This window comes from Aquarana catesbeiana, linkage group LG09, assembly GCF_042186555.1.
Source record: "Aquarana catesbeiana isolate 2022-GZ linkage group LG09, ASM4218655v1, whole genome shotgun sequence".
NCBI classification, from domain to species: domain Eukaryota; kingdom Metazoa; phylum Chordata; class Amphibia; order Anura; family Ranidae; genus Aquarana; species Aquarana catesbeiana.
Window position 1 is genome coordinate 84901360 of NC_133332.1, and position 72089 is coordinate 84973448.

Genomic DNA, 72089 nt, shown 5'->3' on the forward strand with positions numbered 1-72089 from the left:
ATTATAAAGCACTGTTGGGTGTTATTTACTAAAGGCAAAGACACTTTGCACTACAAGTGCACTTGAGACTGCACAGAAACTGCACTTGTAGTGCAAATTGGATTTGCCTTTAGGGAATAACCCCCATTGTCACTGAAAACACCAATTTTACAACAAAAAATGCTTTTGAGCATTGAAAGAAGAAGCCACACATTGTTGATTCTCAATCTTTTTAATCAACGCACAGTCACATGTGCATTTATAAAAGGTTTTTTAAAACAAACCAACATGTTTGTTGTATAACAAATTTTTAGGTCACGTTAAAATTAGAAATTTCCTTTTAAGGTAAAACAGGCATGTTTAACCACTTCCCTACCCACATATAGTCATATGACGTCAACATCCCATGTAAACACACAGATCCACGTCCTGTCAGGTGAGAGGAGAGCGATCTGTGTTCCCAGTACAGCGGAACACTGATCGGTCTCCTCCCCTTGTACTTCCCCGCCCCCTACAGTTAGAAGCATTCCCTAGGAAACACATTTAACCCCTTGTGTCCCCCTAGTGGTTAACCCCTTCACTGCCTGTCACATTTACACAATAATCAATGCAATTTTATAGCATTGATCGCTGTATAAATGTGGATGGTCCCAAAAATGTGTCAAAAGTGTGCGATGTGTCCGCCATAATGTCGCAGTCATGAAAAAAATCGCGATTGCCACTATTACTAGTAAAAAAAATATATATATATATATTTTTTTAAATGCCATAAATCTATCCCGTATTTTGTAGATGCTATAACTTTTGCGCAAACCAATCAATATGCGCTTATTGCGATTTTTTTTTTTACATATCGGCTGAAACTGCAGAAAAAAATTTTTTTTTTTTTTAAATTGGGATATTTATTATAGCAAAAAGTAAAAAATATTGTGTTTTTTTCAAAATTGTCGCTCTTCTTTTGTTTATAGTGCAAAAAATAAAAACCGCAGAGGTGATCAAATACCACCAAAAGAAAGCTCTATTTGTGGGAAAAAAAGGACATCAATTTTGTTTGGGTACAACGTCGCACGACCGTGCAATTGTCGTTTAAAATGTGACAGCGCTGAAAACTAAAAATTGGTCTGGGAAGGAAGGGTGTGAAAAAGCCCTGTATTGAACCGATTAAAAACAACAAGAAATACACAAATCTGGAACTTACAAAGTTCAACTTTTGTAGAAATTGAAGGCAATATCAGACATGAGTATTTATAAACTGTGTTTGATATTGTGTTCAGCAGATGGGGTGAAGTCACCCCTGGAAAAGCCAAATTTTGAAGATGCACACAAATTGCCAAATGTCAACATGTCCTAGCTGCCATCACGGGAGATCAAGGGACGTGTTTTGTGGGTGCATCCTCTTCCTCTCAACTACTTTATTATTGAGGAAGGGGGTTGCACCCCAAAACGCCTACATTGATCTCCCGTGATTGGCAGATAGCACATGTTGACACACTGTGTGCATCTTCAAAATTTGGCTTTTCGAGAATATGTCAAAAAATTTGAAAAATATTTGCTGGAAAAAAAGCTGAAAAAATTAGGGATTTAGAGGGGTTTTAAACTCTCCCTAAGACATCAATAATGTTCCTCATTTTGTTTTGAACATCATTGATGTTTTGCTTGATGTTTTCCAAGTCCCTATTACACCCCATGATCTCCCCGATCAGGATCTGGGCACTTTCACTGGTGAAATGACCTTCATCCACAACATCACGATCACCTAAAAATATAGAAACAAAAACACACCATGTATTATAAATATGCCGGCATTCATCTCTTACCTGAGCCTGTGGCCCGCAGACACTCACCTGTTGTGGTGACAATTTCCACCACGTCTCCCTCCACCTCCTCTGCTTGGCTTTGTGGGATTTCCCCTTCTTCATGAGGTGGGGGTCTGTTGTCTCCTCTGATGAGTGGTGTCCTCCGAGTCTTTTCTCCCCTATGTAAAAAAAAATAGGTATACTTAGCACACAGATATTTGATGGCAGAAATAGGAATATGAAACATTGCTTGAAAGTGGGGTGCAATTGTCTGTTTTGGCAGAGTTCCAAGATGAAGAAATATTTTTGTCCTTTGTCAAGCTTGAATACTTACCTGTTTTGTACAAGCTTCACAGATGGAGACACCCCTATAGTATACACTGGAGCACCTGTGTGTGCCCCCTAATAAAAAGGGTGTTCTTGTGTCCCACACTGGTGCTCCAGCATCCAGATGTGTAAACAGCTGCTGAGTGTCCTCTCCTTACACAGAATCTAGTTTGCAGTTCATTCTAGTTACAAACCCATCTAGACACCAAAATTATTTTAAGAGAAGTAGGCCAGAAAAAATGTATTGAACAAAACATGGTGTTTTATTGGCCGAATGAACAATGTTTTCTACGAATGTATAATGTGTCCATGAACATGAAAGTTGCCATTTTAAACTGTACAACAGTAAAGAAAAGCACATGGAGCAGCACGAACATAATAAAAATAAAGAATAGGAACACAGCACAACTACTTACTTTTTTGCAGCACTCTCCTGATCCTTCTATACTGATCGCGCTCCCTTAATTTGAAGTCCGACCACTGCTTCCTCAGTTGATCCTTGGATCGTCGTGACCCAAAATTACGGTGCAGACTCTTCATAGTGAAGAAGAAATCCTGGATAGCCGCACCCTGGGATAAGGACATCTTTATTGAAGTAAAATCCAACAATACAGTCAAATGCAGAGGAATACAGGGTAATGGAACTGCTAACGCGTTTCACATCATTTGGATGCTTATTCGTAGCTATGAATAAGCATCCAAATGATGTGAAACGCGTTAGAAGTTCCATTGCCCTGTATTCCTCTGCATTTGACTGTATTGTTGGATTTTACTTCACTAAAGATGTCCTTATCCCAGGGTGCGGCTATCCAGGATTTCTTCTTACTTCACTGCAATTCAAGAAAAGCCAGCACCTGGATTTAGTTCTCACTAGGGCGGTGTTATTTCAGCACAAAGAGTGTTTATGAGCTGCATTTTCCCTTCCGCAGATTCTTCATAACTTTTGCCATGATCTTGGCCTTTCTGACGTTGGGGTTGGGGTAAGGTCCATATTTCCCGTCATAGTCGGCCCTTTTCAATATGTCGACAATCTCCACCATCTCAACAACGGACATATTTGATGCCTTAAATTGTCTCCTCTGGGATCCAGATGTTTCTGGCTCCGGGCTTTCCTCCTCCTTCTCCTTGTTGGTGTAATTATCAGACACCTGCTCTGTCTCCGCCATGTGCTCTTCCCCACTGCACCAAACGAGAAGGGGAGGGGAATAGACTAGAAAGGATGTCAGGAGCGGGTGTAGTTTCACGCATGCGCAGTGTATATAAAGCATAACACGTGTGCGTTGTACATACGATCTGTGAGCGGAGGAAGGAGTATAGGAAGCACCGATCGTGATAACGAAGGTAACATTTAAACTTGGGCCTATACTGCTTATAGATTGAGGCCTATATTGGGACAAGATTAGGAGAGTTTAGCCTGACATTAGGGTTTGTCTTGTGTTCTGTCTTGCAGAGAAAATGGATATATTGAAGGATCAGGACTTTATCACCATATTCATTGATATGTCCAGGTATCTGCCCTGTCTATGGCAGGTAAACCACCTACATTATAAGAACCAAACAAAGAGGAAGGCAGCACTGAATCAATTGCTGGAATTTGTGAAGCCGGTGATCCCCACAGCAGACATCACCTATTTAAAGATCCTAATTGGTGGCATGAGGAGCACTTATCTAAGGGAGCGCAAGAAGGTCCAGGATTCCCTGAGATCAGGAGCAGCAGATTACATTTATCTCCCCAGGCTGTAGTACTATGACAGGCTGCATTTTCTGGCAGGTCAGATTGAACCCAGGCCAGCACTCTCCACTCTTCCTTCCACGCTTCCTTCCCCCCCAGCTGAGGCTTCTGATGTTCAACCTGGGCCTTCCAGGCAGCAACATGTGGAGGAGCCCAGCTTGAGCCAGGTATAGCATTCTTCTAAATATTTCTGGCTGTCAAATTAATGATGTTAAATATATGTTAGTTTGGATTCCTAATTTCTAATTGTGATTGATGAACCAAAAACTAAAACGATGTCCCTTTTTCATACACAGGAAAGTCTCAGCCAGGAGGTGGCCGGGCCAAGTAGGCTGCCCGATACCCAGGTCCCTCCCCTCCGCCTTCAAAGAAAAAGTGGCAGGAAGAGGAGTAACCTGGAGGGGGCTGCAATTGGCCTATTTTGGAAGGCTACTGAGGACCTCAGAACACCCCATAGTGCTGAAGAGGATTTTGCTGACCTAACAGCATGCAAAATAATGGAAATGGAGGAGGGCCAACGCCTGATATGTGAGTTTCTCATTTTAGAAGCACTAAATAAGGGGTTGAGGGGCCAATTCACATGCCAAAGCCACATTTGTGAGCTCACCCATGGTCCTCCTCCTCCAGGTCCTCCTCCTCCTCCTCCTACAGGTGCTACTCCTCCTCCTGCCACACCTCCAACACCAGAGCCACAGCTGGGAAGGGTGTAAGGAAGACCAGAGAGTGATGGCCCTGGGTTCAGTCTGGTCTGGCAAAAGATGCAGGCTCTTGTATGACCACAGCCTGGGGACAATACATGTCATCTGCTGCTGTTCATGATATCTTGGACTTCTGGACCAGATTGTACTCCCTTATATATGGACTCCTCAGGCCACCAATTTTGCAGTAAAATAATTGATGTGTGCCCTGGGGGCCAAAGGCTTCGCCAATTTCTGTTGTTTATCCAGCGTTGCCTCCCTCTTTGTTTGGTTATGAGCCCTTTTAATAAAGGAATTTTTTTCAATTATACTTGCCTATGTGTGTTTTCCTTCAAAAAGGACAGTTTGTTTGTGAGGAGGCAGATACATTTCAAAAATACAATGTGAAATTAACAAGAGACACCAACACCAAACAATCTCCTTGAGATTAAAATAAATAATACAAGAAAATAATGGTGTTGTAGTAACTTGACACACAAAACACACCCAGCCTTGGTGTCATTTGCAGCCTCATCAGTGTCCATTTGCAGCCTTGCCCAGGCTGTAGTTAAACTGCAGTGACTTGTCAGTGCCACTGCAGTTTGAAAATGGCGCCGCCGGTGCCAAAATACATAGCCGGCTATGTATTTTGGCACCGGCGGCGCCATTTTCAAACTGCAGTGGCACTGACAAGTCACTGCAGTTTAACTACAGCCTGGGCAAGTGTCACGTACCTTGTGGACGAGCCCGACTTGCAGGGGATGGCCTCTCTTGCAGCTCCGACTCGAGGGTCCTGGTAGGGTATACAGGAAGCACAAGAGTCAGGAGTGGCACGAGTGCCTGGCAGGATCAACAGCAGACTGGAACTGGATAGCAGGCTGGAACACACAGGACAGCAGACTGGAACCACACAGCAGACTGGAACTGGATAGCAGGCTGGAACACACAGGACAGCAGACTGGAACACTGGTGCAGCAGACTGGAAGGTCAGACAAGCCGGATCGATAACCAGGCGGACTGTAGATGAGCCAAAGGGTCAGGCAGAAGAGTGGTCAGACAAGCCGGGGTCGGATGCAGGCAGAAAGCAGGGATGGTCGGAGACAAGCCGGGATCAGATGCAGGCAGACAGCTAGGATAATCAGGAACAAGCCGGGTCTAGTACAGGAAACAGGAAGTGTTCTCAGGAAGTGCACACGTAACGCTGTAGAGCAGACAGCAAGATTCTCATGTGACAGATCAGTTTAAATAGCCCGCCTGGTGCGCGTGCGCATGCGTGCGACTGCCCGCACAGGGCGTCTGATACTGACAGGACTTTCCTGACATTGCCCCCCCCCAAGGGGCAGCCTCCGGATGCCCAACCGGGCCCATTTCTCAGGATGGGTTCTCTTAAAGGATTGAACTAAGCTTTTAGCATGGATGTTCTCCTCAGGCTCCCACGAGTTTTCTTCCGGGCCATACCCTTTCCACTTGATCAGGAATTGGGCTTGATTGTTCCTTTTCCTGCAGTCAAGGATGGCTTCAATTTCAAATTCTTCCTCACCGTCCACTATTACAGGATCTGGAGGATTCAGATTTCGTTCAGGAAAAGGATTGGAGACAGAAGGTTTCAACAGGGAAACGTGAAAAACAGGATGAATTCTGAGTGAGTCCGGGAGTTCCAATTCAAAAGCTACTTCATTTATTTTCCTTTTTACAGGAAAAGGACCCAGGAATTTATTGTTTCCTGGACTGCTGGTACGGAACTTTCAGGAATGGAGCTGGGCAAAAAGGTAGGGTGAAACCCGTAATTGGCAAAAAACGGACTTTGCTTTGTGGCAGAATGGACAGCATTATTATAGGCAAATTCAGCCAAGGGGAGCAACGAGAACCAATCGTCTTGAGAAAAGGAAGAGAAACAACGAAGATATTGCTCGAGAGTCTGGTTGGTCCTCTCCGTTTGGCCATTTGTCTGGGGGTGATAGGCGGTGGAAAATGATAGTTCAATTCCTAGGGCTTTACACAAGGCTCTCCAGAATCGGGAAGTGAATTGTACTCCTCGGTCAGAAATGATATTAGCCGGAATTCCATGGAGTTTAATCACTTCTCTAATGAACGTTTGTGCAGTTTCAGGAGCAGAGGGGGTACCCTTCATTGGAATGAAATGAGCCATTTTAGATAACCGATCTACCACCACAAAGATGGCAGTGTGCCCTTCAGCCGGAGGCAACTCGACAATGAAGTCAATAGACAGCATCTTCCATGGCCTGTCTGGGACAGGTAGAGGTTTCAGTAATCCCCAGGCCCTGGGTCTACTGACTTTATTCCGAGCACAGATGGTACAGGATTCCACATACTTCTTACAGTCCTTAGGCACTTGGGGCCACCAGAAGGTGCGCAGGACAAGATCAGCCGTCTTGGTAACACCAAAATGTCCTGCTAGTGCGTGATCATGACAAAGTTCTAAAATTGTGACCCGTAGGCCTTCAGGTACAAAGATCTTACTCCCGAACCAAAGCAGACCATCCTTTTCTTGTAGTTTTGTTCTCATAGCAGGTACCAACCCTACAGAAGCTTGCTTAATCCGGGAAAGTAGGTCTTCTTGCAACAGGAAAAAATTTCCAGGAGAAAGGATCGTATCTGGAGGTGAGGTTTCTTGAGGCTTGTGGAACATCCTAGACAAAGCGTCAGGTTTTATATTCTTGGAGCCTGGCCGATAGGTCACGTGGAAGGAGAACCTGGAAAAGAACAAGGCCCACCTGGCTTGTCGCGGTCTCAACCTCTTTGCGGATTTAAGATATTCCAGGTTTTTGTGATCTGTGTAGATCAGAATAGGATGAGCAGCTCCTTCCAAAAGATACCGCCACTCTTCCAGAGCGGATTTTATGGCCAGTAGTTCCCGATCTCCTACATCATAATTCCTTTCTGCGGATGATAGTTTGCGAGAAAAGAAGGCTACAGGGTATAACAGAGCTTTGGTCCCTTGTCGCTGGGAAAGAATCGCACCAACAGCACTCTCAGAAGCGTCCACTTCCAGGACAAATGGTAAAGAGGAATCGGGATGTTTCAAAACAGCAGCAGAGGTGAACAGTCTTTTGGGAGATTCAAAGGCGGATTGAGCTTCGGGCGACCAATGAAAACGCACCCCTTGTTTGGTCAATTGAGTGATGGGCTCAATGATGGCTGAGAACCCCTTAATGAATTTTCTATAGAAGTTGGCAAAGCCAATGAAACGTTGGACTCCTTTCTTGTCAGTAGGGGCTGGCCAGTCAAGAATTACCGCAACCTTATGGGGATCCATCTTGATCCCTTCCACGGAGATAATTAGCCCCAAGAATGGAATACTCTCTTGCTCGAACTCGCACTTTTCAGCCTTAGCGTACAAGCCATGTAGCCGGAGTCGAGCTAAAACACATTTAACATGTCTGCGATGGGATTCCAGGGAAGAAGAAAAGATGAGAATGTCATCTAAGTAGACTATGACGAATAGATCCAAATAGTCCCGGAAAACATCATTTATGAAGTACTGAAAAGTTGCAGGGGCGTTACATAGTCCAAAGGGCATCACTATGTATTCAAAGTGCCCGAAGCGAGTGCGGAAAGCTGTCTTCCACTCATCCCCTTTTCTGATGCGAACTAGGTTGTAAGCCCCTCGGAGATCTAATTTGGTGAAAATAGTAGCAGTTCCCAGTCTCTGGAATAATTCTGGTACCAAGGGGAGAGGGTACCGATTTTTAACAGTTATTTTATTGAGTTCGCGGTAGTCTATACAAGGACGAAGAGAGTGATCCTTTTTTTCAACAAAAAAGATGCCTGCACCTGCTGGGGATGTAGAGGGCCGGATGAAACCCTTTTCTAGGTTCTCGTCGATGTATGCTTTTAGTGCTCCTTGCTCCAGCTCGGTCAAAGGAAATATCCTGCCAAAGGGAACTTCGGCTCCGGGAAGGAGCTCGATGGGGCAATCGTAAGCCCGATGAGGAGGAAGGGTTTCAGCCCCTTTTTTACTAAAGACATCTAAGAAGTCATGATAGACCTTGGGGACCACCTGGAATAACTCAGAATCGGTGTTGAGACATAACAGAGCAGGGGATTCACCAGAGTCCTTCAAAGTGCAGAACTGTTGACAGTACTGAGAGGAAAACGTAATTTCTCCTGTGACCCAGTTGATAGTAGGGTTATGGGCTTGTAGCCACGGCATGCCAAGAATAATAGGAAATAAAGGAGAAGTGATGATGTCCAGGCTAAGCAGTTCTTGGTGCAAGTTGAAGATGGTGACTGGAAGGGGAGCGGATTCTTGTATAACCGGCCCAGATTTTATTGCAGACCCATCGGCCAGATGAATAGAGAGTCCATGGGCCTTGTAACGCAGTGGGATCTGGTGTTTAGCTGCAAAGGATGAGTCCAAGAAGCAGCTGCAAGCCCCGGAATCAATGATAGCGGGAACCTGTAAAGTCTTTCCTGGGAGCTGCAAAGATATAGAAAGAGTCAAGTGAGCGGAAGTCTTAGGCCAAGCAGTCACATCACCAGAGGAGACAGACAGGCACTTACGGAGTTTGTTAGGACAGTTCCTGACATAGTGTCCGGGTTCCCCGCAGTACAGGCACAGGTTGTTAGCCCGGCGACGTTGGCGTTCCTCCGTCGTGAGAGATGGGCGGAGGACTCCAAGTTGCATGGGCTCAGAGGTATCAGGTGAAACAGCAGGACTAGAGGTGGGTGCAGGATGGGTATAGCTGGGGACCCTAGGCAACATCCAGGTTGGGCGAGTAGGCCCAGCACCTCTTTCTGCTCTTCGCTCCCTCAACCGTCGGTCGATCTGTATGGCAAGATTAATCAAGGCATCCAGAGTCAGAGGAATTCCCACTCGGGCCAGTTCATCTTTTAAAGGGTCGGAAAGTCCCATACGGAACTGGTAGCGGAGGGCAGTGTCATTCCAGTCCGTGTCTGCACTCCATCGGCGGAATTCCGCAACGTAGTCCTCTACTGCCCTACGCCCTTGTTGAAGGGTGTGCAGGGCGGCTTCTGCGGTTGCAGAAAGCTGTGAGTCCTCATATAGCTGGGCCATTGCATCAAAGAAGGTGGTTAAATTGGTCAACACCTCGGCTTTCAGTTCCAGAAGGCGGTGAGCCCATGTTTGGGGGTCACCCAGGAGTAGTGAGATCACAAAACCTACTTTGGTGGCTTCAAGCGAGAAGGTGCGAGGTTGAAGGGCGAAGTACAGTTCGCATGCATTCCGGAATGCCCTGAATTTACTTCGATCTCCAGAAAACTTTTCAGGAGTGGGAACCCTTGGTTCAGGGGGCAGCATCACTACTGTAGGGGAAGTAGCACTGCTAGCAGAGGTAGATGGCAGAGAAGATCCCTGGGTCTCAGTGGGACCAGACAGTACTTGGACCCGTTCTTCCAGACGTGTATATCCTTCCTGGAGACTCTTAACAGCCTGTGTAAGGCCGGCCAGGTGCATACAAAGTTCTTCCATAGGAGAGGCTCCCTGCTTGAGCTCGGTCATGGCTGTCTGCTACTGTCACGTACCTTGTGGACGAGCCCGACTTGCAGGGGATGGCCTCTCTTGCAGCTCCGACTCGAGGGCCCTGGTAGGGTATACAGGAAGCACAAGAGTCAGGAGTGGCACGAGTGCCTGGCAGGATCAACAGCAGACTGGAACTGGATAGCAGGCTGGAACACACAGGACAGCAGACTGGAACCACACAGCAGACTGGAACTGGATAGCAGGCTGGAACACACAGGACAGCAGACTGGAACACTGGTGCAGCAGACTGGAAGGTCAGACAAGCCGGATCGATAGCCAGGCGGACTGTAGATGAGCCAAAGGGTCAGGCAGAAGAGTGGTCAGACAAGCCGGGGTCGGATGCAAGCAGAAAGCAGGGATGGTCGGAGACAAGCCGGGATCAGATGCAGGCAGACAGCTAGGATAATCAGGAACAAGCCGGGTCTAGTACAGGAAACAGGAAGTGTTCTCAGGAAGTGCACACGTAACGCTGTAGAGCAGACAGCAAGATTCTCATGTGACAGATCAGTTTAAATAGCCCGCCTGGTGCGCGTGCGCATGCGTGCGACTGCCCGCACAGGGCGTCTGATACTGACAGGACTTTCCTGACAGCAAGGCTGCAAATGGACACTGATGAGGCTGCAAATGACACCAAGGCTGCAAGGCTGCAAATGACACCAAGGCTGCAACAGACTGCAAGGCTGCAAATGACACTGGACAAGCATGCAGATGGACGCTGTGTAAGGCTGCATTGATGGGCTTTTAAATGTAAGTTTTTTTCCTTAAAACATTTTTTTCCTTAAAATTCCCTCCTAAACTTGGGGTGCTTGTTATACGCCGATAAATACGGTACTTCATTCTTCTAGCATTATAAAGAAGAAGAGTGTGCGCTGCATTAAATAATTTAAAACATTGCAGCGTGACGAAAGTGCTATATCCATTCCGAAAGCTAATTTTACCAGAACGACTGTCTCAGAATTTATTCTGAGCAGGCATGACACTTTGTGCGTCGGAATTGTCCACACACGGTCGGAATTGACGTGATCGGATTTTGTTGTCGGAAAATTTTGTAGCCTGCTCTCCAACTTTGTGTGTCGGATAATCCGATGGAAAAAGCCCGATGGAGCCCACACACGGTCGGAATTTCCGACAACAAGCTCCGATCGCACATTACCCGTCGCATCCCCTTTTTAATGCATGCCAATATTCTATTTGCTTTGTTAGCAGCAGCTTGGCATTGCGTGCCATTGCTGAGCCTATCATCTACTATTACACCCAGGTCCTTTTCAATCCTAGATTCCCCCAGAGGTTCTCCCCCCAGTGTATATAGATTGCATTCATATTTTTGTCACCCAAATGCATTATTTTACATTTTTCTACATGAAACCTCATTTGCCATGTAGTTGCCCACCCCATTATTTTGTTCAGATCTTTTTGTAAGGTTTCCACATCCTGCAAAGAAGTTATTGCCCTGCTTAGCATAGTATCGTCCGCAAATACAGAGAATGAACTATTTACCCCATCCTCCAGGTCGTTTATGAACAAAATAAATAGGATTGGTCCCAATAGGATTTGTCCCAGCACAAAAGCCTGGGGGACCCCACTACCCACCTCTGACCATTCCTAGTACTCCCCACATACAAGAAAGGATTTTGCTTGCTTTGGAAATTGCATGCTATTTTTGAGCTTATGATCTACCAAAACCCCCTGATCCCTTTCCACCATTGATTCCCCCAGTTGTACTCCCCCTAGTATGTATGATGCATGCATATAATTAGCCCCCAGTGCATAACTTTACATTTATCAACATTAAACCTCATTTGCCACTTAGTTGCCCAATTAGACAGTACATTGAGGTTGGCTTGTAAATTGGAGACATCCTGGAAGGATGTTATTCCACTGCATAACTTGTGTCATCTGCAAAGACAGAAATGTTACATTTAATCCAAGACCCTATATCATTTATAAAGGTATTAAAAAGTAAGGGTCCCAGCACTGAACCTTGGGGTACACCACTGATGACCTTAGACCATTCAGAGTAATGCCCTGTACACATGATCACACATTCCGACAACAAAATCCATGGATTTTTTCTGACGGATGTTGGCTTAAACTTGTCTTGCATACACACGGTCACACAAAGTTGGTCGGAAATTGCGAACTTCAAGAACGCGGTGACGTACAACACGTATGACGAGCCGAGAAAAATGGAGTTCAATAGCCAGTGTGGCTCTTCTGCTTGATTCAGAGCATGTGTGGAACTTTGTGCGTCGGAATTGTGTACACATGATCGGAATTTCCAACAACGGATTTTGTTGTCGGAAAATTGGAGATTCAGAACTCAAATTTTGTGATGGAAATTCCGATGGAAAATGTCCGTTGGAGCCTACACACGGCCGGAATTTCCGACAAAAAGCTCCCTTCGAACATTTTCCATTGGAAAATCCGATCGTGTGTACGGGGCATAAGAGTCATTAACCACTACTCTCTGAATTCGTTTTTTTAGCCAGTTTTCTACCCATTTACAAATTGATTGTTCCAAGCCTGTAGACTTTACCTTACACATGAGCCATGTGTGGGGAACTGTGTCAAACGCTTTTGCAAAACACAGGTATACCACGCCCATAGCCACCCCTCTGTCCAAGGTTTTACTTACCTCCTTATAAAAAGAAATCAGGTTTGTTTGACAACTTCTGTCTTTCATGAATCCATGCTGTCTGTTGCTTAACCACTTCAGCCCCGGAAGGTTTTACCCCCTTCCTGACCAGAGCACTTTTTACAATTCGGCACTGCGTCGCTTTAACTGCTAATTGCGCGGTCATGCAATGCTGTACCCAAACGAAATTTGCGTCCTTTTCTTCCCACAAATAGAGCTTTCTTTTGATAGTATTTGATCACCTCTGCCGTTTTTATTTTTTGCGCTATACACGGAAAAAGACCGAAAATTTTGAAAAAAAATGATATTTTCTACTTTTTGTTCTAAAAAAAATCCAATAAACTCAATTTTAGTCATACATTTAGGCCAAAATGTATTCGGCCACATGTCTTTGGTAAAAAAAATGTCAATAAGTGTATATTTATTGGTTTGCGCAAAAGTTATAGCGTCTACAAACTAGGGTACATTTTCTGGAATTTACACAGCCTTTAATTTATGACTGCCTATGTCGTTTCTTGAGGTGCTAAAATGGCAGGGCAGTACAAAACCCCCACAAATGACCCCATTTTGGAAAGTAGACACCCCAAGGAATTTGCTGAGAGGCATGTTGAGCCCATTGAATATTCATTTTTTTTGTGCCAAGTGATTGAACAATGACAAAAAAAAAAAAAAAAATTACAAAAAGTTGTCACTAAATGATATATTGCTCACACAGGCCATGGGCATATGTGGAATTGCACCCCAAAATACATTTAGCTGCTTCTCCTGAGTATGGGGATACCACATGTGTGAGACTTTTTGGGAGCCTAGCCGCGTACGGGGCCCCGAAAACCAATCACTGCCTTCAGGATTTCTAAGGGCGTACATTTTTGATTTTACTCCTCACTACCTATCACAGTTTTGAAGGCCATAAAATGCCCAGATGACATAACCCCCCCCCCCCAAATGACCCCATTTTGGAAAGTAGACACCCCAAGCTATTTGCTTTGAGGCATGTTGAGTCCATGGAATGTTTTATATTTTGACACAAGTTGCGGGAAAGTGACAAATTTTTTTTTTTTTTTTTTTTTTTTGCACAAAGTTGTCACTAAATGATATATTGCTCACACAGGCCATGGGCATATGTGGAATTGCACCCCAAAATACATTTAGCTGCTTCTCCTGAGTATGGGGATACCACATGTGTGGGACTTTTTGGGAGCCTAGCCGCGTACGGGACCCCGAAAACCAATCACTGCCTTCAGGATTTCTAAGGGCGTACATTTTTGATTTTACTCCTCACTGCCTATCACAGTTTCGGAGGCCATGGAATGCCCAGGTGGCACAAACCCCCCCCCAAATGACCCCATTTTGGAAAGTAGACACCCCAAGCTATTTGCTGAGAGGCATGGTGAGTATTTTGCAGCTCTCATTTGTTTTTGAAAATAAAGAAAGACGAGAAAAAAAATTTTTTTTTTTCTTTTTTCAATTTTCAAAACTTTGTGACAAAAAGTGAGGTCTGCAAAATACTCACTATAACTCTCATCAAATAGCTTGGGGTGTCTACTTTCCAAAATGGGGTCATTTGGGGTTTTTTTTTGCCACCTGGGCATTCCATGGCCTCCGAAACTGTGATAGGCAGTGAAGAGTGAAATCAAAAATTTACGGCCTTAGAAAGCCTGAAGGCGGTGCTTGGTTTTCGGGGTCCCGTACGCGGCTAGGCTCCCAAAAAGTCCCACACATGTGGTATCCCCATACTCAGGAGAAGCAGCAGAATGTATTTTGGGGTGTAATTTCACATATTCCCATGGCATGTTTGAGCAATATATCATTTAGTGACAACTTTGCGCAAAAAAAAATAAAAAAAATAAAAAATTGTCTCTTTCCCGCAACTTGTGTCACAATATAAATTATTCCATGGACTCAACATGACTCTCAGCAAATAGCTTGGGGTGTCTACTTTCCAAAATGGGGTCATTTGGGGGGGTTTGAACTGTCCTGGCATTTTATGCACAACATCTAGAAGCTTATGTCACACATCACCCACACTTCTAACCACTTAAAGACAAAGCCCTTTCTGACACTTATTGTTTACATAAAAAAATAATTTTTTTTTGCAAGAAAATTACTTTGAACCCCCAAACATTATATATTTTTTTTAAAGCAAATGCCCTACAGATTAAAATGGTGGGTGTTTCATTTTTTTTTTTCACACAGTATTTGCGCAGCGATTTTTCAAACGCATTTTTTGGGGAAAAAACACACTTTTTTACATTTTAATGCACTAAAACACACTATATTGCCCAAATGTTTGATGAAATAAAAAAGATGATCTTAGGCCGAGTACATGGATACCAAACATGACATGCTTTAAAATTGCGCACAAACGTGCAGTGGCGACAAACTAAATACATTTTTAAAAGCCTTTAAGAGCCTTTACAGGTTACCACTTTAGATTTACAGAGGAGGTCTACTGCTAAACTTACTGCCCTCGATCTGACCTTTGCGGCGATACCTCACATGCATGGTGCAATTGCTGTTTACATTTGACGCCAGACCGACGCTTGCGTTCGCCTTAGCGCGAGAGCAGGGGGGACAGGGGTGCTTTTTTTTTTTTTTTTTTTTTTTTTTCTTTATTATTATTATTTTTTTATCTTATTTTTAAACTGTTCCTTTCATTTTTTTTTTTTTTTTAATCATTTTTATTGTTATCTCAGGGAATGTAAATATCCCCTATCATAGCAATAGGTAGTGACAGGTACTCTTTTTTGCAAAAATTGGGGTCTATTAGACCCTAGATTTCTCCTCTGCCCTCAAAGCATCTGACCACACCAAGATCGGTGTGATAAAATGCCTTCCCAATTTCCCAATGGCGCTGTTTACATCCGGCGAAATCTAAGTCATAAAATGCTCGTAGCTTCCGGTTTCTTAGGCCATAGAGATGTTTGGAGCCACTCTGGTCTCTGATCAGCTCTATGGTCAGCTGGCTGAATCACCGGCTGCATTTTCAGGTTCCCTGTTGAGACAGGAGAGCCAGAGAAAAACACGGAAGACGTTGGGGGGGGGAGGGGCATTCCCTCCCACTGCTTGTAAAAGCAGTCTAGAGGCTAATTAGCCGCTAGGATTGCTTTTACATGAAAGCCGACCGCTGGCTGAAAAGAATGATACCAAGATGATACCTAAACCTGCAGGCATCATTCTGGTATAACCACTCAAAGTCGTGAATGGCGTACCTGAAGACAAAAAAATGGTTAACAATAAAGCACAGTAAACGGTAAGGTATAAAAAATTGCATACCTGAAAAGCAAACATGATAAAACATAATAACAATAAAACATTGCAGAATAGAATACAGTAAAAAAGAACAGAACAATAGAGAGAGAGAATAGAGAGAGAAAGAACAATAAAACGACAACTATTTTTTTTTTTATTTTATATTTTTGTATGTGGTTTTTTTTTTTTTTTTTTTTTTTTTTTTTACACTTTTTTTTGTAACTAACTTTTATAACTGTAACCGGTTCCAGGTTCGGGTCTCTCAAAATGCGATGGCATCTTGGGAGACCCTGTGAAAGTGTGTCCTAGTCTGTGCAATGCTGTACCCTACGCTAATACTCAACTAGTGAATGGTAGCGTTCAAAATATTCACCAATGCAAAGACCAGGATTGTCAGGACAGGAGGGACAATAATAGCGGGTGTCACGTCTATATCCGCGCTTGCTGCAGACACAACATCTTTTTTGGGGGGGTTCGTTGGGTAGGGGTACTCGGGAGGACATAAAGAAAATGCCTCTCATGCAGCCGACTGCATTTGGTTGGGGATGTGAATGGGGGAAGTACGGGCGCTGCAGAAGCGGTGGGTTCCCAATTAGGATTGGCGAATGCAGCAGGAAGGGCACTATGGGCACGATGGGCCTGTGTTTGTCTTCTTGGTGGCAGCGGGACACTACTTGTGCTTGCCACCTCACCAGCTTGAACTGCACTTATGGGACTCGCCACGTCACCAAGTGTTACTGCAGTGCTGGTTTGACTACGACCGGGGTGTACTAGGCCGCTGGTGCTTGCCAGTTCACCAAAACGCTACCAAAAAAACTGTTAGCGATCGCAAGGATCAGGCCTGACTCTGCGAACGCTGCAGTTATGCGTTTAGTGTTTTGTAAGTGTCAGTGATCGATCGATACTGCACTTGGGTGGGCTGGGCTGGGCCGGGCGGAGGGGCAAAACGCAGGTGCTAGCAGGTATCTGGGCTGATCCAGCTAACACTGCGTTTGTGGGAACCCTAAACTGCTGGGGACGCTAGTATAGATCTGATCGGATCAGATATTGATCCGATCAGATACTATACCACTAAGGGAGGCGTATGCTGCGTGCGTGGGTGTTAGCGGTACTGGCGCTAACCTGACGCTGCCTGGGGCTGGTGCTTGCCAGTTCACCAAAACGCTACCAGAAAAACTGTTAGCGATCGCAGGAATCAGGCCTGACTCTGCGAACGCTGCAGTTATGCGTTTAGTGTTTTGTAAGTGTCAGTGATCGATCGATACTGCACTTGGGTGGGCTGGGCTGGGCCGGGCGGAGGGGCAAAACGCAGGTGCTAGCAGGTATCTGGGCTGATCCCGCTAACACTGCGTTTGTGGGAACCCTAAACTGCTGGGGACGCTAGTATAGATCTGATCAGATCAGATATTGATCCGATCAGATACTATACCACTAAGGGAGGTGTACGGTGCGTGCGTGGGTGTTAGCGGTACTGGCGCTAATCTGACGCTGCCTGGGGCTGGTGCTTGCCAGTTCACCAAAACGCTACCAAAAAAACTGTTAGCGATCGCAGGGATCAGGCCTGACTCTGCGAACGCTGCAGTTATGCGTTTAGTGTTTTGTAAGTGACAGTGATCGATCGATACTGCACTTGGGTGGGCCGGGCAGAGGGGCAAAACGCAGGTGCTAGCGGGTATCTGGGCTGATCCCGCTAACACTGCGTTTTCGGGAACCCTAAACTGCTGGGGACGCTAGTATAGATCTGATTGGATCAGATATTGATCCGTACAGATACTATACCACTAAGGGAGGCGTATGCTGCGTGCGTGGGTGTTAGCGGTACTGGCGCTAATCTGACGCTGCCTGGGGCGACGCATATCACCGCCAGGCGATCAGGGGGCTAAACCTTTATTCGGTAATAAACGGCGGGTGCCCTGACACTATAAAAAATAAACGAACTAACCAGCGTCACTCGTAACAGTTATACGGTGATCAGTGGTGAAAGGGTTAACTAGGGGGCAATCAAGGGGTTAAAACATTTATTAGATAGTATATGGGGGTCCATGTCGCTATAAAACGCTGACGGCGAACCTAAATATTTACGTCTCTAACTAGCGTCACCAGTGACACTAATACAGCGATCAGAAAAATGATCGCTTAGTGACACTGGTGACAGGGGGTGATCAAGGGGTTAAAACTTTATTAGGGGGGGTTAGGGGGGTATCCTAGACCTAAAGGGGGGTAATACTCACTGCCCTAACACTGTAACTGTCACAAACTGACACTATGCAGTAATCAGAAAAAAAAAAATACTGCTAATGTCAGTTTGTGACAGGGGGGGGTGATTGGGGGGGGATCGGGGGGCGATCGGGGGGGGATCGGGGGTGTAAAGTATGCCTGGCATGTTCTACTGTGTGTGTTTGTGTTGTGTGGACTTACATGTCTTCTCTCCTCGGCGCTGGACGGAAACTGCCAGACCGAGGAGAGATGACATCACATCCTCTGCCTGTGTGAAACTACACACAGGCAGAGGAGGATTCCCATTGGCTGGGAGCGATCGCGAGGGGGGGGCCACGATCGGATGGTCTCCCCCTCGCCTCCCGACGCTCCCAGTCAGATGCCGACCGCCGATGGCACCGGGGGGGGGTCCGATGGGACCCCCCGCCCGTGGGAGGCAGATCACGTACAGGTACGTGATTCTGCCTGCCCGTGCCATTCTGCCGACGTATATATACGTTAGGCGGTCGGCAAGTGGTTAACCACTTAAGGACCGCCTCACGCCGATGTACATCGGCAAGGTGGCACGGGCAGGCAAAATCACGTACATATACGTGATTTGCCTCCCGCAGGTGGGGGGTCCGATCAGACCCCCCCCGGTGCCCGAGGCAGTCCTGTTTTGTCCCCCGGTGATCGGAGATGAGGGGGAGGCCATCCGTTCGTGGCCCCCCCTCGCGATCGCCGCCGGCCAATCGAATCATTCCTTTGCTGCTGTATGCTAAACAGCAGCAAAGGAAATGATGTCATCTCTCCTCGGCTCGGTATTTTCCGTTCCGGCGCCGAGGAGAGAAGACTGAAATGTGAGTGCACAACACACACACACACACACAGTAGAACATGCCAGGCACACAAAACACCCCGATCCCCCCCAATCACCCCCCCCCCCCCGTCACAAACTGACACCAAGCAGTTTTTTTTTTTTTTTTTTTTTTTTCTGATTACTGCATGGTGTCAGTTTGTGACAGTTACAGTGTTAGGACAGTTAGGGTTAGCCCCCTTTAGGTCTAGGATACCCCCCTAACCCCCCCTAATAAAGTTTTAACCACTTGATCACCCCCTGTCGCCAATGTCACTAAGCGATTATTTTTCTGATCGCTGTATTAGTGTCGTTGGTGACGCTAGTTAGGGAGGTAAATATTTAGGTTCGCCGTCAACGTTTTTTATCGTCAGGGACCCCCATATACTACCTAATAAATGATTTAACCCCTTGATTGCCCCCTGTTAACCCTTTCACCACTGATCACCGTATAAGTGTTACGGGTGACGCTGGTTAGTTCGTTTATTTTTTATAGTGTCAGGGCACCCGCCGTTTATTACTGAATAAAGGTTTAGCCCCCTGATCGCCCGGCGGTGATATGCGTCGCCCCAGGCAGCGTCAGATTAGCGCCAGTACCGCTAACACCCACGCACGCAGCATACGCCTTCCTTAGTGGTATAGTATCTGAACGGATCAATATCTGATTCGATCAGATCTATACTAGCGTCCCCAGCAGTTTAGGGTTCCCAAAAACGCAGTGTTAGTGGGATCAGCCCAGATACCTGCTAGCACCTGCGTTTTGCCCCTCCGCCCGGCCCAGCCCACCCAAGTGCAGTATCGATTGATCACTGTCACTTACAAAACACTAAATGCATAACTGCAGTGTTCGCAGAGTCAGGCCTGATCCCTGCGATCGCTAACAGTTTTTTTGGTAGCATTTTGGTGAACTGGCAAGCACCAGCCCCAGGCAGCGTCAGGTTAGCGCCAGTACCGCTAAAACACCCACACACGCACCGTACACCTCCCTTAGTGGTATAGTATCTGAACGGATCAATATCTGATCCGATCAGATCTATACTAGCGTCCCCAGCAGTTTAGGGTTCCCAAAAACGCAGTGTTAGCGGGATCAGCCCAGATACCTGCTAGCACCTGCGTTTTGCCCCTCCGCCCGGCCCAGCCCACCCAAGTGCAGTATCAATCGATCACTGTCACTTACAAAACACTAAACGCATAACTGCAGCGTTCGCAGAGTCAGGCCTGATCCCTGCGATCGCTAACAGTTTTTTTGGTAGCTTTTTATTGAACTGGCAAGCACCAGTGGCCTAGTACACCCCGGTCGTAGTCAAACCAGCACTGCAGTAACACTTGGTGACGTGGCGAGTCCCATAAGTGCAGTTCAAGCTGGTGAGGTGGCAAGCACAAGTAGTGTCCCGCTGCCACCAAAAAGACAAACACAGGCCCGTCGTGCCCATAATGCCCTTCCTGCTGCATTCGCCAATCCTAATTGGGAACCCACCGCTTCTGCAGCGCCCGTACTTCCCCCATTCACATCCCCAGCAAAATGCAGTCGGCTGCATGAGAGGCATTTTATTTATGTCCTCCCGAGTACCCCTACCCAACGAACCCCCCCAAAAAAGATGTCGTGTCTGCAGCAAGCGCGGATATAAGCGTGACACCCGCTATTATTGTCCCTCCTGTCCTGACAATCCTGGTCTTTGCATTGGTGAATGTTTTGAACGCTACCATTCACTAATTGAGTATTAGCGTAGGGTACAGCATTGCACAGACTAGGCACACTTTCACAGGGTCTACCAAGATGCCATCGCATTTTGAGAGACCCGAACCTGGAACCGGTTACAGTTATAAAAGTTAGTTACAAAAAAAGTGTAAAAAAAAAAAAATATATATATATAAAATTTAAAAAAATAGTTGTCGTTTTATTGTTCTCTCTCTCTCTATTCTCTCTCTATTGTTCTGCTCTTTTTTACTGTATTTATTGTTCTGCTCTTTTTTACTGTATTCTATTCTGCAATGTTTTATTGTTATTATGTTTTTTTCATGTTTGTTTTTCAGGTATGCAATTTTTTATATTTTACCGTTTACTGTGCTTTATTGTTAACCATTTTTTTGTCTTCAGGTACGCCATTCACGACTTTGAGTGGTTATACCAGAATGATTCCTGCAGGTTTAGGCATCTTCTTGGTATCATTCTTTTCAGCCAGCTGTCGGCTTTCATGTAAAAGCAATCCTAGCAGCTAATTAGCCTCTAGACTGCTTTTACAAGCCGTGGGATGGAATGCCCCCCCCCCCCGTCTTCCGTGTTTTTCTCTGGCTCTCCTGTCTCAACAGGGAACCTGAGAATGCAGCCGGTGATTCAGCCAGCTGACCATAGAGCTGATCAGAGACCAGAGTGGCTCCAAACATCTCTATGGCCTAAGAAACTGGAAGCTACGAGCATTTTATGACTTAGATTTCACCGGATGTAAATAGCGCCATTGGGAAATTGGGGAAGCATTTTATCACCCCGATCTTGGTGTCGTCAGATGCTTTGAGGGCAGAGGAGAGATCTAGGGTCTAATAGACCCCAATTTTTTCAAAAAAGAGTACCTGTCACTACCTATTGCTATCATAGGGGATATTTACATTCCCCGAGATAACAATAAAAATGATTAAAAAAAAAATGAAAGGAACAGTTTAAAAATAAGATAAAAAAGCAAAAAAATAATAAAGAAAAAAAAAAAAAAAAAAAGCACCCCTGTCGCCCCCTGCTCTCGCGCTAAGGCGAACGCAAGCGGCGGTCTGTCGTCAAACGTAAACAGCAATTGCACCATACATGTGAGGTATCACCGCGAAGGTCAGATCGAGGGCAGTAATTTTTGTAGTAGACCTCCTCTGTAAATCTAAAGTGGTAACCTGTAAAGGCTTTTAAAGGCTTTTAAAAATGTATTTATTTTGTTGCCACTGCACGTTTGTGCGCAATTGTAAAGCATGTCATGTTTGGTATCCATGTACTCGGCCTAAGATCATCTTTTTTATTTCATCAAAAATTTGGGCAATATAGTGTGTTTTAGTGCATTAAAATTTTAAAAAGTGTGTTTTTTCCCCAAAAAATGCGTTTGAAAAATCGCTGCGCAAATACTGTGTGGGAAAAAAAATGAAAAACCCACCATTTTAATCTGTAGGGCATTTGCTTTAAAAAAATATATAATGTTTGGGGGTTCAAAGTAATTTTTTTGCAAAAAAAAAAATAACTTTTTCATGTAAACAAAAAGTGTCAGAAAGGGCTTTGTCTTCAAGTGGTTAGAAGAGTGGGTGATGTGTGACATAAGCTTCTAAATGTTGTGCATAAAATGCCAGGACAGTTCAAACCCCCCCAAATGACCCCATTTTGGAAAGTAGACACCCCTAGCTATTTGGTTGTCTACTTTCCAAAATGGGGTCATTTTGGGGGGTTTTGTGCCACCTGGGCATTCCATGGCCTCCGAAACTGTGATAGGCAGTGAAAAGTGAAATCAAAAAATTTACACCCTTAGAAATCCTGAAGGCGGTGATTGGTTTTCGGGGCCCCGTACGCGGCTAGGCTCCCAAAAAGTCCCACACATGTGGTATCCCCATACTCAGGAGAAGCAGCTAAATGTATTTTGGGGTGCAATTCCACATATGCCCATGGCCTGTGTGAGCAATATATCATTTAGTGACAACTTTGTGCAAAAAAAAAAAAAAGTGTCACTTTCCCGCAACTTGTGTCAAAATATAAAATATTCCATGGACTCAATATGCCTCTCAGCAAATAGCTTGGGGTGTCTACTTTCCAAAATGGGGTCATTTTGGGGGGTTTTGTGCCACCTGGGAATTCCATGGCCTCCGAAACTGTGATAGGCAGTGAAGAGTGAAATCAAAAATTTACACCCTTAGAAATCCTGAAGGCGGTGATTGGTTTTCGGGGCCCCGTACGCGGCTAGGCTCCCAAAAAGTCCCACACATGTGGTATCCCCATACTCAGGAGAAGCAGCTGAATGTATTTTGGGGTGCAATTCCACATAGGCCCATGGCCTGTGTGAGCAATATATCATTTAGTGACAACTTTTTGTAAATATTTTTTTTTTTTGTCATTATTCAATCACTTGGGACAAAAAAAATAAATATTCAATGGGTTCAACATGCCTCTCAGCAATTTCCTTGGGGTGTCTACTTTCCAAAATGGGGTCATTTGGGGGGGGTTTGTACTGCCCTGCCATTTTAGCACCTCAAGAAATGACATAGACAGTCATAAACTAAAAGCTGTGTAAATTCCAGAAAATGTACCCTAGTTTGTAGACGCTATAACTTTTGCGCAAACCAATAAATATATGCTTATTGACATTTTTTTTACCAAAGACATGTGGCCGAATATATTTTGGCCTAAATGTATGACTAAAATTGAGTTTATTGGATTTTTTTTATAACAAAAAGTAGAAAATATCATTTTTTTTCAAAATTTTCAGTCTTTTTCCGTTTATAGCGCAAAAAATAAAAACCGCAGAGGTGATCAAATACCATCAAAAGAAAGCTCTATTTGTGGGAAGAAAAGGACGCAAATTTCGTTTGGGTACAGCATTGCATGACCGCGCAATTTAGCAGTTAAAGCGATGCAGTGCCAAATTGGTAAAAGACCTCTGGTCCTTAGGCAGCATAATGGTCCGGGGCTCAAGTGGTTAAAATATTTTTTTCCAAAAGAACTCGTCTATGTGGTCCTATGCAGTGACATACAACAGGTATGACGAGCCGAGAAAAATTAAGTTCAATAGCCAGTGCGGCTCTTCTGCTTAATTCAGAGCATGCGTGGAGCTTTGTGCGTCGGAATTGTGTACACACGATCAGAATTTCCGACAATGGATTTTGTTGTCGGAAAATTTGAGATCCAGATCTCAAATTTTGTGATGGAAATTCCGATGGAAAATGAACTCGTCTATGTGGTCTTTTATTTAACTCTCCAGTATCCTCACAACTATAGAAGTTAAACTAACAGGTCTATAGTTACTTGGTAAAGACTTTGATCCCTTTTTAAATATGGACACCACATTGGCCCTGCGCCAATCCAGTGGTACCATTCCAGTCATTAATGAGTCCCTAAATATTAGAAACAATGAACTTGAAATGACAGAGCTCAATTCTTTAAGGATCCGTGGGTGGATGCTATCTGGTTCAAGTGCTTTATCCAGCTTTATTCTGTCTAAATATTTCTGGACCATATCACTTTTGAGCCATTGTGGATCATTTGGTGTTGTGTCACTACCACCCCCATGAGCTCCCCCATGCTCCTTTGTATACACAGAGCTGAAGAAAGTATTTGATAAATTTGCCTTCTCTTTGTCCCCAGTCACTCACTCTAGATTATTTTGTAAAGGGCCAACATGCTCAGACCTGACCTTTTTACTATTAATATATTTGAAGAATTTTTTGGGGTTTGTCCTACTATCTTTTGCAATCTGTTCGTTTTCAATTTTTGTGTCCTTGATTTCCTTTTTACATATTCTGTTATATTCTTTGTAACTTTTAAACAATGATAGCGTTCCTTCATTTTTATATTTTTTAAAGGCATTTTTTTTATTATTTATAGCCAGTTTAACTTTAGCGGTAAGCCACATAGGTTTTATTTTTAGCCTTTTAAACTTATTGCCCATGGGAATATACTTTGTAGTGAGTTTACAATCACTTTGAAGAATTCCTCTTTCTGTTCTGTGTTCATTGAAGCCAATATTCCCTCCCAGTCTAAGTCCTGGAGAGCAGCCCTCATCCCAGGAAAATTTGCTCTCTAAAAGTTAAATACTTTTATCTTACCCGTATGTGTTTGTTGCTTACAGCTAACATTAAATTAAATCATGTTATGGTCACTGCTACCCAGATGTTCTTTTATATGAATATTGCATATAAGCTTTGCGTGGTTTGAGATTACCAGGTTCAGCAGAGCGTCATTCCTAGTCAGGGCCTCTATAAACTGGACCATAAAATTGTCTTGTAATAAGTTTTATACATGTTTGCCCTTTAACTGTCCCAGCAGTGCCATTACTCCAGTCAATTTCCGAGTAGTTAAAATCCCCCTGTCAGACTGTCACGTACCTGACTGACGAGCCCTATACAGCAGGGGATGGTCTCCTTTACGTAACTGGTTCCTGGCCCCTGATAGTATAAACAGAAGGCACAGGAGCACAGAATGGTATGAGAGCCTGGCGAGTAGGGATGAGCTTCGAGTTCGAGTCGAACTCATGTTCTACTCGAACATTGGCTGTTCGCAAGTTCACCGAACAGCGAACAATTTGGGGTGTTCGCGGCAAATTCGAATGCCGCGGAACACCCTTTAAAAGTCTATGGGAGAAATCAAAAGTGCTAATTTTAAAGGCTTATATGCAAGTTATTGTCATAAAAAGTGTTTGGAGACCCGGGTCCTGCCCCAGGGGACATGGATCAATGCAAAAAAAAGTTTTAAAAACGGACGTTTTTTCAGGAGCAGTGATTTTATTAATGCTTAAAGTCAAACAATAAAAGTGTAATATCCCTTTAAATTTCGTACCTGGGGGGTGTCTATAGTATGCCTGTAAAGGGGCGCATGTTTCCTGTGTTTAGAACAGTCTGACAGCAAAATGACATTTGGAAGGAAAAAACTCATTTAAAACTACCCGCGGCTATTGCATTGCCGACAATACACATAGAAGTTCATTGATAAAAACGGCATGGGAATTCCCCACAGGGGAACCCCGAACCAAAATAAAAAAAAAAAAAATGATGTGGGGGTCCCCCTAAATTCCATACAAGGCCCTTCAGGTCTGGTATGGATATTAAGGGGAACCCCAGCCAAAATTTAAAAAAAAAATTGACGTGGGGTTCCCCCTAAATTCCATACCAGACCCTTCAGGTCTGGTATGGATTTTAAGGGGAACCCCGCGCCAAAAAAAAAAAAAAAAAACGGCGTGGGGTCCCCCTAAGAATCCATACCAGACCCTTATCCGAGCACGCAACCTGGCAGGCCGCAGGAAAAGAGGGGGGGACGAGAGTGCGGCCCCCCCCCCTCCTGAACCGTACCAGGCCACATGCCCTCAACATTGGGAGGGTGCTTTGGGGTAGCCCCCCAAAACACCTTGTCCCCATGTTGATGAGGACAAGGGCCTCATCCTCACAACCGTGGCCGGTGGTTGTGGGGGTCTGCGGGCGGGGGGCTTATCGGAATCTGGAAGCCCCCTTTAACAAGGGGACCCCCAGATCCCGGCCCCCCCCCTGTGTGAAATGGTAAGGGGGTACTTACCCCTACCATTTCACTAAAAAACTGTCAAAAATGTTAAAAATGACAAGAGACAGTTTTTGACAATTCCTTTATTTAAATGCTTCTTCTTTCTTCCTTCATCTTCTTCTTCTTCTGGTTCTTCTGGCTCTTCTGGTTCTTCCTCCGGCATTCTCGTCCAGCATCTTCTCCGCGGCGTCTTCTATCTTCTTCTCCTCGGGCCGCTCCGCACCCATGGCATGAGGGGAGGCTCCCGCTCTTCTCTTCATCTTCTTCTCTTCTTCATCTTCTTCTTCATCTTCTTCTTCATCTTCTTCTTCTTCTTCTCTTCTTCATGTCTTCTCCGGGCCGCTCCGCAGCCATGCTGTGGCATGGAGGGAGGCTCCCGCTGTGTGACGGCGTCTCTTCGTCTGACGGTTCTTAAATAACGGGGGGCGGGGCCACCCGGTGACCCCGCCCCCCTCTGACGCACGGTGACATGACGGGACTTCCCTGTGGCATTCCCCGTGACGTCACAGGGAAGAAGAAGAAGAAGATGAAGAAGAAGATGAAGAAGAAGATGAAGAAGAGAAGAAGATGAAGAGAAGAGCGGGAGCCTCCCCTCATGCCATGGGTGCGGAGCGGCCCGAGGAGAAGAAGATAGAAGACGCCGCGGAGAAGATGCTGGACGAGAACGCCGGAGGAAGAACCAGAAGAGCCAGAAGAACCAGAAGAAGAAGAAGATGAAGGAAGAAAGAAGAAGCATTTAAATAAAGGAATTGTCAAAAACTGTCTCTTGTCATTTTTAACATTTTTGACAGTTTTTTAGTGAAATGGTAGGGGTAAGTACCCCCTTACCATTTCACACAGGGGGGGGGCCGGGATCTGGGGGTCCCCTTGTTAAAGGGGGCTTCCAGATTCCGATAAGCCCCCCGCCCGCAGACCCCCACAACCACCGGCCACGGTTGTGAGGATGAGGCCCTTGTCCTCATCAACATGGGGACAAGGTGTTTTGGGGGGCTACCCCAAAGCACCCTCCCAATGTTGAGGGCATGTGGCCTGGTACGGTTCAGGAGGGGGGGGGGCCGCACTCTCGTCCCCCCCTCTTTTCCTGCGGCCTGCCAGGTTGCGTGCTCGGATAAGGGTCTGGTATGGATTTTTAGGGGGACCCCACGCCGTTTTTTTTTTTTTTTTTTGGCGCGGGGTTCCCCTTAAAATCCATACCAGACCTGAAGGGTCTGGTATGGAATTTAGGGGGAACCCCACGTCAATTTTTTTTTTTAATTTTGGCTGGGGTTCCCCTTAATATCCATACCAGACCTGAAGGGCCTTGTATGGAATTTAGGGGGACTCCCACATCATTTTTTTTTTTTAATTTTGGTTCGGGGTTGCCCTGTGGGGAATTCCCATGCCGTTTTTATCAATGAACTTCTATGTGTATTGTCGGCAATGCAATAGCCGCGGTAGTTTTAAATGTGTTTTTTCCTTCAAAATGTCATTTTGCTGTCAGACTGTTCTAAACACGGGAAACATGCGCCCCTTTACAGGCATACTATAGACACCCCCCAGGTATGAAATTTAAAGGGATATTACACTTTTATTGTTTGACTTTAAGCATTATTAAAATCACTGCTCCTGAAAAAACGGCCGTTTTTAAAACTTTTTTTTGCATTGATTCATGTCCCCTGGGGCAGGACCCAGGTCCCCAAACACTTTTATTGACAATAACTTGCATATTAGCCTTTAAAATTAGCACTTTTGATTATTCATGTTCGTGTCCCATAGACTTTAACGGTGTTCGCGTGTTCGAACGAATTTTTTTCCTGTTCGCATGTTCTGGTGCGAACCGAACAGAGGGGTGTTCGGCTCATCCCTACTGGCGAGTGACTTGCAGTAGTAATGCTCAGGATCCTGGTGCAAGCAGACTGGAAGTCCTTGGTAAACTGGAGCACTGGCAGCGGATGCAGAGCAGGAGCAGGATAGGCAGGTCCAGTCACAGGCAGAGTTGGCAGCAGGCGGTCAGCATGGTACAAGGGAGCAGGCAGATTCAGAGTCCAGGTCACAGGCAGGGTTTGGCAACAGGCGGGCAGCGTAGTACAAGGGAGCAGGCAGATTCATGGTCAAAGGCAGGCCGGGGTCAGGTGCAGGCAGATAGCAGAGAGTAATCCAATAGACAAGCCGGGTATCAAGGAGATCAAACATTCAGACAGGTAAACAGGAAGCACAGGTACTGGGAGCTGCAGATCGGACAGCACCGAGCAAAGTGCTCCAGCAGTTTAAATAAGGCGATTGGAGCCAAACGCCGTGCGCGCGCCGACGCACACGGGCGTGCACGCGCACACCCGCAACCCAGCACACACCGGCGTACAGTACTGGATCTATTTCTGGAGCTTCTCTGACAGTGCCCCCTCCTTAAGGGCAACCTCCGAATGCCCATCTGGGCCAGTCTGTTGGCGTAGGTACTCCAAAAATCCCTTAAAAGTTCTTCAGCATGCAGATTGCTTCTGGTCCATACCCCCTCCACTTAATTAAGTATTGGACTTGTGCCTCCTCCTGCAGTCCAGGATTGCTTCCACCTCAAATTCTTCCTCATTGTTAATGATTACAGGTTCAGGTGGGCGGGTATTTCAACCGGGGAAAGAATTGGGAGTAACAGGCTTCAGTAAGGACACATGAAAAACAGGATGGACTTTCAATGTATCTGGTAAGTCAAGCTCGTAAGTCACATCATTAATTTTTCTCTTGACTGAAAAAGGACCCATGAATTTGGGACCCAACTTCCTTGAGGGGCAGGCCATTTTTAAATTAGCTGTAGAATGCCAAACCTGCTTACCAGGTTCTAGGATGAGTTCTCCTCGCTTCTTCCTATCAAACATCCTCTTATTGTATTCCTGGGTCTTAGCCATGGTCTCTTGTAGTAACTTATTGTTGGTGAGGAAGAAGTCCATTGTTTCAGTGACTGCGGGAATCGCACACTCGGGTAAGGAACCAGGCAGGAAGAATGGATGAAAGCCATAGTTGGCAAAGAATGGCATTTGCTTAATAGCAGAGTGCAAAGAGTTGTTGTAGGCAAACTCGGCAATAGGCAGCAGAGAGACCCAATCGTCCTGTGAGAAGGCAGAGAAGCAGCTGAGATATTGTTCCAGTGTCTGATTAGTTCTCTCCGTCTGCCCATTTGTCTAGGGATGGTAGGCAGACGAGAATGCCAATTCAATTTCGAGAGACCCACAGAGAGCCTTCCAAAACCTGGAAGTGAACTGAACACCTCGATCAGATACTATACTTGATGGAACTCCATGCAGTCTCACAATTTTCTTTAATGAAAACTTTTGCTGTTTCCAATGCTGAAGGTGTTCCTTTCATGGGTAGAAAGTGCGCCATTTTATACAATCTATCCACAACGACAAAGATGGTAGAAAAGCCTTCTGCCTGGGGGAGCTCTACTATGAAATCCATCTAAATCATTTTCCATGGCCTTTCTGGAACAGGTAAGGGTCTTAGTAGGCCCCAGGCCTTCGTTCGGCTATTCTTATTCTGAGCACAGGTAGTGCATGATTCCACATAGCTCTTGCAGTCTTTTGCCAGCTGAGGCCACCAAAATGTGCGTTGTACCAGCTCTTTCGTTTTCAGAACACCAAAATGTCTGGCCAACTTATGGTCATGGCAAAGTTCCAGTACCGCCACTCCGATTCTCTGGGACCAAAATTTTGTCCTTGTGCCAGAACAAACCATCTTGCAAGTTTACATTGTCTTCAGCAGATGGGGACCAACTCATGGAGGCTTGTCTTATTTGGGACAGGAGATCCCCTTGAAGTAACAAGAAATTTCCAGCAGGAAGGATAGTGTCTGGAGGTAAGGATTCCCCAGAATCATGGAACATGCGGGATAATGCGTCCAGCTTGATGTTTTTAGAGCCAGGTCTGTACGTGATATGGAACTGAAATCTGGAGAAAAACAGAGCCCACCTTGCCTGCTGTGATTTCAATCTCTTGGCCGTTCTCAAGTACTCCAGATTTTTGTGGTCAGTATAGACCAAAATGGGATGTGCAGCACCCTCCAACAGGTAGCGCCACTCCTCCAGGGCGGCCTTAATGGCCAGAAGCTCCTGATCTCCTACATCATAATTTTTCTCCGCAGTGGAGAGCTTGCGTGAAAAAAAGGCTACTGGATAGAGGAGGGCCTTGGCGCCTTGCCACTGAGAAAGTACGGCCCCTACTGTGACCTCTGATGCATCCACTTCAAGGACGAATGGCAAGGCAGGATCTGGGTGTTTCAGGATGGACGCAGAGGTAAATAGCTCCTTAAGTTTTTCAAAGGCAGATTGCGCCTTAGGGGACCAACAGAATCGGTTCCCTTGCTTGGTCAGTTCAGTGATGGGGCAATTATTGCAGAAAAGCCCCTTATGAACTTCCGGTAAAAATTGGGGAACCCAATGAAGTGTTGGACTCCTTTCTTATCGGAGGGAGCGGGCCAGTCCAGGATAGCCGCCACTTTTTGTGTGTCAAGTTATCACAACATCATTATTATCCTGTATTATTTATTTTAATCTCAAGGAGATTGCTTGATGTTAGTGTCGCTTGTTAATTTCACATTGTATTTTTGAAATGTACCTGCCTCTTCACAAACAAACTGTCCTTTTTGAAGGGAAACACACATAGGCAAGTATAATTGAAAAGAAATTCCTTTATTAAACCAAACCAAACCAAACAAAGAGGGAGGCAACGCTGGATAAACTGCAGAAATTGTCGAAGCCTTTGGCCCCCAGGGCACACATCAATTATTTTACTGCAAAATTGGTGGACTGAGGAGTCCATATATAAGGGAGTACAATCTGGTCCAGAAGTCCAAGAGATCATGAACAGCAGCAGATGACATGTATTGTCCCCAGGCTGTGGTCATACAAGAGCCTGCATCTTTTGCCAGACCAAACTGAACCCAGGGCCAACACTCTCTGGTCTGCCATACACGCTTCCTTCCCAGCTGTGGCTCTGGTGTTGGAGGTGTGGCAGGAGGAGGAGTAGCACCTGGAGGAGGAGGAGGACCTGGAGGAGGAGGAGGACATGGAGGAGGAAGAGGAGGACCATGGGTGAGCTCACAAATGTGGCTTTGGCATGTGAGTTGGCCCCTCAACCCCTTATTTAGTGCTTCTAAAATGAGAAACTCACATAAGAGGCGTTGGCCCTCCTCCATTTCCATCATTTTGCATGCTGTTAGGTCAGCAAAATCCTCTTCAATACCGTGGGAGGTTCTGAGGGCCTCAGTAGCCTTCCAAAATAGGCCAATTGCAGCCTCCTCCTCCAGGTTATTCCTCTTCCTGCCACTTTTTCTTTGAAGGCGGAGGGGAGGGACCTGGGTATTGGGCAGCCTACTTGGCCCAGCCACCTCCTAGCTGAGACTTTCCTGTGTATGAAAAAGGGACATCGTTTTAGTTTTTGGTTCATCAATCACAATCATAAAGTACTACAAACTAACATATATTTAACATCATTAATTTGACAACCAGAAATATTTAGAAGAATGCTATACCTGGCTCAAGCTGGGCTCCTCCACATGCTGCCTGGAAGGCCCAGGTTGGATGTTAGAAGCCTCAACTGGGGGGAAGGTAGCGTGGAATGAAGAGTGGAGAGTGCTGGTCTGGGTTCAGTCTAACCTGCCAGAAAATGCAGCCTGTCATAGTACCACAGCCTGGGGACATAAATATCATCTGCAGCTGCTGATCTCAGGGAATCCTGGACCTTCTTGCACTCCCTTATATAAGTGCTCCTCATGCCACCAATTAGAATCTTCAAATAGGTGATGTCTTCCGTGGGGATCACCGGCTTCAAAAATTCCAGCAATTGATCCAGCGCTGCCTTCCTCTTTGTTTGATTCTTATAATGTGGGTGGTTTACCTGCCACAGACAGGGCAGCTCCCTGAACATATCAATGAATATGGTGATAAAGTCCTGATCCTTCAATATATCCATTTTCTCTGCAAGACACAACACAAGACAAACCCTAATGCCAGGCTAATAAAACACCATGTTTTGTCCAGATGCAGTTCAATACATTTGTTCTGGCCTACTTCTCTTAAAATAATTTTGGTGTCTAGATGGGTTTGTAACTAGAATGAAATGCAAACTAGATTCTGTGTAAGGAGAGGACACTCAGCAGCTGTTTACACATCTGGACGCAGGAGCACTAGTGTGGGACAAAAGAACACCCTTTTTATTAGGGGGCCCACACAGGTGCTCCAGTGTATACTATAGGGGTGTCTCCATCTGTGAAGCTTGTACAAAACAGGTAAGTATTCAAGCTTGACAAAGGACAGAAATATTTCTTCATCTTGGAACTCTGCCAAAACAGACAATTGTACCCCACTTCCAAGCAATGTTTCATATTCCTATTTCTGCCATCAAATATCTGTGTGCTAAGTATACCTATTTTTTTTTTACATAGGGGAGAAAAGACTCGGAGGACACCACTCATCAGAGGAGACAACAGACCCCCCCCACCTCAGGAAGAAGTAGAAATGCCACAAAGCCAAGCAGAGGAGGAGGGAGACGTGGTGGAAATTGTCACCACAACAGGTGAGTGTCTGCGACCACAGGCTCAGCTAAGAGATGGATGCCGGCATTTTTCTAATACATGATGTGTTTTTCTTTCTATATATTTAGGTGATCATGATGTTGTGGATGAAGGTCATTTCACCAGTGAAAGTGCCCAGATCCTGATCGGGGAGATCATGGGGTGTAATAGGGACTTGGAAAACATCAAGCAAAACATCAATGATGTTCAAAACAAAATGAAGAACATCATTGATGTTTTAGGGAGAGTTTAAAACCCCTCTAAATCTCTAATTTTTTCTGTTTTTTTTCCAGCAAATATTTTCCACATTTTTTGACATATTCTCGAAAAGCCAAATTTTGAAGATGCACACAGTGTGTCAACATGTGCTATCTGCCATCACGGGAGATAAATGTAGGCATTTTGGGGGGGTGCAACCCCTTCCTCAATAATAAAGTAGCTGAGAGGAAGGGGTTGCACCCACAAAACACGTCCATTGATCCCCCATGATGGCAGCTAGCACATGTTGACATTCAGCAATTTGTGTGCATCTTCAAAATTTGGCTTTTCCAGGGGTGACTTTACCCCATCTGCTGAACGCAATATCAAACACAGTTTATAAATACTCATGTCTGATATTGCCTTCAATTTCTACAAAAGTTGAACTTTTTAAGTTCCAGATTTGTGTATTTCTTGTTGTTTTTAAACATGCCTGTTTTACATTAAAAGGAAATTTCTAATTTTAATGTGACCTAAAAATTTGTTATACAACAAACATGTTGGTTTGTTTTAAAAACCTTTTATAAATGCACATGTGATTGTGCTTTGGTTAAAAAGATTGAGAATCAACAATGTGTGGCTTCTTCTTTCAATGCTCAAAAGCATTTTTTTGTTGTAAAATTGGTGTTTTCAGTGACAATGGGGTTATTTCCTAAAGGCAAATCCACTTTGCACTACAAGTGCAGTTTCTGTGCAGTCTCAAGTGCACTTGTAGTGCAAAGTGTCTTTGCCTTTAGTAAATAACACCCAACAGTGCTTTATAATTTTACACAATCACACCATTTTCAGGACTTCCCAAATTTGAGTCAGGGTCAGCTAAAAGAAAGACAAGCAGTAAATCTAAGCAAATTGTGGTTCAGTTTCAAAAAATTTTTTAATTTTAAAAAATGTCTCAGACATTGTCTGGCATATCAATGGCCCCCCTACCCGCAAATTATTCCATGTATCTTATACGGACCTCGTGGGACCTCAGGGGGGGCAAGCCAGGATGGCCAGCTTCAAGCGCCGTCAGGGTTGGTTCATTGAGATTAATTCAGGCCCAACTGAGCCAGCATTGTTCACAGAATTTCTCCTTAAAAAGTTGTGGAGAACACAGCAAGCCAGGATGATGTGATTGAGTTTATATTCCGCCATGTGTATCGGTGTAAGAAATAGGTGGAACCGGCTGGCCATGATTCCAAATGTGTTCTCCACCACTCTTCTGGCTCTGGCCAGCCAGTAATTGAAAACCCTCTGGTCCGGGGGTATCGTCCTCATAGGGAATGGCCGCATAAGATGGTCTCCCAGCGCAAACGCTTCATCCGCAATGAAGACAAATGGGAGTCCTTCCGCATTGTTTTCTGGAGGTGGCAAGTCCAAGCTGCCATTCTGGAGACGCCTGTAGAACTCCGTCTGGGTGATGACTCCACCATCTGACATCCGGCCATTCTTCCCCACGTTCACATACAGGAACTCGTAAGTAGCTAACACCACCACCAACATCACAATACTATTGAACCCCTTGTAGTTGTAATAGTATGACCCTGAGTTGGGTGGTGGGACGATGTGGACGTGTTTCCCATCAATTGCCCCTCCGCAGTTAGGAAAGTCCCACTGCTGGGTAAAGTGGGAGGCCACGGTCTGCCATTCCTGTAGGTTGGAAGGAAACTGTGGAGTCAAACAAGAAAAAAAATGAATCATTTTGCACATAAACATGGAAAGCAGATTAGACACAAACATTCTTGGCCAACATCAGTATAACATTTATTTTAGAGAGTATTTAAAGACAAAGGTATAAGGTCCACCTATCAGAATCCTCACCCCCTCTCATGGGCCATTTAAAAAAATTTATGCGGGGGGAGATGTTTTGGACAGGTAACCCTCTCCACTTCGTTGAGAGATGAATGCCTAAATAATGTAAATTACTTTGGCCAGCCCCTCCTTACTTTACACTATTGGCAGCCCACTGGACAGGTAAGAAGTGTCATAATACAAAGAGATAAATACACACTGTACACATTTGAGCACATTTTTACATTCTGCTATTACCTATCAAGATAATAATAGGATACAAAAACTTTAAACAGTACCATTTGAAAGTATTCAGGCAGGCCCTTGCACTACATGCTTTGGGGAATTCATCCAGAAATTTGACCACAAAAGAGATGGGTCTAGTGTGTATTGGTTTGGCAAAGTCAGCAGATAGAGGATTGGTATCAGCTGAGTTAGCAGTTGGGGGGAGGGATGGTTCCAAATGATTTTGGGACCCCAAAAAAAAAACCTCTGCCACTCTGCCTGAATTTAAAGCACACATCACAATTTTCAACATTTTTGGGGGTATTTAGGGTAAAGCACTACAATGGAGCTGACAAAATGCATTGTTAAGTGACTACACAAGGTAAATATATGGCCAGGAGAGCATGCTGGGGAGGTAAGTGAAGGCAAATATGTATGAAGGACAAAAAAAATACATAAAAATCCAGCATGCATGAGAACAAAGGGAACATTCACAGCATATTACAATCATGGTAATTAGAGAATGAGGAAAGAAATGCATTACATTATCAAACATTAAATACAATAAAATGTGATGTTAAAGGATAAAAATCTTACCTTCATATACTCCTTCTGCAGGACCTGGATGATGGCAGAACAGGTCTCTGGGATAATGATCCCCAGAGCCTGGGGGGAGATGCCTGTCGAGAACTTGAGGTCCTGCGGGCTTCTCCCCGTCGCCAAGTACCGCAGGGTGGCGACTAGCCATGAGTGATGGCTTGCCTCATGCAGGTATCCTGCCTGCTGATATAGGGGGTCAGCAAAGCCAACAAACAGTGAAAAACAGGGTTCGTCATCCTGAGAAAGTTCCTGAAATCATCAGGATTATTCTCACGGATCTCACGGAGCAAAGGCATGTGACAAAACTGGTCACGCTGGAGCAACCAATTCTTGGTCCATGAACTCCTCCCCACCCTATTCATGGACTGGGTTTCTGTCAAAATAAGGACCCCAACACCAAGCCCCCCGCACAGCACGAACTCTACGATGAGTACATATACGCAGCATGGCTAGAAAATGGTCGGCTGTTCAGAACAAAATAACAGAACGCACTGAAGAACAGCAAGGCCTGTAAAGAGCGACCTGAAAATCAGTAACGAATGAACAAGAACACAATGACAAGTCAATGGTAACTCGCTGCACGCACTGAAGACCAGATACAAACCCACAAGCACAAACTGAACAGCAGAAATATGATCTGAAAACCACGAGTCTGAAAAAGTGTAGCATAGTCTCTCACCAAATTTTTACTAACACGAGATTAGCAAAAGGAGCCCAAAGGGTGCCGCACTTAGTACTGAACTGCCCTTTTATAGTCTTGTCGTACGTGGTGTACGTCACCGCGTTCTTGGTGGTCGGAAATTCCGACAACTTTGTGCGACCGTGTGTATGCAAAACAAGTTTGAGCCAACATCCGTTGGAAAAAATCCATGGATTTTGTTGTCGGAATGTCCGATCAATGTCCGACCGTGTGTATGGGGCATATCTCTGCTAAAACCTGGAGAATTACACATGGAAATTGCAGCATGATATAATTGCCTAAATAGTACTGAAATATGCGGTATGTTATTTAAAGATAATCTGCTTTTAAACTGTGTGAAAAAGTGATTTCTACACTGAAATATCTTAAAAAGTCCGAGAAGAGATAAATTCCCCGTTTTTGTACAACTAGATGCCAACACAACTGAGCATGCTCAGACCTGCAAATAGCTCTCATTTTAGCTCCAGTGTCTTTTTTACAGGTCACGATACATAGTTACATGGTTAGTAAGGTTGAATAAAGACACCAGTTCATCGAGTTCAACCTGAGCAAGTGTGTGTGCGTGTCTACAATTACAGTAGGTGACCGCGATATTGTGTAAATCTCGCCGCATTTCTCGGCGAGATTTGACACCTGAGAGCCCCGTCGCAGGAGCCAGCGCTGAGATGGCTCACTCATCGGGAAAGGAAAACTTTGTTTTCCTCCTGCGATGAGTGACAGGCAGCGCTGACAGCTGTCTGGTATGAATCCTGAGGCGGGAACAACGCGCCAAATTTTAAATGAAAAAAATGGCGTGGGTTCCCCCCCAGGAGCATACCAGGCCCTTAGGTCTGGTATAGATTGTAAGGGGGCGTGGCCCCAGAGTCCCTGCGCATGCTGGGACCATGACGTCGTAAGGGGGCAGGGTCACCGACCTATATAAATGGCTCCGCAGCTCGCACACAGCATTCGAGCCGGAGAGAGCATCGTGTCAACATCGGGGAAGAAGAGAAGAAGCAGCGAGACAGCGGCGAGACAGCAGCGGCGAGACAGCGGCGACAAGACAGCAGCGACAAGACAGCGGCAGCAGACCAGGCCCCTCGCTGGCAATAGAGCTGGAAGAAGATAGCGGCGGGGCCCGGGAGAAGAGGCCGAACACCGGGAGAAGAGAAGAGGCCGAACACCGGGAGAAGTCGGAAGGAGACCCCCCGAAGTCGGAAGAAGACCCTGGAGCTGACTAATAAATTACTTTTAAAACCTGTGTACTGTGTTTTTTTTATATTGACACTTTTCCCTAAGTGAATGGGTAGGGGTACCATGTACCCCAAACTCATTCACACAGGGTGGGGGGCCGGGATCTGGGGGCCCCCTTATTAAAGGGGGCTCCCAGATTCCGATAAGCCCCCCGCCCGCAGACCCCGACAACCAATGGCCAGGGTTGTCGGGAAGAGGCCCTTGTCCTCATCAATATGGGGACAAGGTGCTTTGGGGTGGGGGGCTCCCGCCCCCCTCCCCCAAGGCACCCACCCCCCCATGTTGAGGGCATGCGGCCTGGTACGGCTCAGGAGGGGGGGGGCGCTCGCTCGTCCCCACCCCTTTCCTGGCCGGCCGGGCTGCGTGCTCGGATAAGGGTCTGGTATGGATTGGGGGGACCCCCACGCCAATTTTCGGCGTAGGGGGGTTCCCCATACAATCCATACCAGACCTAAGGGCCTGGTATACCCCTGGGGGGGAAACCCACGCCGTTTTTTTCATTTAAAATTTGGCGCGGTGTTCCCGCCTCAGGATTCATACCAGACAGCTGTCAGCGCTGCCTGTCACTCATCGCGGGAGGAAAACAAAGTTTTCCTTTCCCGATGAGTAAGCCAGCGCGACATGCACAGTACCCTGTCTTTCCGACGGACTTTCGCCGGAGTTACGGCGGACTTTCATAATGAACGGACTTGCCCACACACGGCCAAGTCCGTTCATTTTGAACGTGACTCGGGTACGACGGGACTAGAAAAGGAAGTCAAGCTTGCCGATTGACACCTTGCGAGCCCCGTCGCAGGTCATACCAGGCCCTTAGGTCTGGTATGGATTATAAAGGGAACCCCCTACGCTGAAAAAACGGCATGGGGTCCCCCCTAAAGTCCATACCAGACACCGATCTGAGCACGCAGCCTGGCCGGTCAGGAAAGGGGGTGGGGACAAGCGAGCGCCCCCCTCCTGAACCGTACCAGGCCACATGCCCTCAGCATGGGGGGTGGGTGCTTTGGGGGAGGGGGCGCCCTGCGGCGCCCCACCCCAAACCACCTTGTCCCCATGTTGATGCGGACAAGGGCCTCTTCCCAACAACCCTGGCCGTTGGTTGTCGGGGTCTGCGGGCTGGGGGCTTATCGGAATCCGGAAGCCCCCTATAATAAGAGGGCCCCCAGATCCCGGCCCCCCACCCTTTGTGAATGAATATGGTACCCCTACCCATTTACCTAGGGAAAAGGTGTAAATAATAAAACACACTACAGAGGTTTTTAAAATAATTTATTAAACAGCTCCGGGGGGGTCTTCTTCTGGCTTCGGGTTCTTCTTCCGGCTTCGCGGGTCCCTCCGGTTCCTCTTCTCCCGGCGTCCGGTTGGTTCTTCTCCGCTCTCTCTGGCCTCTTCTCCCGGTGTTCCAGTTCTTCTGCTGGCTCCTCCGCTGTCTTCATGCTGCTCTTTTGCCAGCCGAGGTCCAAACTTCTGGGCTTCTTGTCTTCTTGGCTTCTTCCCTCTTCTCTTCTCCAGATGTTGACATGACGGTCTCTCCGGCTGGACTGCTCTCTGAGCGCTCCGTTGTGACTTATATAGGCGGAGACCCTACCCCCTTATGCCGTCACAGTCCCTGGGCATGCTGGGACTGTGACGGCATAAGGGGGCGTGGTCAACATCACCCGGTGACCACGCCCCCTTATGCAGTCACAGTCCCAGCATGCCCAGGGAATGTGACGGCATAAGGGGGCGGGGTCTCCGCCTATATAAGTCACAACGGAGCGCTCAGAGAGCAGTCCAGCTGGAGAGACCGTCATGTCAACATCTGGAGAAGAGAAGAGGGAAGAAGACAAGAAGCCCAGAAGTCCGGACCTCTGCTGATAAAAGAGAGTCATGAAGACAGCAGAGGAGCCCACAGAAGAACTGGAACACCGGGAGAAGAGGCCAGAGAGAGCGGAGAAGAACCAACCGGACGCCGGGAGAAGAGGAACCGGAGGGACCCCCGAAGCCAGAAGAAGACCCCCGAAGCCGGAGGAAGACCCCCCGGAGCTGTTTAATAAATTATTTTAAAAAACTGTATAGTGTGTTTTATTATTGACACTTTTTCCCTAGGTAAATGGGTAGGGGTACCATGTACCCCATACTCATTCACATAGGGTGGGGGGCCGGGATCTGGGGGCCCTCTTATTATAGGGGCCTCCCGGATTCCGATAAGCCCCCCCACCCGCAGACCCCGAAAACCAACGGCCAGGGTTGTCGGGAAGAGGCCCTTGTCCGCATCAACATGGGGACAAGGTGCTTTGGGGTGGGGGGGCCCCGCAGGGCCCCCCTCCCCCAAAGCACCCACCCCCCATGTTGAGGGCATGTGGCCTGGTATGGTTCAGGAGGGGGGGCGCTCGCTCATCCCCACCCCCTTTCCTGACTGGCCGGGCTGCGTGCTCGGATCGAGGTCTGGTATGGACTTTAGGGGGGACCCCACGCTGTTTTTTCGGCTTAGGGGGATCCCTTTAAAATCCATATCAGACCTAAGGGCCTGGTATGCCCCGCGCTCGCCGCAATAGGAAAATTTGTTTTTCCTATTGCAGTGAGCGCGAGATGCAATACTCTGCCTTTGCGTCGTATCTGGTCCGTCGGACCAGCATACAGACGAACGGACTTTCCGTCAGAAAACATGTTTTAAATCTAGGTCCGGCGGACTTTTGGGGAAAAAAAGTCAGCCGAAGCCTACACACGATTGGATTGTCCGACAGACTCTGGACCAAGTATGCCGGAAAGTCTGCTCATGTGTACGCGGCATAACTTTCACACATAAATCCTTTTAATGTTGAAATGAAATGTATCTTTCTCTAAAATTCGTTTTCCTTTGCAACATTGTTGCTTCTACTTCAAATATAATATTTTGTTTTTAAGAATACTAGAATGTGGAATGTTTTGGTAAAATATATTTTTCTGTCACTTTCACTTTTTACTCTCCATCTCACAACAATCTTTACCCCAAACTCACACAGGTGTCTTTACAAAGCACAAACAATACCATTGCTGCAAATTTAAAATTAGTCACAATTTTTTTGTGCTTTTTATTATTTCCAAATAATCATAATTTTAGCCCCAAAAATGTGATATTTGTACCAACATCAGATATCAAAATGTAATTCCTAAAAATTTGAGGGTAATATCACTATTCACTACTAATATCACAGTTCTACACAAAGAACCAGCAAATATCACAGAATAAATCAAGAAGAATAACTCTTGAGTAATGTAATTCCATCACCTGTATGCTCAAAGAAATGAAGTATTTATGTGTAGGAGGTTTTTACATGTGGCAGCTCTGTGGCTTAGAGGTTAGAACTTCTGCTTAGCATCCCTGAGCATCTGGGTTATATTCCCAAACATGTAGAGAAGTTGTCTCATCTCCCAGGTCCTAAAACTTTGTCTAAATGTAGTATTTATGTGTAGGAGGGTTCCACCACCATTATAAATCTTGCCAGATACACTATCTAGTCAAAAGTATTGTGACACCTGCTTTTACACACACATGAACTTTAATGGCAGCCCAGTCTTAGTCCGTAGGGTTAAAATTTGATTTGGCCCACCCTTTGCAGCTAGAACAGCTTCCTGGAAGGCTGTCAACAAGGTTTAGTGTGTCTATGGGAATGTTTGACCATTCTTCCAGAAGTGCATTTGTGAGGCCGGGCACTGATGTTAGATGAGAAGGCCTGGCTCGCAGTCTGCTCTAATTCATCCAAAAGGGTTTCTATCTGGTTGAGGTCAGGACTCTGTGCAGCCAGTCAAGTTCCTCCACCCCAAACTCACTCATCCATGTCTTTACGGAACTTGACTGGCCTAGACAGAGTCCTGACCTCAATACAACAGAATAGCTTGGGGATGAAGTAGAGCGGAGACTGTAAACCAGGCCTTCTCGTCCAACATCAGTGCCTGACCTCACAAATGCATTTGAAAGAATGGCCAAACGTTCCCGTAGGCACACTCCTAAACCTTGTGGATAGCCTTCTCAGAAGAGTTGAAGCTGTTATAGCTGCAAAGGGTGGGCCAAATGAATTTTGAATCCTACGGTCTAAGACTGGGATGCCATTACAGTTCATGTGCGTTTAAAGGCAGGCATCCCAATACTTAGGCCAATATATTGTATATTGCTTGTGACACTGAGCAACTGTGACGGGCACTGGTTAAAAGTGTTTACATATTCACATTGCTTTCACGGCTGTAACAAGGCAGGTACGCACCTCCACATTTGGTGGGACTGTCCCATAACACAAGCTTTCTGTCTGAGGATTTTATCCTCAAACACATCCCCCCACCCCAGTTCCTTACCCCTGCTATTAATGGGTTGTGTACCGATAATACTTCAACTTACTCTTCTGCAACATTTGACAGACTATCCTTCCCTTTTTCTTTGTTTTTTGAATGGCCACTTGGCCAAACTCGATCCTTACGGAATTCCATCCGCTGATATACTGTACCTACTTTAAACACTTGCTGACAGGCTGCCGTTATTATACTGCGGCAGGTCGGCACGTTCCGAGAGCCGTCGTAGCTGTACGTCGGCTCCTGTAAGCGAGATAGCAGGTGCGTGCACGCACCCGCTGCACTGCAGGGGTGCCGATGCTCGTGACCGGCGGACGGTCAAGATGACTGCTGCCACAAGCAAAAGCAGGCACAAGAGGCAGAACAGGGACATGTGTTTGTAAACACACAAATCCCTGTTCTGTTCTGAGAGGAGATGCAGATCGTGAGTTCCTAATAGCTAGGAACCACAATCTGTCATCTTCTATAGCCAGTCCCCTCCCCCCACAGTCAGGGAACACAGTTAACCCCTTGATCGCCCCCTAGTGTTAACCCCTTCCCTGCCAGTGATATTTATACAGTAATCAGTGCATTTTTATAGCACTGATCGCTGTATAATTGTCAATCGTCCCAAAAATGTGTAGAAAGCGTCCGATGTGTCCGCCATAATGTCGCAGTTCTGATAAAAATCACAAATTGATGCCATTACTAGTAAAAAAAAAAAAAAAAATAATAAAAATGACATAAATCTATCCCCTATTTTGTAGACGCTATAACTTTTGCGCAATCAAAATACGCTTATTGCAAATTTTTTTTACCAAAAATAGGTAGAAGAATACATATCGGCCTAAACTGAGAAAAAAAAATCTTTTTAAAAAAAAAATTGGGGATATTTATTTTAGCAAAAAGTGCAAAATATTGTGTTTTTTGCTCTTTTTTTGTTTATAGCGCAAAAAAAAAATAAAAATCACACAGATTATCAAATACCACCAAAAGAAAGCTCTATTTGTTGGGAAAAAAAGGACATCAATTTTTCTTGGGTACAGCATTGCACGACCGCTTAATTGTCAGTTAAAGCGACGCAGTTCCGTATCGCAAAAAATGCTCTGGTCATTGAGCAGCCAAATCTTCCGGGGCTGAAGAGGTTAAAATTATTACACATGCATTATTGCGTATACTTTTACACTTTAATTTATTGGTCCACTCTTGCATATTGTTTTGAACATGCAAATTAAAGGTAGGCCACGTTGTCCTGCCCCCGCGGCACAGATAGCTCCCAGATGGGGTGTCCGGGGATGCTGGACTATGCGTCGTACTTTACACTCCACATTTGAAATTGCTTATATTGTTCACGTGTTGGCTATTTTTGCTTTATTATTCGTACTTTATTGCAAAACTTTGTACTGGATTCTCTTGTATAACCAATATTGTTCTCTTTTATTATTGTTCTCCATAATAAGTTTCAATAAAAATATTGAACAAGAAAAAGTGTTTACATGTTCTGTGTTGGAAATTAAATAAAGCTGCGGCCTTTCCCTTTTGCAACCTAATAGTTGTAAGTGTGGTTTTTTGTATGGGGGTGGGGTTTCTTTATTATATTAATAGTCTGTTTTTCCTAGGCCTTTGTGCCTCAGCAGTCAAATGTAGAGAAAGGCGAGTGCCAGGAAACAGTTCTAAACTCCCTCTTTCACACACTTGTAAATGCCAAAAAGAGAACAAAACTACATCTGTACAGACATCTCAGAGTTTATATTGTAGGTATGAGGACTGGCAAGACCCAAACTACAGGGCATCGAAGGGCACGATGTTGCTGTGACTTTGTGTTTTATCTTATCATTTTACGTAGGTATTTTTAACTCAGCTATACTTGTATTCTGTTGCTGATCTCCACAGTATTCCTGCCTGTCACTACATAACAGAGGAGAAGACATTTTAAGGGTAAGATTCTTTTTTTTTTTGTTTGTTTACAAAGTTTATTGTGAGGAAAAAAGAAAAAAAGGCTCAATACAAGTTAATTGTACATTGGTATGAGATACATATATAAAGATGGGTATAAGGAACATAAGCATAAGGAGTCATAGGAGGAGAAATACAAACACTGGATTGTATACATGAATCATAGATAATATATTACAGAGGTATTACAGAGGTACAAAATGTTTGTGATTAGTAAGATTCTTAACTAAGAGCCCTTGCACACTGGGGCGGTTTGCAGGCGCTATTGCGCTAATAATAGCACCTGCAAACCGCCCCGAAAGTGCCGCTGCTGTCATCCCAGTGTGCAAGCCCCGAGGGCTTGCACACTGGAGCGATGCGCTGGCAGGACGGTAGAAAAAGTCCTGCCAACAGCATCTTCGGAGCGGTGAAGGAGCGGTGTGTATACCGCTCCTTTACCGCTCCTGCCCATTGAAATCAATGGGACGGCGCAGCTATACCGCCGGCAAAGCGCCTCTGCAGAGGCGCTTTGCGGTGGTATTTAACCCTTTCTCAGCCGCTAGCGGGGGGTAAAACCGCCCCGCTAGCGGCCGCATACCGATGATAAAACGCCGCTAATAATAGCGGCGTTTTACCGCCGACGCCGCCCCCCGCCCCAGTGTGCAAGGGCTCTTATAATCAGTGTTTCATTTTACAGAACTAATTTCACCATTATTTTTTTAAGACAGGTAAAATGTATATCAAGACAAAAAAAGTTTTTTTTCTAGTTTTGGATAGAATGGGAATGTATTAGAACTCCTGTCAGTTTATCTGGGATGCTGTTCCTTAGAGAGATTAACCCTCACTTCCTGTCCTGCTGACAAGGGTTTCAGCACACAGGAAGTGGGGGGAAATCTGTAACAGGGATAAGAATTTGACAGAGGTTTTAGCCTTCCATTACTGTACTAAGGAAAAACATATTTATATATATTTTGATACTTCATGTTTGGAAAAATGTATTTAGCAGTACAGGAATTTATGGTAAATCTTTCAAATGGAGCCCTGGGTAGCAGTAAAAACTTGACAAGTGTTCTAACCCTATCCCACTTTATCCAAAAATAGGATTTTTTAACACAGCTTACCTGTAAAATCCTTTTCTTTCGAAGGACATCACGGGACACAGAGCAACAGTAATTACTGATGGGTTATATAGGGTATCACTGGTGATTGGACACTGGCACACCCTATCAGAAAGTTCAACCCCCTATATAATCCCTCCCCTTGCAGGCATACCTCAGTTTTGTAGCCAAGCAATATAGTGTATTAGAAGAGGGGCGGGACCTCTGTGTCCCGTGATGTCCATCGAAAGAAAAGGATTTTACAGGTAAGCTGTCTTAAAAAATCCTATTTTCTTTCTCGAACATCACGGGACACAGAGCCACAGTAAGTACTGATGGGATGTCCCAGAGCAATTCTATCTGAGGGGGGGACCATGACCAAGTAGGGTGCAATCAGACCTGAGGACCCTGTACCGCTGCCTGCAGCACACTACGCCCAAAGGCGATATCCTCATGCCTTCTCACATCCACCTGATAGAATCTGGTGAATGTATGGACTGAAGACCAGATTGCGGCCTTACAGATTTGAGCCATAGAGGCCTGGTGATGCACTGCCCAAGAAGCACCAATAGCCCTTGTGGAATGTGCCCTGATCTGAAACGGAGGAATCTCCTGTTTCAAACCGTAAGCCTGAATAATCAACTGACAAATCCATTTAGAAATGGTAGCTTTTGACGCTGCCTGTCCTCTATTGGGACCCTCTGGCAGCACAAACAAAACATCCGTTTTGCGAATCTGAGCAGTTGCCTCGAGATAGGCCCTGCCTGCTCTTACTACATCCAACGAATGTAGTGATCTCTCTTCTGGAGAACAGGGATCTGGAAAAAAGGAAGGCAGAACAATGTCTTGGTTTAAATGAAAATCAGAAACCACCTTTGGTAAAAAACTAGGATGAGGGCGCACTACCACACTATCCTTGTGTACAATCAAATAAGGCTCCTTACAGGAAAGGGCTGCTAATTCTGAATCTCTTCTAGCAGAAGAAATGGCTACCAGAAAAATTAACTTCCTTGTCAACAAGACCAAAGGAATCTGACTTATTGATTCAAAAGGCTGTTTCTGTAACACAGCCAGGACCAAGTTCAAGTCCCAGGGGTCTAGGGGCGCCCTAACCGGAGGATTAAGACACGTCACCCCCTGCATAAAGTTTTGGACCAAAGAATGCAAAGCAAGTGGCCATTGAAATAATACTGATAAGGCCGAGACCTGGCCCTTGATGGTACTCAAGGCCAGCTTAATCTCTAAACCCAATTGTAGAAAATCAAGAATTCTACCTATCACATATTTCCTGGGATGCCAACCCCTGGATTTACACCAGGCTACATAAGCTTTCCAGACTCTATGATAAATCATTCTGGAAGCTGGCTTCCTTGCATTGATCAAAGGTAGATATCACAGGACCTGAAAGCCCACGACTCTTCAGAATGTGGGTCTCAATAGCCAAACCTTCAAATTTAGCATTTGTAAGGCAGGATGGAACACTGGACCTTGAGATAACAGGTCTGGGCGTACCGGTAGTGTCCACAGGGAACCCACCGTCATCCTTACTATTTCCGCATACCACGTCCTTCTGGGCCAAGCGGGGGCCACCAGAAGTACTGACTTCCTTTCCTGCCTGATCCTGCGAAGAAGTCGCAGCAGTAGCAGAATAGGCGGGAATGCATAAATCAGTGAGAACCGATGCCATGGAATCACCAACGCATCCGTCCCGCATGCAAGAGGATCTTTCATCCTTGCCACAAATCTGTCTATCTTTTTGTTGAATCGGGATGCAAAGAGATCTACATCTGGAACTCCCCATCTTTGGCATATGGCCTAAAAGACATCGGGATGCAGAGACCATTCCCCTGGAAGTAACTGCTGGTGACTTAGATAGTCCGCCTGCCAGTTCTCTATCCCTGGAATGAAAACTGCCGATATGCATGGCACATGCATCTCTGCCCAGACTAAGATCTGGTTCACCTCCTTTTGAGCAGCTCGGCTCCGGGTGCCTCCCTGATGATTGACATAAACCACTGCTGTGGCATTGGCGGACTGGATCCTGACTGGGCAACCCTGTAGCTTGATAGTCCAGGCTTTTAGGGCTAGGTATACTGCCTGGATCTCTAGAAAGTTGATGGGTAAGGTCCTCTCTGTCTTGGACCATACCCCCTGAACCGCAGACTATTCCATAACTGCTCCCCAACCTGACAGACTGGCATCTGTTGTTACCATCGTCCAGGTAACCGGTAGAAAGGATTTCCCCTTCTGCAGGTTTTCGGGTATGAGCCACCCATTGAGGCTCTGACGTGCCGCATGCGACAGGTGCATCGGAAAATCTAACGCCTGAACCTTCTTGTTCCAGGCCGACAGAATACTGTGTTGCAGTAGTCTTGAATGGAACTGAGCATAAGGAACTGCTTCGAATGAAGACACCATCTTCCCTAGCAGCCTCATGTAAAGGCGGACAGAAGGACCCTTCTTGGTCAGAATCAGCTCCCTTAAAGCAGTGATCTTTGCCTGAGGTAGAAATACTTTCTCCTGGCTTGTATCTATGATCAGACCTAAATACTCCAGTCTTCTTACTGGTTTTAGGAAAGATTGTTCTAGGTTGAGGATCCAACCTAGGTGTTCCAGATACTTGACTGTGGTTCTCAAGTTCCCGTTCAAGGCGGCTACTGACCGGTCTATCAGTAGCAGGTCGTCTAGGTATGCTAATACAGCTATACCCTGAGCCCTTAATCTGGCCAGAGGAAGGGCCAAGACCTTTGTGAACACTCGAGGTGCAGTGGCTATCCCAAAAGGCAGAGCCACAAACTGGAAATGGCGCCCTCCTATCTCGAAGCGCAGAAACTTCTGATGAGCAGGAAAAATGGGCACATGCAGATATGCATCTCTGATGTCTATTGATGCCAGAAATTCTCCTCCCTGCAGGGTGAAGACTACTGTCCGAATTGATTCCATGCGGAAGGACTGAATCCTTAGGAATCGGTTCAGATCCCTTAAATCCAGAATGGGTCTGACATCCCCATTTGGTTTTTGGACCATAAAAAGGTTGGAATAGAAGCCCAATCCCTGGTCCTTTGCGGGAACCATCATAATGACCTCCTGCGACAAAAGTCGCTCTAGCGATAGAAGGAGCGACTACTTCTTCTCTGGGTCTCTGGGAACACTTGATCTGAGGGACCGAGGAGAGGGAAATTCCTGAAACTCCAGCTTGTACCCTAAGGTTACTGTGGAGATTACCCATCTGTCCTGGAAGTCCTCCTGCCAGAGCTCTGAGAACTGTCGCAGTCTTCCCCCCACTCGAGCGAGCGGGGGCACCCCTTCATGAAGAGGTCTTAGTGTTTTGCCTAGTAGGCTTCTGGAGGCTGAAGCCCCTGGCGCTGGGGAAAGAGTCCGTTTGAAAGAGGGACGCTTACTCTTCTTCTTGACAGGTAAGAGAGTACTTTCCCACCAGAGATTTTCTTGATATAGTCATCCAAGTCTTCTCCAAACAACCTTGCACCATGAAACGGAAACCCAGCCAGCAGCTTCTTACATGGTGCTTCGGCTGACCAATTTTTCAACCATAGGATTCTACGTATATGCACCAACCCCATTGAGAGACGAGAGGTTTGCATGATAGAATCTCTGATGGTGTCAACAACGTAACATAAGGCCGCAGGAAGGTTAGCCAACCCCTGGGCCTGCTGTTCAGGTAATACTTTGATAACCTGCTTAACATGGTCTCTTAAGTATTGACAGACTCCAATCGCTGCAACTGCAGGTTGAGCCACTGAACCTGCCAAGGAGAAAACATCCTTCAATAGGGATTCCATCTTTTTATCTACAAGATCCCTGAGCATCTGAGCATTGTCTACAGGACAATTGTCTACAGGACAGTCCTTGGTCTTACAAGACCAAGGACTGTCCACACAGGTTGATCTGCGCAGTCAGCTCTGCATAACAAAAACTTGAAAAAGGAGCGCGCTCGAGTGAGCAAGCTCTGAAACGCGTTGCCTTACGGCAGTACAGCACATACTCTGGATGTGCGTTCCAGCGTCCCTGCCTCCCAATTGACTATTCGGCGGTATCCAAGCCTCGTTCTGGGAATCACTGATACCGGAAGCTTCTGCCACACGGACCAGCCGTCAGCAATAGAGGAATAAGACTGTGGGACAGAGGAGGACGCAATCCTGTATGCCTATACTGAGCTCTCCATGCCGGACTATCTAAGTTTTAAATGTGAGTGTTTTTAATGATAATACAACATTAAATATACAGTTTACTAAGAGGCGCCTTTCTTGTTGTTTTTCCTTTGCATACTTGGAGCGGCTTCACCTCCCATCTAAAGGCTGCCCTACCCATAGACTGTTTTCAACTCACAGAGAGCGCATTGCTCAAAAGGACATTTTTATAACAACATTAGAATGTAATATGAACCATGTAACCTGCGCTATTTGTTTGTTTTTTTCTTGTGTGGAAAACCATCAAAGACTGGGGCCCCCTTTGAATAGGGGGATCCACAGTTCTGACCCTGTAAAGCACCCAGCTAGAAATTAGGCTAGAAAAACCATTTCTAATATGCGGGGTCCAGCTCTCTAAAAAGAGAAGCGTTACAGGTAAAACCTTGTTTCTTCGGACACGAGGCCCGGGTACCATCCAATTCGGCCACGAAAGGACACTTTGGAATGGATCCGGTTCGCCTGGCTTGCCCCAGTATAGGATATGGGATATTCCCCTTGGAGCTCAGCACAGGACATCTTTACACATCCATCACCTAAGACACTGGCGTAAAAACTGAGGTATCCCTGCAAGGGGAGGGATTATATAGGGGATTGAACTTTCTGATAGGGTGTGCCAGTGTCCAATCACCAGTGATACCCTATATAACCCATCAGTAATTACTGTGGCTCTGTGTCCCGTGATGTTCGAGAAAGAAAGTAAGATTACGAGGTCCTAATCAAATTGGTTAAAAATCATTTAGGCTGAATGCAGCAATTGACTGTGCTCCATGGGCAATACACTATTCTGCAGTTTACCCAAATTCAGCCTTTTCAGACTAGGAAGTAGTACATAACCAGGACCACCAATAGGGTGTACAGGTAGCTCTTCCATACTGAGCCCATTCCCCATCAACTCAGAGGTCCTGTGATGTGAGACCTTTGACCTCTGTGTCTTAAATGTTTATGCATGGCTAAACGGCCAGCAACTATGTGACCCACTCTCAGTGCAAGAGATTTCAGAGCAGCTGCATGGCATTGATAGTGAGTACCACATGAGGGAGAGAAGTCATGATTGGTTGACCTCCTCCAGAACTGTGTGACAATTTGGCTTTTCAGATCCAGATTTGTTAAGCACTTTTTATTTGGTATATTTTTAAGGGTACCACTAATGATTAATACTTTACTTTAGTTTTTTGGTTTTAGAGAACAAAATTAATTCAGACGAGTTAACATTGTCAGAAGAACTCAGTAGAGACTGGGTTTAACAGATGTTAGTGAGGATAGTTTGCTCTAAAACAAAGGCTAAAATAATACAAATGTTGATTGCTGCCAATAAGTGCAAAATAAACTGAAATATCAGCTGCTTCAAACAGTAATGCCCTGTACACACGGTCGGATTTTCCAATGGAAAAAGTGCAGGATTGTGTTGTCGGATTGCGTTGTCGGAAATTCCGATCGTGTGTGGGCTCCATCTGAGTTTTTCCATTGGAATTTCCGACACACGAAGTTTGAGAGCAGGCTATAAAATTTTCCGACAACAAAATCCGTTGTCGGAAATTCCGATCGTGTGTACACAAATCCGACGCACAAAGTGCCATGCATGCTCAGAATAAATTAAGAGACGAAAGCTATTGGCTACTGCCTCATTTATAGTCCTGACGTACGTGTTTTACGTCACCGCGTTCAGAACGATCGGATTTTCCGACAACTTTGTGCGACTGTGTGTATGCAAGACAAGTTTGAGCCAACATCTGTAGGAAAAAATCCATGGATTTTGTTGTCGGAATGTCCGATCAATGTCCGACCGTGTGTACGGGCATAACTGTGTTCCCACAATAGTAAATAATTCAATATATGATTGCACTGCTGCAGTGTAATCGTACCCACATAAACAATCAATATGTATATTATACATCAATTCATGAAAATGGCAAATAAAAAACATTTAAAATAAATAACATATGACTAAAAAATTGATTGATATAAATGTGCCAAAAGTGAAATTGATCTATATAAAGTAAAATATGTGGCAACAAGTACATAAAAAGGAATATAAGTCCCAAGTGTCCAATAAAGTGCTTATTTAGTGCATTTTCTGACATAAACTCCCACGCAATAAATCCACTCAGTGCTTCACCATAACACAGTGCTCCACCACCTGGTGAAATGCATGTTCACATTGCTTCTAGACCCGTATGTTATACAGGTCAACAACACATGTAAGAGGGCATCCTCAACAAGATTTCATATCCCAGTGGGTGATCATCCTCGCATATCCACCGCAGTAATTACAGGGTCCTTAGGATGTGCATCTCCATACAGCTCACTATAAAAGAGCGAACAGTCGCCAATAGTGTGATATGTATTAAAAGATAGGCATAGACCAGTACAGCTTCCGAGTAACCTACTCACATTTATTGTGTGACAAACGAGCATAAAAATGCCTACATGGAAACAGTCAGACAACTTCTGATAGCAATGTCCACTGAGATATTCACGTCGCTTGGCTCCTGCACCATAAGCACTTTTGACGCTTCTCTCTCCCCCCTTCTTGTCTGCACAGTGTTTGGGTCCCCCAACCCGCCATTGAAGCTGCCTTACCCACTTCCAAGCAGACATTTAAATAGACTCTTTGAACTCACATATGGATTAGCCTTTCTACCCTCTGGGACTATTGAACTTATATGTCATGTTCATCATTTAATTTTATTTTTCTATTTTTTATTTAGAATTTTTTTTAAATCTGGTATACCCATCGACTATTTTAATCAGATGACAACTATACATAGCCATTTAGGTTTCAATTATAAACCTATAGCTTACTTGTCAGAGTATTTAGTAGACCAGACTGTGTGGACTGCACAGAGGAAACCAGAAACGCATGTAAGTGAAAAAATAATGGTGTTTATTAAATAAGTGACAAGTAAGAGAAATATAAACAGTGCAAAACCAACCACAGACCCACAAACAACAAATAGTATATACAAGTAAATGGAGATACCGGAATCGTAAACAAAGCCAGGCCAAGGTCATACACAGGGAGGTCAGCAGATGGGCAAGGATGGGAAACCAGCAGGACAGGGAGAGGATGCATTGATAGGCTGCAGGGCAGGGATCCAAGGGAATCAGGAGGGACAAGTACAGGATGGGCTAGGGATAGGGATTGGATCAGATCAGGACAGGACAGAAACAGGTTCACGGTCAGGATACAGGCAGCAAGGTCAGGGCGCAGGGAGAAAGATACCAAGGCAAGCATGTGAGGGCTTGCTGGGTATTTATAAGGCTGTAGTAATTGACCTCATGTTACAGCTGAGCGCAGAGGGTGCTGTTTGCTCCACACTGCCAGAGTGCACCCGCTTGTGGACACCGGTACTACGGCCCAAGGATGCAACAGTGCCACCAGCAGGAGAGTCCTCTTACTACAGGTCCTAGGTGTTGGAAGACACCCGCTGGTGGACACCGGTACTGCGATCCAAGAGACCGATAGCCCCACCAATGGGTAAACCTTTTCATGACAGGACCCCCCTCAAAGGAGCGGCCTCCGGATGCTCCAACAAGATGAAATTGTCCAAAGTTCATGGCCTCAAACCGAACAACATTTGAGGGCACATCAGGCTGGGCATCGGGTACATCAAACTGGACAGTGGGCACATCCGAGAAGACAGCGGGCACATCCAAGAAGACAGTGGGCACATCCGAGAAGACAGCGGGCACATCCGAGAAGACAGCGGGCAGGAACACACCAAGCTGGGCAGCAGGCATGGGCACTTCTAGCTGGGCAGCAGGCACATCAGGCTAAGCAGCAGGCACGGGCACTTCGAGCTGGGCAGCAGACACATCAGGCTGGGCAGCAGGCACGGGCACTTCGAGCTGGACAGCAGGCACATCAGGCTGGGCAGCAGGCATGGGCACTTCAGGCTGGGCAGCAGGCAAGGGCACTTCAGGCTGGGCAGCAGGCACATCAGGCTGGGCAGCAGGCATGGGCACTTCGAGCTGGGCAGCAGGCACGAGCACTTCGAGCTGGGCAGCAGGCACGAGCACTTCGAGCTGGGCAGCAGGCACATCAGGCTGGGCAGCAGGCATGGGCACTTCAGGCTGGGCAGCAGGCACAGGCACTTCAGGCTGGGCAGCTGGCACATCAGTCTGGGAAGCTGGCACATCAGCCTGGGAAGCTGGCACTGAGACATCAGGCTGGAAGGCAGGCACTGGGAAAATAGGCTGGAATGCGGGCACATCAGACTGAGAAGCTGGCACATCAGGCTGGGAAGCTGGCACATCAGGCTGGAAGGCAGGCATCTAGACATCAGGCTGGAAGGCAAGCTTCGAGACATCAGGCTGGAAGGCAGGCACTGAGACAACAGACTGGGAAGCTGGCACATCAAACTGGGAAGCTGGCACATCATGGCTGGAAGGCAGGCACATCAGGCGGAAAGGCAAGCTTCGAGACATCAGGCTGGAAGGCAAGCTTCGAGACACCAGGCTGGAAGGCAAGCTTCGAGACATCAGGCTGGAAGGCAAGCTTCGAGACATCAGGCTGGAAGGCAAGCTTTGAGACATCAGGCTGGGAAGCTGGCACATCAGACTGGGAAGCTGGCACATCAGACTGGGAAGCCGGCACTGAGACATCAGGCTGGAAGGCAGGCACTGGGACAATAGGCTGGAAAGCGGGCACATCAGACTGGGAAGCTGGCACATCAGACTGGGAAGCAGGCATCGAGACAGCAGGCTGGAAGGCAAGCTTCGAGACATCAGGCTGGAAGGCAGGCACTGAGACAACAGACTGGGAAGCTGGCACATCAAACTGGGAAGCTGGCACATCAGGCTGGAAGGCAGGAAAATCAGGCTGAAAGGCAAGCTTTGAGACATCAGGCTGGAAGGCAGGCACCGAGACATCAGACTGGGAAGCTGGCACATCAGACTGGGAAGCTGGCACATCAGGCTGGAAGGCAGGCACATCAGGCTGGAAGGCAAGCTTCGAGAAATCAGGCTGGAAGGCAGACACTGAGACATCAGACTGGGAAGCTGGCACATCAGACTGGGAAGCTGGCACATCAGACTGGGAAGCTAGCACATCAGGCTGGGAAGCTGGCACATCAAACTGAGAAGCTGGCACATCAAACTGAGAAGCTGGCACATCAGGCTGGAAGGCAGGCACATCAGGCTGGAAGGCAGGCATTGAGACATCCAGTTGGAAGGCGGACACCGAGACATCAGGCTGGAAGGTAGGGATCAGGACATCAGACTGGGAGGCAGGCACATCAGACTGGATAGCAGGCACATCAGACTGGAAAGCGGGCACCGAGACTTTGGGCTAGAAGGCAGGCATCAGAACAGATTGGACAGTGGGCACATCAGACTGGACAGCGGGCACATCAGACTGGGAGGCAAAGACATCAAGCTGGGAGGCAGGCGCTGAGACATCCGGCTGGAAGGCAGGCATCAAGACATCAGACTGAGAAGCGGGCACATCAGACTGAAAAGTGGGCACTGAGACTTCAGGCTGGAAGGCAGGCATCGAGACATCCGGCTGGAAGGCGGGCACCGAGACATCCGGCTGGAAAGTAGACATCAGGACATCAGACTGGGAGGCAGGCACATCAACCTGGATAGCAGGCACATCAGACTGGAAAGCGGGCACCGAGACTTCGAGTTGGATAGCAGGAAGATGTTTGGCAGGTTTAGGTGGGTCATCAAGTTCAAGTGGCATGAACGCAGGCTGGAACAGGTTGGTTGGTGTGGAGGCAGGTTGGGTTACTGGCAGGATGGTGTGGTTTGGGAAGAACTTTCATTTCTTTTTTGGTTTAGCCACTGCAGCTTTGTACGTAGGTGCAGAGTCATAAGAAAAGTATGTAGCTGGGCAAAAGGAAGACCAGGGAACAGTGGCTGGAGGAGGGTTCTGTGGGGTTGTTGCAGGTGGAGGAGAAGAGACAGGTGGATTAAAGGCAGGATAGGTGCTACACTTGGAGACTGGGTAGTAGTATTTGGTAGGGGGCTGAGTAAACTGGGCTGTAGCTGAGGTTGCCATAGGCGACGGGGGATAGATTTTTGGGGAGGCAGGTGATTAATGGCAGGGCTGGAATATTGTGGCTTAGCTAAATACAGGAGATCTGACCATGCCTGCAGCACAGGTTGAACAAACGCTGATTCACACACAGCCTGACTAACCAAAGATTGCACCGACTGGATGCAATTAGACAACACCTGCTGTGAACAAGAGGAATAATGTTCCATGAAATAGGCTGGATCATCCTCCAATAACCATGCCAGGGATTCAACTTGGCCATAATTAAAGGGGGGAGAAAAATCATTGCTTCCTTCGGGAATGCATGACAGGGCTGGTTTTGCACATAACTGGATCAGGGGCTGAACATATTCAAATGACATATACCCCTGATCCACTAGGGAATGAGATGATCGGATAGTTTTCATCAGCTGGTCACTAGTCCACCCTTTCAAAATCTGGCGACAATATTCACCATCATCTTCTGCCAGCAGGGAATAATAACTGTTTTCATTGAAATTCATATTAGCAGAACTAACAACCCGGACGGTTCCTCAATGCAGCCACGTCTGGTCAGGAATAGCCTTGGTATACTGTCAGAGGATTTAGTAGACCAGACTGTGTGGACTGCACAGAGGAAACCAGAAACGCATGTAAGTGAAAAAATAATGGTGTTTATTAAATAAGTGACAAGTAAGAGAAATATAAACAGTGCAAAACCAACCACAGACCCACAAACAACAAATAGTATATACAAGTAAATGGAGATACCGGAATCGTAAACAAAGCCAGGCCAAGGTCATACACAGGGAGGTCAGCAGATGGGCAAGGATGGGAAACCAGCAGGACAGGGAGAGGATGCATTGATAGGCTGCAGGGCAGGGATCCAAGGGAATCAGGAGGGACAAGTACAGGATGGGCTAGGGATAGGGATTGGATCAGATCAGGACAGGACAGAAACAGGTTCACGGTCAGGATACAGGCAGCAAGGTCAGGGCGCAGGGAGAAAGATACCAAGGCAAGCATGTGAGGGCTTGCCGGGTATTTATAAGGCTGTAGTAATTGACCTCATGTACAGCTGAGCGCAGAGGGTGCTGTTTGCTCCACACTGCCAGAGTGCACCCGCTTGTGGACACCGGTACTACGGCCCAAGGATGCAACAGTGCCACCAGCAGGAGAGTCCTCTTACTACAGGTCCTAGGTGTTGGAAGACACCCGCTGGTGGACACCGGTACTGCGATCCAAGAGACCGATAGCCCCACCAATGGGTAAACCTTTTCATGACAGGACCCCCCTCAAAGGAGCGGCCTCCGGATGCTCCAACAAGATGAAATTGTCCAAAGTTCATGGCCTCAAACCGAACAACATTTGAGGGCACATCAGGCTGGGCATCGGGTACATCAAACTGGACAGTGGGCACATCCGAGAAGACAGCGGGCACATCCAAGAAGACAGTGGGCACATCCGAGAAGACAGCGGGCACATCCGAGAAGACAGCGGGCAGGAACACACCAAGCTGGGCAGCAGGCATGGGCACTTCTAGCTGGGCAGCAGGCACATCAGGCTAAGCAGCAGGCACGGGCACTTCGAGCTGGGCAGCAGACACATCAGGCTGGGCAGCAGGCACGGGCACTTCGAGCTGGACAGCAGGCACATCAGGCTGGGCAGCAGGCATGGGCACTTCAGGCTGGGCAGCAGGCAAGGGCACTTCAGGCTAGGCAGCAGGCACATCAGGCTGGGCAGCAGGCATGGGCACTTCGAGCTGGGCAGCAGGCACGAGCACTTCGAGCTGGGCAGCAGGCACGAGCACTTCGAGCTGGGCAGCAGGCACATCAGGCTGGGCAGCAGGCATGGGCACTTCAGGCTGGGCAGCAGGCACAGGCACTTCAGGCTGGGCAGCTGGCACATCAGTCTGGGAAGCTGGCACATCAGCCTGGGAAGCTGGCACTGAGACATCAGGCTGGAAGGCAGGCACTGGGAAAATAGGCTGGAATGCGGGCACATCAGACTGAGAAGCTGGCACATCAGGCTGGGAAGCTGGCACATCAGGCTGGAAGGCAGGCATCTAGACATCAGGCTGGAAGGCAAGCTTCGAGACATCAGGCTGGAAGGCAGGCACTGAGACAACAGACTGGGAAGCTGGCACATCAAACTGGGAAGCTGGCACATCATGGCTGGAAGGCAGGCACATCAGGCGGAAAGGCAAGCTTCGAGACATCAGGCTGGAAGGCAAGCTTCGAGACACCAGGCTGGAAGGCAAGCTTCGAGACATCAGGCTGGAAGGCAAGCTTCGAGACATCAGACTGGAAGGCAAGCTTTGAGACATCAGGCTGGGAAGCTGGCACATCAGACTGGGAAGCTGGCACATCAGACTGGGAAGCCGGCACTGAGACATCAGGCTGGAAGGCAGGCACTGGGACAATAGGCTGGAAAGCGGGCACATCAGACTGGGAAGCTGGCACATCAGACTGGGAAGCAGGCATCGAGACAGCAGGCTGGAAGGCAAGCTTCGAGACATCAGGCTGGAAGGCAGGCACTGAGACAACAGACTGGGAAGCTGGCACATCAAACTGGGAAGCTGGCACATCAGGCTGGAAGGCAGGAAAATCAGGCTGAAAGGCAAGCTTTGAGACATCAGGCTGGAAGGCAGGCACCGAGACATCAGACTGGGAAGCTGGCACATCAGACTGGGAAGCTGGCACATCAGGCTGGAAGGCAGGCACATCAGGCTGGAAGGCAAGCTTCGAGAAATCAGGCTGGAAGGCAGACACTGAGACATCAGACTGGGAAGCTGGCACATCAGACTGGGAAGCTGGCACATCAGACTGGGAAGCTAGCACATCAGGCTGGGAAGCTGGCACATCAAACTGAGAAGCTGGCACATCAAACTGAGAAGCTGGCACATCAGGCTGGAAGGCAGGCACATCAGGCTGGAAGGCAGGCATTGAGACATCCAGTTGGAAGGCGGACACCGAGACATCAGGCTGGAAGGTAGGGATCAGGACATCAGACTGGGAGGCAGGCACATCAGACTGGATAGCAGGCACATCAGACTGGAAAGCGGGCACCGAGACTTTGGGCTAGAAGGCAGGCATCAGAACAGATTGGACAGTGGGCACATCAGACTGGACAGCGGGCACATCAGACTGGGAGGCAAAGACATCAAGCTGGGAGGCAGGCGCTGAGACATCCGGCTGGAAGGCAGGCATCAAGACATCAGACTGAGAAGCGGGCACATCAGACTGAAAAGTGGGCACTGAGACTTCAGGCTGGAAGGCAGGCATCGAGACATCCGGCTGGAAGGCGGGCACCGAGACATCCGGCTGGAAAGTAGACATCAGGACATCAGACTGGGAGGCAGGCACATCAACCTGGATAGCAGGCACATCAGACTGGAAAGCGGGCACCGAGACTTCGAGTTGGATAGCAGGAAGATGTTTGGCAGGTTTAGGTGGGTCATCAAGTTCAAGTGGCATGAACGCAGGCTGGAACAGGTTGGTTGGTGTGGAGGCAGGTTGGGTTACTGGCAGGATGGTGTGGTTTGGGAAGAACTTTCATTTCTTTTTTGGTTTAGCCACTGCAGCTTTGTACGTAGGTGCAGAGTCATAAGAAAAGTATGTAGCTGGGCAAAAGGAAGACCAGGGAACAGTGGCTGGAGGAGGGTTCTGTGGGGTTGTTGCAGGTGGAGGAGAAGAGACAGGTGGATTAAAGGCAGGATAGGTGCTACACTTGGAGACTGGGTAGTAGTATTTGGTAGGGGGCTGAGTAAACTGGGCTGTAGCTGAGGTTGCCATAGGCGACGGGGGATAGATTTTTGGGGAGGCAGGTGATTAATGGCAGGGCTGGAATATTGTGGCTTAGCTAAATACAGGAGATCTGACCATGCCTGCAGCACAGGTTGAACAAACGCTGATTCACACACAGCCTGACTAACCAAAGATTGCACCGACTGGATGCAATTAGACAACACCTGCTGTGAACAAGAGGAATAATGTTCCATGAAATAGGCTGGATCATCCTCCAATAACCATGCCAGGGATTCAACTTGGCCATAATTAAAGGGGGGAGAAAAATCATTGCTTCCTTCGGGAATGCATGACAGGGCTGGTTTTGCACATAACTGGATCAGGGGCTGAACATATTCAAATGACATATACCCCTGATCCACTAGGGAATGAGCTGATCGGATAGTTTTCATCAGCTGGTCACTAGTCCACCCTTTCAAAATCTGGCGACAATATTCACCATCATCTTCTGCCAGCAGGGAATAATAACTGTTTTCATTGAAATTCATATTAGCAGAACTAACAACCCGGACGGTTCCTCAATGCAGCCACGTCTGGTCAGGAATAGCCTTGGTATACTGTCAGAGGATTTAGTAGACCAGACTGTGTGGACTGCACAGAGGAAACCAGAAACGCATGTAAGTGAAAAAATAATGGTGTTTATTAAATAAGTGACAAGTAAGAGAAATATAAACAGTGCAAAACCAACCACAGACCCACAAACAACAAATAGTATATACAAGTAAATGGAGATACCGGAATCGGTAAACAAAGCCAGGCCAAGGTCATACACAGGGAGGTCAGCAGATGGGTAAGGACAGGAAACCAGCAGGACAGGGAGAGGATGGATGGATAGGCTGCAGGGCAGGGATCCAAGGGAATCAGGAGGGACAAGTACAGGATGGGCTAGGGATAGGGATTGGATCAGATCAGGACAGAACAGAACAGAACAGAACAGAACAGAACAGAACAGAACAGAAACAGGTTCACGGTCAGGATACAGGCAGCAAGGTTAGGGCGCAGGGAGAAAGATACCAAGGCAAGCATGCGAGGGCTTGCCGGGTATTTATAAGGCTGTAGTAATTGACCTCATGTTACAGCTGAGCGCAGAGGGTGCTGTTTGCTCCACACTCCCGGAGTGCACCCGCTGGTGGACACCGGTATTACGGCCCAAGGATGCAACAGTGCCACCAGCAGGAGAGTCCTCTTACTACAGGTCCTAGGTGTTGGAAGACACCCGCTGGTGGACACTGGTACTGCGATCCAAGAGACCGATAGCGCCACCAACGGGTAAACCTTCTCATGACATTACTGCTAACAGGTGTAACCTTGAGTATAACATTCAGTCTGTTATTTTTGTTATTGTGATGCATAGAAACCTAAATATGGAATTCATTGGGGTTGATTTACTTAACCACTTAAGGACCAGAAGGATTTACCCCCTTAATGACCAGGCCATTTTTTGCAATACGGCACTGCGTCGCTTTAACTGACAATTGTGTGGTCATGCGACGTTGTACACAAACAAAATTTATGTCCTTTTTTTCCTACAAATAAAGCTTTCTTTTAGTGGTGATAAACTTAACAGAAATAGCAGGAGATTGATGGGAAGCAAACAGCAAGCAATAGGAAGCCTGTGGAGAGCAATCTCCATCTTTGATTTACATTGTTACCACGCTTACGAAGGATGAAATATCTTGTAAGTGCAATTCATTTGGCTCATTAAATTACCTTTTATTGAGTACTACACTATGGGAGCATTCTTTGTTTTTATCTTTTGAGTGCCACAATTATAGCCTCAACTACAGATATCAGTATAGGTTTTTGGGAGATCTGAATTCCCTGTGCCTGCTGTTAATTTTACGTCGGTAAGGAGATTTAATACTCACTCGGGTGTGAAGCATCTTGGATAAAGGATCTTTCTTCACTATACTTTCTTCTTGGAGTATCATTTTTTACACTGTATATAGACTGTAATGGAAATTTGTACTTTCTGTATATAATTGTATTGTATTTTGTATGTATTGCACACTGCCCTCACTGTGCACACAGCACTAATAATGTTTTCAGTAAATGTTTACATTCTTTCGAGTCCAGATTAGAATTAGCCTGCCTACAGTATGTAACGCCCCTTATTACCATAAACGTACAATTGTAATATTAATGTGATACCTACGTAATCATGTGCATAAAAAGCTTCAATTGCATCATAATAAAGCAGAACAGTTATTTGGAAAGATGCTGAGTGTATCTTTTGTGTCTGTTCCCTACTGCAGTAGTTATTATTAATTTAGAACCACTAATCAATATGAGGATAGGAGTTACCTATCATCAATTTAACCAAGTCAGCATTTTTACTGATTTCTTTTATTACACGGATTCTTTACTGGAATGGGACTTTGCTTTTGTTTTTCATCATTGATTTGCAAAACAATTTCACTTCATTCATTCTTTGTATATGTTTTAGATTTTTATATTTAATATGTGGTTTTATTATTTATGATTTTTTGTTATATCACTTTTATTTTCAACAAATTTTTGTGGTATTTGCTTTAGTTTTTTTAGGTGAGGGTTTTTTGACTATTACTTACTATTACTATCATTGGTTTTTCCTTATTTCACATTATGTCGCTGCATCTTTATTTATCACATTTGAGTTTTTGTATTAGACTTTAGGTGCTCGCAGCTTTTATCTATTTTCAACATATTTTGTTCTTTATTTCTAGCACAGCATTAACCCCCAGGTTTTTTTTACAATTTCTTTTGGTGCTATTTGATCACCTCTGCGGTTTTTATTTTTTGCACTATAAATAAAAATGTTTTTGGTAAAAAAAATCCCAATAAGCGTATATTGATTGGTTTGCGCAAAAGTTATAGCGTCTACAAAATAGGGGATATATTTATGGCATTTTTATTATATTTTTTTTTTCCAGTAATGATGGTGATCAGCGATTTTTAGCGGGATGGTGGACAGATCGGACACTTTTGACACTTTTTTGGGACCATTGACATCTATAAAGCAATCAGAGCTAAAAATAGCCACTGATTACTGTATAAATGTCACTGGAAGGGAAGGGGTTAACACTAGGGGGTGATCAAGGGGTTACATGTTCCCTAGGGAGGTGTTTCTAACTGTGGGGGGATGGGACTGACTGGGAGTAAAGAGAGACCGTACCTGATCACTAGGGACAGCAGATCTTGCTCTACTTCCCTGACAGAATGGGGAACTGTCTGTTGACCGTGGGTCACTGGCGGACATCGCCCCCTAGAGCTCTTAAAGCTGCTGACATACACCTGCGGTTCGCGCAGCCGTGCCAACCTTCCGCAGTATAATGTTTTGGATAGAGTGGAGGTGGATTCGAAATATTTTATTGCCTGTGTCCCTATTAGAGAAATTCACCCTCCCTATATTTGTCCTGTTCACCATTATCATCGAAAGTAAAAGTAAAAGAAAAACAATTTTTTGAGCGAAAATCTTTCAAAAAAAAAAAAAAAACTAACTCCTTTACTCTATCCAAAATGCAAAAAAAATTGTGCCTATAGGTCTATTTTAATGCAAATTGCAATTTTCAAATTGCTCCAGAGCTTAGTAAACGAGGAAAAGCTTCCCTTTACATGAATACCCATTTACATGCAAGCAAAAATTAAAAAGTTAAGTCAGCAGAGCACCCCCTCATTTACTAAGCTCTTAAGTGAGCTTAGTAATTGAGTTAGTAAATCCACCCCATTACATGTAGTAAAATAAAGTCTATTTTCTATGGTCATTTCAGCAGATTTTTGCAGACTTTTTTTGTGTATATACAAGTGTAGCAGACATGTTGTAATGCAATTTCTCCTTTTGGCCACAAGATGGAGACAGAGAGCTGCTGACTGGTCCTTCCAGAAAAATTCACAGACACAGAGCATACTGGAAAAAAGGGGAGTTTCAGGAAGTGCTGTGGGGATGGAAGAGAGGGAAGTACTGAGGTAAAAGAAAGAGAGAGTGCTGACAGGAGACAGAGGAGATTGTTTAAAAGAGAGGGAGATACCAAGGCTCAAAAAGTCCTTTGCTGGGACACAGTGACACTTAACAGTGAGGAGAGGAGGAGTGTGTGAGGGGAAGGAACTGAGGTGCTGGAGTGAGGAGAGAGACAGACGCTGACACCAGGGACTGTGTGCCCCAACAGAGGAGGAGGGATATCCTGAAGCCCAGGAAAAAGAGTTCGTGAGGACAATAAGGAGAGAAGTCTGAGGAGAGAGAGGGAGAGAGAGAGAGAGTGTGGTGAGGTGACAGGTGTGAGGAAAACTGCTGAGACTGAGGAGACAGAGAGAGAGACTCTGACAGCATCAGAGGGGAAGAAAGACAAGCTTTTGCAGAGACTGCCAGGAGCGTGTTGCATGGAGACGGAGGAGTGAGGACGCCTGAGGGGAGCCAGCAGCAGAGACAGCCATGTGGTCCACTACTTTTTAGTCCAGGGACCCTACTCAGCAGCCCAGCACCTCTCAGCTCAGGGATCGAAATACCCATCCAGGGGTCGGCCGCTGCCTGTTCACCTTGCGAGTTTTGCTACCAGTCATCTTGATCAGCCATCAGCAAGAGATCCAGTGCCTTACAACATCACTAGGAGCATCAGGAGCCTCAACCAGCACCTGGGACTATCGTTGTGTCATTGCACAGAGGACTTCTGTGCAGGTGTAAACTCAACATCCTTCTTGACACCATACTGACACTGCATGCAGACACCAATTTCCCTTTTTAGTGCTTGTTTGGAGCTGTCATCTCTAGTAGTTTGCCCTTTTAAATTTCTACCTAATGGAATATTCTAGAGGATTACTGCTCTATGCAAGCTTGTTTAAACCTACTCTTAAAACAAGGGCCCCATCGTTTGCTAGCAGAAGACACTAGTATTCTTCACCTCAGGACCGGCAACATTACAGAACTGTGCTTACTGTACTTGTGCAACCCTTTTCTTTTTGTTGTGTGTTTCCCTCTCAAAGGTTTTTGCGGCCCAGAAGGAGCTGAGAAGTTGACAAGTCTTCTGTCCTCCCTCTCAGCGCCTGTGTTAAGGGCATATAGATTACTGCCCTTTCTATACCTGCAGTTGCCAAATATTGAAGGTTGTCTTTTCTAACATATTATTTATTTGTAGCAAGGTTTAACAATGTTGTAAGTTTCCATATGCTTCTATTTTTGGTGATAATCCACAGCCAGGATAACGGTATTTACCACATGTGTCCTTAAATGTGTTTGCAGTTATATTATTTAACCAGGTGTGTCAGAGGGGATGAGGTCATTCTTGGAGTTAAGGCGGAGATCAGAGAATCCAAATTCAGTAAGCAGCTCCTTCAGGGGTGGCGCTACACAAGCATATACATCATTTGCTGCAAACCTCCCAATCACTCCAAACATAATAAAAGGCACATGCATATCACATTGGTCTAATCCCTTGTTAGAACATATGTCATATATAGGGGTATACTTTACTTATTCACAATTATTTTTAGAGATATCTTTGGCTTAAATATTCACAAGACAGAATGGGATATGAATAGACAAGTATTCTTACAAAGGTGTGGAACGTGAGCTGTTAGCAGGGCCACCATCAGGGGGGTACAGCCCATACACTTGTTAGAGGCCCCAGCGTCTGGACGGGCCCAGCCGACTGGCAGGGATGTGAGAAGACAGGGGCGGGTGCAGAGGAGCTCCATGGATGCTCCTGTATGTGTGCCTGCAGGTTGCTGCTCTTTCATTGAGCTGACATCTGTCTCTTTGCCGCCACCTCTGGCCATTTCCTGCATGTGCACCCCTCTGCATGTGGAAACAAGAGCTGGGACTAGGACCACCTTACAAGTAAGGGCTGTTGTGCAGGGGGGCTGTGTGTGACTGTGTACATGCCTGTGTGTGTACATGTCTGTGTGTGTGTACATGTCTCTGTGTGTGTACATGCTTGTGAGCGTACATGTCTCTGTGTGTGTACATGCCTGTGTGTGTACATGTCTCTGTGTGTGTACATGTCTCTGTGTGTGTACATGCCTGTGAGTGTACATGCCTGTGAGTGTGTACATGTTTCTGTGTGTGTACATGCCTGTGAGTGTGTACATGTCTTATGTGTGTATACATGCCTGTGTGTGTGTGTGTGTGTGTACGTGCATGTCATATATACACATGTGAGTGGTGCTGGGAGCATACAGGTGTGAGGGGGGGGCTGAGAGCATACAGGTGTGCGGGCGGCTGAGTGTGTACAGGTGTGAAGGGGCTGAGAGCGTACAGGTGTGAGGGGGGCTGAGAGCGTACAGGTGTGAGGAGGCTTACAGCGTACAGGTGTGAGGGGGGCTGAGAGCGTACAGGTGTGAGGGGGGCTGAGAGTGTACAGGTGTGAGGGGGGCTGAGAGCATACAGGTGTGAGGGGGCTGAGAGCGTACAGGTGAGGGGGAGCTGAGAGCATACAGGTGTGAGGGGGAGCTGAGAGCATACAGGTGTGAGGGGGGGCTGAGAACGTACAGGTGTGAGGGGGCTGAGAATGTACAGGTGTGAGGGGGGCTGAGGGCATACAGGTGTAAGGGGGATGAGAGCGTACAGGTGTGAGGGGGGCTGAGAGCGTACAGGTCAGAGGGGCGCTGAGGCACTGAAGGAGGGGCTGAGAGCCTACAGGTGTGAGGGGGGCTGAGAGTGTACATGTGTGGGGGGGGGCTGAGAGCGTACAGGTGTGAGGGGGGCTGAGAATGTACAGGTGTGAGGGGGGCTGAGAGCGTACAGGTGTGAGGGGGGCTGAGAGTGTACAGCTGTGAGGGGGCTGAGAGCGTACAGCTGTGAGGGGGGCTTAGAGCATACAGGTGTGAGGGGGCCTGAGGCACTGAAGGAATTGGTGGGACGGCCAGTAAGGGGTGTCATCAATTTGAAGGTTTGAAGATGGTTACCAGAGTGACACTTTCAAGAACATCAGAGAATGACAATGGCTATTCTCTAACAAGAAAAAACAGACCTGTCCTAAGATATAGCAATGACTTTGCCAAATATCACAGCAAAAATTACTTTAAAGCAGGGTTTCTCTACCAGGGTTCCATGGAAGCCTAGGGTTTCTCCAGAGGTTACCAGGAGAAAATAGTATAAAAAATTACACACATATATAAATACACTTCTTCCACCAATAAAAGAAGTATGTGTGTAATTTTGATACTCGCGCATGTAAAGTCGAGGCACTGGAAGTGATGTCAGTGAGCCGTTTCCGGTTCATTCACTTCAGGTGGTGCCTGGGTGTATTCAAGTCAGACACCATCGGCTTTTTAGCCAACAGGTACGCTGCGATGGTGGAGCACACATTGGGGATACTGGCTTGTTCGCATATAGTGACACTTAAAGGTAGAGTGCTTTATATTCCATCTATGTGATTTAGTATCTTCTAAACTTTGCTCTACATATCTACATATATCTCTATTTACTATATGGGCATTGCCGCCGTCTTGATTGTGATTGCAGCTATGCTCACTTCTATGTTTGATTTTCACTTATTATGTGGCCATTCCACCTCTCCTTCAAGTGTCCATATTACAGTTGCTTTGATTTACAATTATTGTTAATGGCTTTACAATGGACCATACATTATCTGTACCATTCAAGTGATACATATGGTTCTATTCAATTTTCACTTAATTAGTATATAATATCCTTCCTCTATAGATCAATTTTGATCTGACGAGTTCCTTCCATCACGCGGTCCGATCCATAGGAATTATCTCTCTCTGTATTACCTTATGTATTTGCCTTAAGTTAGCTATGACTATGCCACAAATCTGGTAAGCACTTGTATACATTTTTGTAGTTAAATTATATTATGTGATTAAATATTGTTTATATTCTTATTTTGTATTGGATACTAATGGTACTTTTTGCAATTTATATAATGCAATAGATGCATGCTGAGCTGCTCTGAAGAAGCAGTTTGTGAAACGTGTCGGCCTCTCTGCATTTCAAGAATTTTTGTTATATTGTGTGCATTAAGTATTTTTCTTGGTCATATTTCTATCTGACCCATGAAATTATTATACTGTTATTTTAATGATACCTGTTTGTAATAAATCTTTAAATATTTTAACACTATTTGTGGTCGTGCTTGCCACAGCCTGACAGTCAAAACAATTTTCACTAAAATCCCATTATTTTCTGAGAGAGATCTTCTCCCTCATACTTTCTTTTTTATACTTTATCAAGGGATGTGAATTGTTGATCTGTCCCTAGAAACCATCCAACATTTTCAATATATTCTACACCTGAGACCTTGTAATACCAATGAGTCACATGACACCGGGGAGGGAAAAAGGCTAATTGGGCCCAATTTGGACATTTTCACTTAGGGGTGTACTCACTTTTTGTTGCCAGAGGTTTAGACATTAATGGCTGTGTGTTGAGTTAATTTAAGGGGACAGCAAATTTATAGTTATACAAGCTGTACACTCACTACTTTACATTGTAGCAAAGTGTCATTTCTTCAGTGTTGTCACATGAAAAGATATAATAAAATATTTACAACATAAATATCACTTTTGTGAGATACTGTCAGGAAAGGGTCCATCCGCTGGTAAGATATATCGTTTGGCATGCAGTACTGGGGTCCACCAGCAGGTGTCTCCTGGCACTGTTGAACTGTCAGGGGAATATTTCCCTGCTGGTGTAATTTCATCTTTTGGCCGCAGTACTGATGTCCACCAGTGGATGGATCCTGGCAGTATGGAGCAGACAACACTCCCTGCGCTCAGGTGTGACTTGAAGCCAATTTAGTCAGCCCTATAAATACCCGGCAAGCCCTCACATGCTCGCCTTGGTATCTCTCTCCCTGCACTCTGACCTTGCTGCCTGTTATTTTGACCTTGAGCCTGCATCTGCCTTGCCTTGCCTTGCCTTGTCCTGACCTGACCTGATCTGATCCCATCCCTATCCTGAGCCTATCCCCTCTGTTCCTGGTTACCTTGGATCCCTCCCCTGTATCCCATCCATCCACCCTCTTCCTGTCCTGCTGTTTTCCTGTCCTTGCCCATCTGCTGACCTCCCTGTGTATGACCTTGGCCTGGCTGTGTTTACGATTCCAGTATCTCCATTTACTTGTATATATTGTTGTTTGTAGTGGGTTTGTTGTGTTGGTTTTGCACTGTTTATATTCCTTTACTTGTCACTTATTTAATAAACACCATTATTTCACTTACATGTGTTTTGGGTTTTCTCTGTGCAGTCCACACAGTCTGGTCTACTAGTCTCCTGACAGATACTGTATATTCACCTAAAGGTATCAATTTAAGGTGCGGGTACACCCAGCCACATCCAAGGTGGTGGTTCACAGTGTGAAGAGCATTTGCAGCACTGGTAACTTGAGATCAGTACTTGGATAGTGGTGGTGCACTGAGTTGATATTGTTACAGCACTGGGTTTCTGGTGAAGGAAGACTGTATAAAATTGATGAACTGACATATTATTTCTCATAGGATGTTGTTTTTTTATGTACCATTCATGATTTATGATTCAAGTATATCACACCATGATATTGTAATTTGTTATATGTGGGATGAAGAAAGCATAAAACGGATTTATTGCATAAATTGGTTTATTTCAGCAGCGCAATGCACAATTTGTTTTATGAAATCCTTAATTATGTATGTGGTCATCATTTGGTAAAATGGAAGCAAACATAATCACATATAGTGTAAAACCTTTTAGATTTATTAAAAATATATGTATAAAATTGTACTGTTATTAGTGCTCATTAGCACTGATAGAGACAGTGATGTTATCTGCCCACCCAAAGAAATAGTTTGTTTGGATCAGCTTGGTTTGAATGAACAAATTAACGCTAAAAGAAACCTGGAGTTAGGCATTAAGAACAGTCTCTAATATTCTAATTAGAAAATAAGAGAAAGCTAAACACAGCTTATCCCACAAACACTAGTACCTATTACATAATAATATGGAGTTTGCATGTTCTCCCTGTGCCTTCGTGGGTTTCCTCCGGGTACTCTGGTTTCCTCCCACACTCCAAAGACATGCTGGTAGGTTAATTGAATCCTGTCTAAATTGGCCCTAGTATGTATGAATGTGAGTTAGGGACCCTTAGATTGTAAGCTCCTTGAGGGTAGGGACTGATGTGAATGTACAATGTATATGTAAAGCGCTGCGTAAATTGACAGCGCTATATAAGTAACTGAAATAAATAAAATAAATAAATATCAACCCCTTCTGTAATATGCCTAATTGATATGCAGATACAATCATTTTGCAAGTTAAAAAAGATTGTTCACAAAGCTCAGCATTATAATACATTTTGTTTGGCAAGCAGTGAGAAAACATATAGGAATACATTTTGGGGAGTAGGTTCACTTATTTTTTTTGTATACTTAAATCTCTTATTAAAGCAGTTTTTTACACTGTCTAATTATTTTTTTTTAATAGATTTTTAACAGTTGGAAGGGAACGTGCAAAATCATGTATTCTTTTACATTTTTTTGCCTTTGCCATGTAAATATAAAAATGTTTATACCGTTTTACTAATGACAGAAAGCTCTTTTTGTCTTGTAAAAACATTTTTGAATCAGTTGGATATCTTAAAGAAAAAGAAAAAATTGTTATTATTTGGATAAATTAATGTAGCACTGATATAGGACTAAAAAGCCAAAACTGATCCAATGATGATGAAGTATGTTTTCCTACGTCTTTTCCCACTGCTTGCCAAAAAAACAAAACAAAAACTTATTATAATGCTGAACTTAGTGAAAAACCTTTTTTTATATATAAAACGACAGTATCTGCATATCAATGATATTAATATCTGTATGAAAATTATATTAATATCTGCATCTCACCAAAGGTTTTCTAGTGAAAAGTCACCTAAAGTATTATTAACCTACTATCTTCTTTCTGTAAATGTACAGATAATAATTATTTCTATATTATGTTATAATAGCCATTGGTCATATGAAAATACGAAAATATGAAAATTACATATTTATTACCTGTTGATTCAGCCAGTAGATCTTTGATTTTTCACTTCCTTTAGGGTTCCTCTCACAGAGATGCCAGGGAGGCAGTAAAAACAGGCAGTTGATCCATGTTTTTCCCACTCCAACTGACCGAACGCCACCTACAACCAGACATGGTGCCACTCAAATGAGTATGCATTGCAAAGCATTGTGGTGTGGCAATTTTAACACTGCAAGCTGAGTTTGACAACCTTTTACCTCCTAGGCCAGTATTAAAATGATAAGGCAGTCTGGGGGCCCTGAGTGGAGATACTTCATCATTCAGACATCAATCAGAGTGGACCTGCGGTTAATGACATCTATATAGATGCCTGGTCCCCATTCAGGCCTGCAATCACATCTTAGGGCACAAGGAAATCTTCCAACACAAACTTCCTTTGCAGTATCAGGATGTCATGGACTGAATAGTGGCCCTTGTCAGTTCATTCAGATTTATACAACACAAGAAGATCTTCCAGCTCTCCATCAGCACAAGGGATGCTCTTGAACCAGTAAACAATAAAACACAAAAGAGAGTTTACCAAACTTGTTAATTAACTAAATCAAGTTTAATAGTAAAAACATCTAAATTATGTTTGTATAGAGTAGATATAGGTTGAGCATATCAACAGCCTTGCTGATCATGGGACTGGGGACACTGGGGCCAACTGTACTGCCAATTCAATAAAGGTCATCTGCGAGTCTCTCAACCTTGATCTGGGGAAAGGTGAAAGCTCGTCTTCTATTACGCTTGAACGTGGAAAGATCTGTTACATTTTGCTGGTCCAGGTGGACAGACTTATAGCAGTACCACTACACCTAGACTGCGGGACAACTAGTGGTGCTACTGATTTCATTGTCTGGTGTGAATTGATCAACAAGGTCATTGTTATACTAAAACTATTCCTACTCCATGTAAGTGCATTTTATATGTGGGGATGAGAGGCCCCACACACCACTAGCTCAACAGACTGAGGTTGTTTACATTCATTTTCACCTTTTGAGCTACAAAGTCCACAGAGTACTTGCAAATAATACAATGATCACAATCCCATTTAAAATACTTCCTAATTTTCTGTCATAGCCAACCATTTCAGCACACTGTATATATCCACTCTATATTGTGCACCTGGGTCGCTTCCATGCATGCAATACTGTATACTTAGTAGTGTATTTAGGTTTTGTGCTGCCCTAGGCATGACTAAACTCATGCACCCCCCTAATTTAAATATGACCCACCCCTTGCTGTGAAACCACACCCCTTCCTGTTTAAGACCCACCCTATCATCTGTAAACCACACCCTTTCCTCTTTAGGCTCATTTGGCACCTTTCAGGGGGGAGGGGGGAACAGGTAACTGTTTTTGACAGGTACCCTTCCCCACTCCTGGGAGACTGCGCTGCCCCCTCTGAAGTTCGGCCCCCCTCCTCCTTCCTCCACTGGGGCATTCAGAAAGTGCAACGCGCTTCACACACGTGCAGTAGTGAACCGTCCGGTTTCTCTTACCATGAATGATGGTGGCAAAACCCGAGAGCCAATCCGAAAATCGGCTGAAGTGTCGACATCATGGGAACCCTGGTCAGTTAAGTGTCCGATTATTAAAAGTCACCAGCTACAGTATTTGTAGCTGCTGAGTTTTAATGTTTTCATGGGGTGGGGGCGGGACTCCTCTTTAATGAGTTTGCATTGATTTCAGCATTGATGGAGCACTTTATTGCAATATCATGATCTGCATATTAATGCACTTTCAGTAAATGTGGACAGTTTAAAGGGTTTGCACTGATTTTAGCATGCATGGAGCACTTTGCACATGCCAGTGGCGGCTGGTGCTCAAAATTTTTGGGGGGGTGCAAACAAACTAAAAAATTCAGAAAAAAAAGACATCAATTGCAGCCTCACTGTGCCCCATCAAACGCAGCCACTGTTCCATCAAACGTAGCCACTGTTCCATCAAACGCAGCCACTGTTCCATCAAACGCAGCCACTGTTCCATCAAACACAGCCACTGTGCCCATCAAACGCAGCGACTGTGCCCCATCAAATGCAGCCATTGTGCCCACCAAATGCAGCCATTGTGCCCACCAAACACAGCCACTGTGCCCCATCAAACGAAGCCACTGTGCCCACCAATTGCAGCCACTGTGCCCATCAAAGGCAACCACTGTGCCCATCAATTGCAGCCACTGTGCCCCATCAATTGCAGCCACTCTGCCAATCAAATGCAGCCACTGTGCCCATCAAACACAGCCACTGTGCCCATCAAACACAGCCACTGTGCCATCAAACGCAGCCACTGTGCCATCAAACGCAGCCACTGTGCCCC